This window comes from Trypanosoma brucei, assembly GCF_000002445.2.
Source record: "Trypanosoma brucei brucei TREU927 chromosome 11 chr11_scaffold02 genomic scaffold, whole genome shotgun sequence".
NCBI classification, from domain to species: Eukaryota; Euglenozoa; class Kinetoplastea; order Trypanosomatida; family Trypanosomatidae; genus Trypanosoma; species Trypanosoma brucei.
The window spans coordinates 81720-151142 of NT_165287.1; the positions used below are offsets into that span (position 1 = coordinate 81720).

Sequence of the window (69423 nt, forward strand, 5' to 3'; positions counted from 1 at the left end):
TTTGCATCGCCAGTAATGGTAGTGGATGGACATTCATTGACTAAGCGCCAGCAGACACACAAACTAGAAAGGATGTACATGGAGCGTTTAACAAAGGCACTAAGAGCACCAGATATGCAAATTCCGACCGCCAGGAAAAGGACTTTCACACCAACTACAGAAGCCGAACTGGAAACTGCAGTAAAAGAGCTCTCCTCTGTAACTGCTTCGGAATACTACGAAATTCATTGCGAAGAATTCAGACAGCTTGGAACGATTGGTCAAAGAGCTGTTGAGACTATTTAACTGCAGTGTGAAAAACAGTTAACTTCCAAAAAAATGGAAACCTTTTATGATTATTCCGCTGCTAAACCATAATAAACATGAGGCAAGCATGGCGTCATTCAGACCAGTGACCCTCAAAAAATCCGTAACACATGGAGTAACAGTAGAAAAAAGCAGCGAAAGTATTCATAGATCATGATAGAGCTTTTGACTCTGTGGATAACGGATGTATAACCAAGGCATTACACGAAATTGGATTGGAGTCGCACCTGTTTGCCTGGATAGTGCAGCTTTTATAAAGTAAGGACTGCACGAGTAAGAGTCGACAACACGAAGTCAGAAAAAATACAGCTGACATGCGGCATCTTCCAAGGCTCAGTGCTAGTTTTACTTCTGCTTATTATAGAAGTAACATACACTCGCTAAGTTCAATAATGAAAATGATTCCAGAATTCGCACACGGATTCTACGCTGATGACCTTACAATAATATGTACACCCAATAACATCATCGAGATACAGAAACAGTACAGATAGGACTTAATTGCACAGAGAAGTTGTCAGCGTTGCACTTCATGGATATGTCAGTGATAAAGGGGAGTATACGCTATTTGTATCAAGGGACACAAACCGGATAAGGCTAAAAGTAGGGGGAAGCTTTAAAGGAAAATAGAACGCTAAAGCTACTGGGATTGACAATACAGCCACATAAAGGACGAAGTAAGCAAACATCCACACTTCCTATAAACAGCAGAAAACATGTGACTAATGAAGCTTAGGCCAGTTGACATCGCCCCTGTAGAGAAATAATAAGAGCATTCTGTTTGGCTCTTGTTCAGGCAAAGTTTAGCTATAGTATAGTGTCATCGCGGTTTAATGCATCGCCATCGGATAGAGAAAAGCTGTAAAAACAGAATGCTAATGCTGCTAACATTGTGGCAAGCATACCGAAATCGGCAAACCGAACATATTCTCTTTTAGAGGCTTGTTTAAAGCCACTGAGCAACGAAGTGGCGTACCGTAGAGTAACGGGGTACTACCTGAGATTGAAAGTCGGGGGCGCAAAGTATGCTGACGCGGAAGATAATATGTTCCAACAAGAACATCCAGTTCACATAAAAATGGTCAGGGTAAGTCATATATGCGGCGAAACAGATAAACCAGGAAAACCACAAGATGAGACCCTATTGCAAATTGCGAAGATAGTATATTTTAACATCAAACCATCAGGAGTCTAAAAGCTAACGCAAAAGACAAAGTTAAGAAAGTACAAACAGTGAAACTGGTACAGTGTTTTAAAAACTATGACTATCAAGTGTGGTCAGATGGATCGGTAGTGTTAGATGCTTCCTCAGGGGCAAGCGCAATGATGTACTCAATCAATGGAAAGAGTGGGAAAGTACATCTGGGTTCTGTATCGATGACCTGCAGCTATAGGGAGGATTGTGTAGCAACGGAGGCAGGTCTCAAATGGCTCGTAAAGATAATTAATGTCAACAAAATAACAATACAAAAGTAGCTATATTCACAGACTTATTGTCGCTCATAATGATACTTAAAACTGAATATGCGGTAGTAAAAGAAGCGACACTGAAACAAATACGGACACAAATTATTCATATCGTGAAGCTACGAGTAGTGGGTAATTTTCATTTTGTGTTCTCACACTGCGGGGTCCCAAGAAATGAAGCAGTTGACAAAGAAGCAGAGAAAGACGATAAAATGCTAAGGACATATCCAGCATGGATCACGGACATAGTCACATGTATAGAAAGGCAAATACATCGAGAAAGGGACAATGAATTCGAAGAGGTCCAAAAGTCACAAACAAATCGCAGTGCTCTACTCAACCATATTAAACCTACGCAGAAAATATCCAAAGTGGACAGGATGGGAAAATCATTACTAGCGCAATTTAGAATAGGTACATCGAAACAATTCGGATGGCTACATCATGTATTCACAAAAGAAAACAGTGCAAAATGAGTGTAGATAGCGTCGTCGTGACTATGTGGAACTGGAGACAGCTGTGAATGGGAAAGCGAGAAGTACACAGAATGATAATACGGAAACACAGTCATCACAGGTAACGGTAAGACAAAATGAGCCCATAATATCCCCGTTGTGCAACGTTGTGGGTGCACGTCTTCAAGCCAGAGTAGTGCACCTTATGAAGATACACAGTTGGGAAAGAGAAAGAGCACTGACAATGATGAAGATAGCAAAAATTGGCGGTGCAGGAATATAAAGGTAAATACGGTTGCCATGTTTGTAAAAGGGATTGTGAGGTAAGAGGTTTACTTGTGGAGCACATGGTCACAGACACAGACGCACACACACACACCCTCTACCGCAAACCTAACACGTAACTCCTTCAAACCGGGCCAGCTCATCAAGTGCGGCGACGTTTCTTCGCAGACGCCGCGTTGGCTGGTAACAGCGCGCTCTACCTTCATACCGTGCATCTTCTTTTGATATAGGGTGAGGCCAGTTTTGCTAGCACACTGCCTTCCGCATGTCGGGTACACCAACATGGATGTGTTTGTATGCGGGGAATCAGTGGCACACGATTTCGTGCTTTTGCTGCATTTAAGCTCGATTCCCTCACCTTTGTGGAAAGCCTTACAGTGTCGGATGAGGGAGTCCCTGCAACTGAGCACTTTTTGGCACACACCACACTGCACCTCGCCTTTCCCCGGGACGTCAACGTTTCCCTCACGGGCACGCTTACGAGGGATTTGCACCACCACCACGGTACCGTCCTCCGTCACTATGCTCTTATGTTTGAATTTCTTGTGTAGTGACAGGGAAGAGCGTGTACCAATGCTCGCCTCGCACAGGTCACATTGAAACGGCAGCTTCCGTGTATCCTGAGGGGCTGGCGCTGCTGGGGCTCTACCATCTCCTTGCAACGAGTCCTCGTTTTCTCGCCCCCTTTTCACGCGGCAACTACCGCTACCTATGCCATGTATTGTTCTAAGGTGGTGTAATAGTCGGCCTGGCACTGCGAATTTGGAGGCACAGATGGTACAATGAAGCACCTGCGGTCTCATCGGGACTCGTGTGCTCGATGGTAGAGGAACGATCGCTACCACTGGAGGGGGCTCCTGGGGGATGTCCACTGCGGGTGTTGCATCGCCGTATTTGATCCTCCGGAGGGCATCAGCTCGCACAAAGCCATGTTTGTTTACCATATGCGTTACAGCACTCGAGCGGCATTGGTATGTGGCATCACATTCCGTATATTAGGTCGGTTCGGAGGTTCTCTGAAGAGTGCGTGTCGCAACAGTTGGGGATGTTTGTATTGTGGGTCCTATTGCTTCATGTTTCGGGTTACACCATCGGCACTGTGGAGGCACACTCGGGTTGATATTTCGCAACATCCATCCATAGTGTCTTGAAGAACCAACCCGAAAGCGTGCCAGTGCCGTTTCTTCTTTCCTCGTCAGTTCTTCATTATGTTTTGTTGGAAAGTGGTTGCCCGTGATACCAAACCTATGAGTGTTCTCATGGACTTCTTCCGACCTAAGCACTCGCTTCGCATAAGAAATGATGTCGGGGATCCATGTGTCTCGCAACTGTGGTAAATCAGCGGCCTTTTTGGCCATTCCATCGCAAACCTCATTCCGTTTCACGCCACAATGGCCAAACACAAATTGCAGTCGAATACGCACCTTCCTTCTCTGAACTTGAAGCAGAAGCCTCCATAGTCGTCTCAGAATTGGGTCCGTTACGGCTAGGAGGCCTGTCTGCAGTGCTGTCAACATTGACAGCGAGTCAGAGAAGATGGAAAACCTGCTCGGTGTGCTTCTGTATGCCGGAAGCCATTTCAAGCAGCCGTTGCAGTCCTATCTCTAATGCTACGCATTCCACTCTGTAACTGCATGAGAGTTCCCTTGCTCCGGTCTTGGGTGCACAAATCAGCGTGTTGTTTCTATAGAGCAGGGCAGCTGCTCCGGACTTCTCACCGAGGGACACGGATCCATCAGTCCACAATTCGTAGTGCTCTCGTCGCGGTGGCTCCTTCCCCCTCCGTGCAAAATGTCGTGCAATCCACTTTTCGGAAGCCTCCCTTTTGACATCGTCAGGGTCATCAGCGCACACAGCCTTTATCTGCGTGTGAAATAGCGGTCGGCAGCTGTGGCGGAGCGTCGATGTCTCCAGTGGGTGCTCGCTCGGCTCCATGCGGAGGTGGGGGTAGGACCGTATGATGCGGGAATGTAGGGCTCTGACTGGGTGTTTGCTGTGGTATACTTCCTCAGCACTGCGACGCAAATATCCATCTCGTGACTCACACATCAGCATGAATTTCATGATGCGCACAAGAGTGGTCGTCTTGAGTGGCAGGAGGTTTGCTTCCAGCAGAGAGTCCTCTTTGCGCGTCCCATGCGGTATGCCAGCTATGATTAGACTAGCCTTGTGTTGTGCTGCTGCAAGGAGGTCGCGACTTCGGTTCTAAGCGTCCCAGTACCATACCTCAATGCCATACATGGTGTGTGCCTGTACGAGTGCTAGATAAAAAGCTCTCAGTACTTGTCGTCTTGGCCCCCATGTAGAAGCTGAGATGGCTGCTATCTGCAGTAGTAGGAAGTCCATCTTGCGTCTCGTTTCGGCCGCATGTGTTGCCATCCCTTGCAGACACTGGAATGTTACTCCAAGAAGCTTCAGTGTCCTGTCAGCTCCTATTCTTTCGCCGTCCAGTTGTAATGTAAGGGGGTGGCGCCCTATACACCCGAAGAGTGTGCACTTTGTTTTCGCTATATTGACAGACATGAAGTACTCTTGTGACCATTGTAACACCACGTTTAGACCGCATTGTAGCGTGTGGTTGATGACATCCCTCTCTGTGTGCCTCGCAAGTAGCGTTAGGTCGTCTGCAAAGAATCCGTGCTGCAGTAACGGCACTTCGACAAGGCGTTGGCTCAACGAGTTCATGACAATAATGAACATGATTGTGCCAAGGACAGTTCCTTGTGGCACTCCTCGCTCAAATGTTCTGCTGCTGGAAAGCTTCTCCTTGAATCTCACTCTGCCAGTTCAGTTACTCAGAAATGATACGAACCACTTCACAATGTGGGGTGATACCTTCATTCTGTGCATTTCCCTCGCAATTTTGTCGTGGTCCACTGTATCAAATGCCTTCTCGTAGTCGACGAATACAGCACCCGTACGATATTGGTGCGTGGGACGGCAGAGGGCAGCGCGGACGTGCAGGAGTTGTTCGAGCGTTGAGCATCCGGGGCGAAAGCCTGATTGCTGCGGCGTCAGCTGGGACTCAACAGTGTCTCTAAGTCTCGCGGCAATTATGCGCTCCATGACTTTGCAGAGACAGCTCGTGAGCGTCACAGGCCTGTAAGAATCGAGGTCCTCCCACTTTTTTCCGGCCTTCAGGATGGGGATGATAACACCAGTCTTCCATGCAGGCGGCACGACTCCCGTTCGTAGGCTCTCATTGAATAGCCTCAGAACAAAACTCAGCGCTGTTCTACCGAGATGTTGCAGTGCCTCGTTGTATAAGCAATCAGGTCCGGGTGCGGATCCACTCGGAAGCAGTTTGATCGATCTCCGTAGTTCAGCCATCGTGATGGGACTGAACTCACTCGCTATCGTCTTTATTGGTGCCGGTGGGTGTGAGTCGGGGTGCCTTCTTGCGCGGGACGAGTACAGTTTACTGAACCTCTCAGCTTGACGGTAGTCCGTGATGGCCGCGTTATCAACAAGTACCGCCGGTGTGGTTAGTGGTCGTGGCGCATATACCTTCTTGACAATGTGCCAACTGCAGCGGTCTGACACCGCAAGTCTGGAGCATAGCGTGCTCCATCTCTTCTTTGTGGTACGGTCCAGAATCTGCTTACGCGTGGCTACCAACTTTTCCCTTCGGTGGGAGGGTCCGCATCCAGCGATCTCTTCATCGAGTTTCGCGAGCTCAGGTGTCCAATGTGGTGGCGTTGCTCTGCAGCCATAGAGCACGGAGACCTTCGTCGCAATGCGGATGGCGGAGCTCAATTTCTGTTCCAGGGTGTTGACGTTCTTCTCTCTACCAATTTTCCTGCAGAGCTCGTCAACCTTGAGACGGAAATTCCTCCAGTCAGCTTTTAGCCATGCGTACATGGGCTTTCGAAGCCGCGGGCAACTCAGTGCATCTGTGCCGTCTCCAACGATAACGTCGAAAAATATGTGATGGTGATCGCTATCGGGAGAATACAGCGATGTCCACGTGTACACTGTGCAATTCCTTGACAGTGTCACATCAGGGGTGGACTCCCCGTGGTGGCGTGCGTACCTGGTGCACTCACCAGTGTTGCAGACCAGAAACTGGTTGTCAATGCACCACTGTGTGAGGGTTTCACCCTTGGTATTTGGTGGGCTCGCGCGATCCCATGCCAACGCGTGTGCGTTAGCGTCTGCACCGATGAGCTGGGCACCGTCAGTCGTCAGAAGCGTATCTAGGTCAGTTGCCGTGAAGGTGTGTTTTGGTGGGATGTATGCCGACGTGACAGTCAGCGCCGTTCCACGTGCAAGGTGAATTGTTGCATGCACTTGTTCAATGCGACCAACAACGGTCATACCAGTCTCGACTAGCAGGTTCTCCATCACTAGTATTGATACACCACCTCCTTTGCAGTTACGAGCTATTCTGTGATGTCGGTAGCCAGCAACGCTAAAGCAAACCACCTCTCCAGGCGTCATCCTTGTCTCGCTCAACAGACAAAAGACAATCCGCTCATCAACAAGGGTTTTGTGAAGTGCTAATCTCTTTCCTTGAGATAGCCAGGCGCAGTTCCACTGCATCCCGCGAAACAACTAGACGGGATTCTCTTCCACATCACCGGACAGCAGCATGTTAGTGCGTATGATACTGCTGATGACACGCTGGCACGTGGCCAGGGACCGACAAATGAAAAACGGTGTCCCAGCAAGACGCTGCTGATCCCTGTGCTGTATGATGCCGTAGCCGGAGCACAGCAGTGTTCCCCATGAAAGGAAAGCTGCTGGCTCTTCGCTTCCCCCGATGATACGGGGTACTGGACCCTGGCAACACGTTGAGGTGGCCGGCATCTCCGGGGACTACCATAGTACGTTACCCTTATAGGCGACTATTAAACATGTTCTGCTAAAATTTTATTTTTTATAGCTTTTAAAAATGTTACAATCCCTCAATGGCTTTACACAATTTTAAAATATAAGAATTATTAATAATTTTTTGATAAACGTTATAAATTTAAGAAAAAATTCTTTGAAAGTTAAAATTCTTCAAAACTCACAAAATAAGCTGCAGTAGAAGCAAATTTCTTTTTGCAATAAAACTGGAATAGCGGTATCTTTTTGAATCCTTGTCATATTCACATTCTTTACCCTTCCTCCATGCACAATTTTGCTTGTCACCTGTTTTGTCACTTTCACAATCAGGCTGATTTTTGTGCCTTGCACATCCAGATGTTGTTGCTCCCCCTTTTGTTGTTCCTCCTGTTCCTGCTGCTGTGTTTTCTTTTCCAGGTTTAGGCTTGCATTCCTTTTTAGTTTTCTCATATTCGCATCCGTTGTTTTTGCAATCTGTTTTATTTTTGTTGAACATAGCGCATTTATTATGTTCTTCTACTGTGGGTTCTTTGACTCCCCCTGCTGGTGTGTTGGCACCTTGCGGTGACATTTACATATCTGCCGCAAGCAAAAAAGCCTCCATTTGTGTAGCAATTGTTTCTGCTTTGGTTACCTCGGCTGCAGCTGCCTGTGCTTCGTTACTGATTTGTGCTAACTTTTTTTGAGCATCCTGGAGCGCTTTGATCCATGCTATATGCTGTCCAGGTTTGAGTAAATCAGCGTAGTCTATGCAAATCCCTTTGTTTGCGGTCGTTAAGTCGGAGCCGCCTGCTTTATCGCACTTAGTTTGTGCTGTACCGGCCACATTGTACGCGCCGAATAAAGATCGGTGCTTTCCCGCCTGTGCGCTGCTGCATTTCCCAGTTCTGCCTGAGGAATCCAGTTAGTTCCCAGGTCGGCGTGAAACGTCGAAATTGCTGCGGCTATGTTTGCTGTTGTTAGTTCTGTCCCTGTTGTGTGTGTTGCCGAGTCGCATGCTTTTGTTAGAGTCTTAAAAGCCGCCGCTGCCGCCCCCTGATTGCCGGCGCCGCCGCTGAAGTCGCCCGTCACCGGTTGGGCCGTCCCGCACGTGTTGTCTTGAGCTGAGTGTGAGATGACACACAGACAGACCAAGTCCGTGGCCAGTGCTGCTCCCGGTTTGCCGGCGTTGTTTGATGCTTTCGCACATGTCGCCGCTCTTGTGCTGCTGTCGTCCCACGGGAATTGAGTGGCTGGGAGCGCCGTAAGCAACGCGTTTGGGTCAGTGAGCGCGTTTATTGTCGGTGCCGCAGCTTTTCCGTATAGTGCTGTTAGCAGGTCTTTCCGCAGTTGCAGCCTGGTCTGTTTTATTGTAGTGTCTAATGAAGTTACGGCGCTATTGATTTCTTCCGCTTTGGTCGCCAGCTTGGTAAGTTTCGACCTGAGGATTTGTCTTTTGCCTTCACTGAGTGGGAGGCCGTACTCCGTGTTGAACGCCTTCAGTTTTGCGGAGTTGGTCTGCAGGTCGTTGTAGTCTTTGATCATGGTGTCGAGTAGTTTGTTGTCTATTCCGGCAAAAAGGTTTTTGACTGGACTGCTCTCTGCCTGCAATTTGGCTGCTGTTCCGTACTTTTCCTTTGCTTTTAGAGCCTCAGTCATTTGGGGCTCTGCCGCCGTTAAATTGAGGTTGACAATCTTTGCTAGGATTGTCTTCATTCGCTCCTTGGCAGTTTCTTCTGTGGTAGCTGTGCCGATCGCCGCCATTTTTGGTTCAGGTGGAACTGCTGTCAAAAGTTTGTAAATTACACAGAGATCCCTGAACTCTTTGGCATTCTCTCCGGCGCTGTTTGCAGATCCCACTGTGAAAATTGCGATGAGAACCAGCTTTATAAACAATTTCGCCAGTATTTGTGAGTGCATTTTGCTGCTTGCATGAAAGAAAATTGTGGGAAGTTAAAAATACACAACTTCTGCGTAACATATGAGGTGAAACGAATTGTTTCTAGCTTCAGTTTCTGTGATATTGAAGAGGTCTTAAAAACAGCACTCAGTTAAGCAAAATAATCTTCTATTTTTGAATCTAACCTACAGTATTCTATATCTATATCTAAGGAGTATATAATATATGTGTTGCAATAGCTTCTATCATATGGTAGTCTTCAGACCGTCTTTTGACTCAGAATGACCAGGTAACGTCGCTGCTTCTCTGAGAAACTGTCGAGCTTCTGCTTTTGTCCCACGCCATTGGTGACTGCATTAAGCCACCGTTTAACACACGGTAATTTGGGTCATGAAAGCTCTTTTTTGCTTCTCTCTTTGCTTATTCGTGATTCTAACAGCGGCTCTGCAATCACCATTATATGTGTTACTTGTTCTTTAAATGGTGTTAGTTGTTTCCCCATGCAAAGAAAGGCGAGGATGGAGTGCGGCTCTTCATTCACTCTAATTCACAAAGATTCTCTATTTGTTTATGTATGCTCTATCTTAATAAGTTTTCACGTTTTTTAATTTTATCTCTCCCCGACAATTCATTAGTTGTCTTAGTTGTAAAATCTTTTTCCCTATAATATAATATTGTTTTCCGCAAATTTTAAGATTATTATTATATTTAATGCGAATATGAGTTCAAAATTACCCCACAGTTACCCAATTCCTCAGTCTCCCTCTTCTTTAATCGCAGACGTATATCAGGATTCACCAATAAATTAATAACCACAGTTTCCAACATCATTTTACAAGTGGTTTCTACTGATTTTAGTAAAAATGAGAGCGGAACCACTCCAACGTCACTTTCTCATGCTCTGTAGTGTCGCATCTTCTGTGTTTTTACTCTGTACTTTATTTCTTTTTTCTCTTTTGTTAATTCTGCAGACGATGTAACAACCATATTTGACATGTACAGTTAATGCTATCTCTCCCTCATTATTTTCTATATCAGCTCTTTGTATATGATGATTACAAACTAACAAAGGCAGCATCGATACTCAGAACAATTTTCTTACTGACAAGAAAACTTGAAGAGCGGCATTTGTAAGATCATTTATCGGATCCATCGTTTTCTTTCGCCCTTTCATCCACAAACTTTGATTGTTTTACCTTCATTGTCCTTTCCACGACCAGGTTGGGTTAGAAATTTACTGCAATTAGTCTTCTCATCTTTTTTTCCTCTGCCTGTGGCATTTTGTAATCATTGTCCACTACGCACTTCTTTTTCTCCGTTTTCTGTAGCTTTTTTGCAGCCTTCTTAGCAAGCTTCTCCCATTTTCCCTTGCAATCATCTGATTTAGGAACATGCGGTGCTTTGCTCGGTATGGAATTTGCTGCTTCTAGTTCGGAAGCGAGTTTCCCTAATTCTTCTCGCTTTTGTAGATGATTCAGCAGAATGGTGCGCCTTGCGTCGTCGCTACTTACTGCCTCCTTCAGTGGTTTAGTTGTAGTTTTGTCACCTTCTATTCTTGTTGCCATTTGTGCTTTTATCTTTTCAACAATCTTCTCCTCAGATTTTGTGTCTGCATTATCTGCCGCCACTTTGCCCATTTCCTCGGCTGCCTTGCTTGCGGATTTTCCTGTTTTGTACGGTTCTTGAGTTATTAATACTGCTTCCAGAAGTTTCTGAGCAGCTTTTGATGCCACCACTGTTTTTATTACGTCCTCAGCGCTTTGTCCACAGCCTGTGTTTTCAAATGTTAGCAGGTCGGTTAAGGAGTTGAAAATTTTTTTCGATATGTTGTCGGCGTTCGCAAATTTGTAGTCCGCGGCACCGCCGTTAGCTGAAATTACGGTTGAATCCTCGGTACCGACGGTTTTGTGTGGTTTCCGAGTGAGCATTTCCTGCATGACATATTTTCCGGTCGGCGTATTTTCGTGGCAAATCGCTGACGATGTGTCCGCTGTTCCTGCGAGTAAGCCGCACTTAGTGCTGTGCGTTGCGGTTATTTTGGCTTGACCTGGTGTCAGTGTTGTGAACCCAGTGCTGTAAATGACCATCGTGTCTAGGCTGGCTATCGGTGCGAAGTCTGTTAGAAGCTCCGGTGGGCATTCTAGGTCTGTTATTGTCGTATCCTTTGTTCTGCTGGCCGCGGTTGTTCCTAAGCAAAAGTTTGTCTGTGTGTTTTTTGTCGTCCGGGATATCTGTCTAAGGAATTCCGCCATTTCGGCTATGCGCTTGGTCGTCTTGACACTGGGTGCTATCGCTCTGCTTTCCGCCTTAGGTAGCTCAGTAAGCTTGTTATTAGCGTTCTCGCCGTAGCCCCTGGTTCCTAACCTTATTGCCTTAAATACCGTCGAAGTGGTTAGTTCAGTTTCTGCTGCTGCGGCACTCTTCGCCATTGTCGCCGCTGCTGCTGCTGCTTTGACGTATAGATACTTTTTTGCTGCCACAGCTGGTGTCCGCGCTAGCTGTGCTGCTACTTTGGACAAGCCTTTTATTTTGGTTTCGTCAATGGGCGTTTGGCTTGCGGGATAAGTTTTAGCAAAAGTACTGCGACGAGGGCCTTGGTAAACATCCTGTAGTTTTCTTTTTTAGAAAAATTTTCGTTGCGGTGATGGAAGCGGGTTTTTGTTCTAGCAGTTGCGTGTCTCCCTTAAAACAGAAATCTCCTGCAGGAATGGCTGGTTGGCCGTTTCTGTTCAGCCGGGTCATGGTTGTCGTGATTTTTTATAAATGCCAATAAAACTCTGCAACTCTTTTCTGCCCTGTTGCTGCATATCGTCATGTTGTAAGAGTTGTAGTACCTGTTCTCTACCTTGAAGGAAATTTCTGAAAACTCCACTCTTTGAAGGCGGTAAATTTGTTTGTTTAAATGCAAGTTGATTCCCACTATATCTAAGACAATTAATATTTATTTCCTTCGCTACTGTTTATCATATGTTACTTTTCAGATTTATGCTCGACTCAAAATAACAATGTATAGTTACTTTCATTCCACAATCCGATTCTTTTTCTCGCTTCTTATTTGCATTTGCTGTGTCTGCATTTCGACAGTGCGCAAGACTTGTAAATTTGAATCCGAAAAGTGCTTTTTACTACCTTTTCTTTATTAACTCTTGATGTTATCCTTTCACCGCCGACAACTCTTGTATGAATTGTGCGTTCCTTAAACGGTTTTAGCGTCTGCCTAGTATACCAATACGTAATTGGAGAACTATCACCACTGGCTCTTTGCCCTTCGTATAATAACCCTCACAATTCATAAGTGTTCTATTTTAAGAAGCTTCTGCATTTCCATTCTTCTTTTGCTATCCATATGATTCCACCATTATTCTTTGTTCCAAAACTTTTTCAGATAATATTGTATTTTTTTCCGCAAATGTTGGTTACTGTTAATATACATGATGAGAATAGTTCAACATTACTTAATACTTACAAAATCCTTTCAATATGCTTCTGTTTCCACATAAAGGCTTTAGATTTGCCATTAGATTAAATATAACAGTTTCCAAAATTACCTCCGTAAGAGTATCTACACACTTTTGAGCAAAATAAATCCCATCATTGGCTCAGCCTGACGTATTATTTTCCCTTTTGCTATTGCCCATATCGTTGTTTCACCCCATTTTTAAATTTCCTTCTGTTTCAATCATTTCGGATAACGCAGCAACTCCACTTGACTTGTACACTGAATTCTGTCTTTCCATGTTTGTATCCTCCATCATATTATCGTGTATGATGATGAAGCCACTCATAATCTTTGTGTTTAACACTGAGCATATTCTATCTCCCTCTTTCTCTTTATTTTTGCTATCCTCCAAGTTACTGGCACATTACCATCCCCATTTTTTTAAGTGATTCTATTTCAATGTCCATTGGCCGTGATAGCTACCCTTGCCACAATATTAGCATATACACACTCACAACACTCTCCTATCGTTATCACTATAATTAATATTTTTTAATTGTAATATTAGTAGATAAACGCTGACAACACACTTCTATTATTATTCCCACTATTATTACAACCCTAACCAATATGCATAAAATTAGAAAAATAAGATAAAAAATATTAGCACTCATTTTTAATAGCCTGTGACTCTACGAATTTTTACCCATAGTTCTAATTGTAATATATTTTACAAAAAAATTAAGATTTTTCAAATTTTCAAAGTTTTTACTAATTTGTAAATTTTTATCAAAAAGTGAAATATATCAAGTTATAGAAAATTATATAAATATCATAAAATTAAGCAAAAAAATTCACTAGAGTTTTAAAATGAAATCTAACTCGTAAATGCATAAACAATCAGAGCTATTTTCTTATTTACAACAGAACTGGAATCTCTGCAATCTTCACCTTCCAATTTACAGCTTTTGACATTTTCACAAACGGCTTTCTCAGTGCCGTGTTTTGTACATCCAGTTTCTTCTGCTGGTCCCGTTCCTGATTGGGTTGCTTATTGTGCTGCTTTTGTATTCAATTTGCATCTTTTTCATCAGGTCCTTCCTATTTGCAGTGGCCTTTTTGTTTGCAGTCGCTTGCTTTCTGTATCTCCTCACACTCTTTGGCCTTGCTAGTTTGTTCTTCTTTGTTCGTTTTGGTTAATGATTCGGGTGGATTCTGCTGCGCCTGTTGTTTCTTTATTAGCTGAACTTGAGGTAGCATGCTGAACGCCAGAGTTTTCAGCTTTTGCAATTTTTTGTTGCCTGCCAGGATTTGTGCCCTTTTGGCTTCTCTGCTGTGAAGTAAGTTTGAAGCCTTGATTAGCTCTTTGCGCCACGGCATATTGTTTATCTTTTCTACATCGCTTTTGCTGGCCGTTTTGTACATTGCACACACGCCTTGGCCGGTGTTGCCGTTGCAGCCCGTGCCTGTGTAGCTGCCGATGAACATGTTTGTTGTTTTTGTTGTGAACTTTGCTTTTAGGGTTTTGATCGCTGCCGTTAACTCAGCGCTTGTGATTGGGTTGCTACTGGTTTGGCAGTGCTTTATGAGGTCTTCGCCTAAGTCTTTAAGGTTGTTTAGCGTGGCTTCGACTTGGTCGTCGGCCTGATTTGTTATGCAGAGGTCGGCTTCTCCTGAGTCTGCCCCTTTGCCGCATACGCAAAGGGCGATCGTAATTAGCGCTTCTGCTTTGGCAGATGTCCCTGACGTGCCGCACAGGGCTGTGTGGCTGGCTGCAGCGTTTTTTAGTTTGTTGTTGTCAAGCTTTGTCGCCGCGCTGTCCGGTTGGCCAAAAAGGCCTGTATTTAGGGCTTGTATGATGTTTGCTGGCGTATCCGGGGCTGCATCCTGTGTTAGGCTGTTAAGTTCGACATTTATTGCGGCTGCTTGTTCAGCAACGGGCTGTAGCAACTGCAGATAAAGTTGCTTGTCGGTGCCGCTTGCCCCTCCAAGGCCTGCCCGTTTTTCGATTGCTGCCGCTTTGTTTGGTTCCTCCAGCGCCTCCTCCGCTGCTATCCAGTCTGGCCAGCGCTCTTTTTGAATGGTGTCTTCCCCTTGTTTTGGCGTTGTATACTCCGGCCTGGGTTTGCCTTGCCCTGGCTTGGCGAATTTCTTGCGCCACTCCGCGTCACTTAAAGATGTATTTAGTTGTAGGATGTCTAGATAATCAGTCTTTGCCGTATAGGTGTCGTCCGGTGTTTGTGATATTCTCGTCGGTGCAGTTAACAGTTCGCACAGGTTGTGAAAAAGATGTGCGTGCTCGCCGGTCGTTGGGCCGGTCGCGGTCCGGGATACTATGAGCAGCATCGCTAAATATGCTGTCGCTTGTTGGAGATAGCCTAGCATGCTTCACTTTGTTATGGTGCTTCTTTGATTTGAAGGCAGTTAGGTGGTAGAATTAGGGGATACAAGTTTTCTGCTGCTGCTGTTTTGCCTTAGTTATGCTCATTACCTACGCAATAATCCTGTATCATTGTTAGCACATTTCCTTTATATCAGCCGTTAAATCGAATAAAAATTCTACAAACAATATGAGCTTCCATTTCATAAACTAAATTGTTAACATATACATTCGGTACAAGATAGGCAGCCACGGCCGCCGCCATCACCAGTGTTTTGCCTGTTCATTTTCGTGTAAAATGTGGTTCTATTTTAAGTCAAATAGAGTATTTTCGAGTGTTTAATCTTAAGGTTCTCTACGGTTAAGTTTCCTAGCCGCAGAGTCAAGTCGTGATTTATATATTTTTTACCCTTTATTTTGCGAATAATATTCTGATGTTCTAAAAGACGCTTCTTCCCATCTCTTTCTAAATATTCCCTTAATCAGGAACTTCAATGTTGTTGGTTCTTCCATATGTTCCACTGTCCGGCGAGGGTTGCTGTCACTTATTGCTTTCCTTTAAACTTACAGATCCAGAAAGATGTAACGGAGATGAAATGTCTATTAGAAATGTCTGCAACATTGGGTCCACATACTTTATTAAGTAGGATCATTTCTACTAAATATACCATTTCAGCTATGTTTTCAAGCCAATTTGGGTTTCATATGGGAAAATAGAAAAACTTGCTTTCTATTTAATATACTTCCAATTTTCATGAGTGTAGCTTCTAGTGAGTCTCATTATTTTCTTCACTATCTCTTCAGGATGTCACAGTTTTTTGTGCTTTTACTTTTTTGTTTTGATGTACTTTGGAGTTTAACGCTGCTGGAAACGATAAGCAGCATTGCTCCCTGGCGATGCCGGCCACCTCAACGTGGTGCCAGGGTCCAGTACCCCGTATCATCGGGGGAAGCCAAGAGCCAGCAGCGTTCCTTTCATGGGGAACAATGCTGTGCTCCGGCTACGGCATCATACAGCACAGGGATCAGCAGCGTCTTGCTGGGACACCGTCTTTCATTTGTCGGTCCCTGGGCACGTGCCAGCGTGCCATCAGCAGTATCATCCGCACTAAGATGCTGCTGTCCGGTGATGTGGAAGAGAATCCCGGCCCGTCGTTGCGCGGGATGCAGTGGAACTGCGCCGGGCTATCTCAAGGAAAGAGATTAGCACTCCACAAAACCCTTGTTGATGAGCGGATCGCCTTTTGTCTGTTGAGCGAGACAAGGATGACGCCTGGAGAGGCGGCTTGCTTTAGCGTTGCTGGCTACCAACATCACGGAATAGCTCGTAACTGCAAAGGAGGTGGTGTATCAATACTAGTGAGGGAGGACCTACCAGTCGAGACCGGTATGGCCGTTATTGGTCGCATTGAACAAGTGCATGCAACAATTCACCTTGCACGTGGAACGGCGCTGACTGTCACGTCGGCATACATCCCACCAAAACACACCTTCACGGCAACTGACCTAGATACGCTTCTGACGACTGACGGTGCCCAGCTCATCGGTGCAGACGCTAACGCACACGCGTTGGCATGGGATCGCGCGAGCCCACCAAATACCAAGGGTGAAACCCTCACACAGTGGTGCATTGACAACCAGTTTCTGGTCTGCAACACTGGTGAGTGCACCAGGTACGCGCGCCACCACGGGGAGTCCAGCCCTGATGTGACACTGTGAAGGAATTGCACAGTGTACACGTGGACATCGCTGTATTCTCCCGATAGCGATCACCATCACATATTTTTCGACGTTATCGTTGGAGACGACACAGATGCACTGAGTTGCCCGCGGCTTCGAAAGCCCATGTACGCATGGCTAAAAGCTGACTGGAGGAATTTCCGTCTCAAGGTTGACGAGCTCTGCAGGAAAATTGGTAGAGAGAAGAACGTCAACACCATGGAACAGAAATTGAGCTCCGCCATCCGCATTGCGACGAAGGTCTCCGTCCCCCGTGGTTGCAGAGCAACGCCACCACATTGGACACCTGAGCTCGCGAAACTCGATGAAGAGATCGCTGGATGCGGACCCTCCCACCGAAGGGAAAAGTTGGTAGCCACGCGTAAGCAGATCCTGGACCGTACCACAAAGAAGAGATGGAGCACGCTATGCTCCAGACTTGCGGTGTCAGACCGCTGCAGTTGGCACATTGTCAAGAAGGTATATGCGCCACGACCACTAACCACACCGGCTGTACTTGTAGATAACGCGGCCATCACGGACTACCGTCAAGCTGAGAGGTTCAGTAAACTGTACTCGTCCCGCGCAAGAAGGCACCCCGACTCACACCCACCGGCACCAATAAAGACGATAGCGAGTGAGTTCAGTCCCATCACGATGGCTGAACTACGGAGATCGATCAAACTGCTACCGAGTGGATCCGCAGCCGGACCTGATTGCTTATACAACGAGGCACTGCAACATCTCGGCAGAACAGCGCTGAATGTTGTTCTGAGGCTATTCAATGAGAGCCTACGAACGGGAGTCGTGCCGCCTGCATGGAAGACTGGTGTTATCATCCCCATCCTGAAGGCCGGAAAAAAGGCGGAGGACCTCGATTCTTACAGGCCTGTGACGCTCACGAGCTGTCTCTGCAAAGTCATGGAGCGCATAATTGCCGCGAGACTTAGAGACACTGTTGAGTCCCAGCTGACGCCGCAGCAATCAGGCTTTCGCCCCGGATGCTCAACGCTCGAACAACTCCTGCACGTCCGCGCTGCCCTCTGCCGTCCCACGCACCAATATCGTACGGGTGCTGTATTCGTTGACTACGAGAAGGCATTTGATACAGTAGACGACGACAAAATTGCGAGGGAAATGCACAGAATGAAGGTATCACCCCACATTGTGAAGTGGTGCGTATGATTTCTGAGTAACCGAACTGGCAGAGTGAGATTCAAGGAGAAGCTTTCCAGAAGCAGAACATTTGAGCGAGGAGTGCCACAAGGAACTGTCCTTGGCCCAATCATGTTCATTATTGTCATGAACTCGTTGAGCCAACGCCTTGCAGAGGTGCCGTTACTGCAGCACGGATTCTTTGCAGACGACCTAACGCTACTTGCGAGGCACACAGAGAGGGATGTCATCAACCACACACTACAATGCGGTCTAAACGTGGTGTTACAGTGGTCAAAAGAGTACTTCATGTCTGTCAACGTAGCGAAAACAAAGTGCACACTCTTCGGGTGTATAGAGCGCCACCCCCTTACATTACAACTGGACGGTGAAAGAATAGGAGCTGACAGGACACCGAAGCTTCTAGGAGTAACATTCCAGTGTCTGCAGGGGATGGCAACACATGCGGCCGAAACGAGACGCAAGATGGACTTCCGACTACTGCAGATAGCAGCCATCTCAGCTTCTACATGGGGGCCAAGACGACAAGTACTGAGAGCTTTTTATCTAGCACTCGTACAGGCACACACCATGTATGGCATTGAGGTATGGTACTGGGACGCTTCGGAACGAAGTCGCGACCTCCTTGCATCAGCACAACACAAAGCCAGTCGCATCATAGCCGGCATACCGCATGGGACGCGCAAAGAGGACTCTCTGCTGGAAGCAAACCTCCTGCCACTCAAGACGACCACTCTTGTGCGCAGCATGAAATTCATGCTGATGTGTGAGTCACGAGGCGGATGTTTGCGGCGCAGTGCTGAAGAAGTATACCACAGCAAACACCCAGTCAGAGCCCTACATTCCCGTATCATGCGGTCCTACCCCCACCTCCGCATTGAGCCACGCGAAAACCCACTAGAGACATCGACGCTCCGCCACAGCTGCCGACCGATATTTCACACGCAGATAAAGGCTGTGTGCGCTGATGACCCTGACGATGTCAAAAGGGAGGCTTCCGAAAAGTGGATTGAACGACATTTTGCACGGAGGGGGAAGGAGCCACCGCGGCGAGAGCACTACGAATTGTGGACTGATGGATCCGTGTCCCTCGGTGAGAAGTCCGGAGCAGCTGCCCTGCTCTATAGAAACAACACGCTGATTTGTGCACCTAAGACAGGAGCAGGGGAACTTTCATGCAGTTACAGAGCGGAATGCGTAGCATTAGAGATAGGACTGCAACGGCTGCTGAAATGGCTTCCGGCATACAGAACCACACCGAGCAGGTTGTCCATCTTCTCTGACTCGCTGTCAATGTTAACAGCACTGCAGACAGGCCCCCTAGCCGTAACGGACCCAATTCTAAGACGACTATGGAGGCTTCTGCTTCAAGTTCAGAGAAGGAAGATACGTATCCGACTGCAATTTGTGTTTGGCCATTGTGGCGTGAAACGGAATGAGGTTTGCGATGACATGGCCAAAAAGGCCGCAGATTTACCACAGTTGCGAGACACATGGATCCCCGACATCATTGCTTATGCGAAGCGAGTGCTTAGGTCGGAAGAAGTCCATGAGAACACTCATAGGTTTGGTATCACGGGCAACCACTTTCCAACAAAACATAAGGAAGAACTGACGAGGGAAGAAGAAACGGCACTGGCACGCTTTCGGGTTGGGTCTTCAAGACACTATGGATGGATGTTGCGAAAGATTAACCCGAGTGTGCCTCCACAGTGCCGATGGTGCAACCCGCAACATGCAGAGATAGGGCCAACAATACAAACAGCCCCAACTGTTGCGACACGCACTCTTCAAAGAACCTCCGAACCGACCAAATGTACGGAATGTGATGCCACATACCAATGCCGCTCGAGTGCTGTAACGCATATGGTAAACAAACATGGCTTTGTGCGAGCTGATGCCCTCCGGAGGATCAAATACGGCGATGCAACACCTGCAGTGGATATCCCCCCGGAGCCCCCTCCAGTGGTGGCGATCGTTCCTCTACCATCGAGCACACGAGTTACGATGAGACCGCAGGTGCTTCATTGTACCATCTGTGCCTCCAAATTCGCAATGCCAGGCAGACTACTACACCACCTTAGAACAATACATGGCATAGGCAGCGGTAGTTGCCGCGTGAAAAGGGGGCGAGAGAACGAGGACTCAGAGCAAGGAGATGGTAGAGCCCCAGCAGCGCCAGCCTCTCAGGATACACGGAAGCTGCCGTTTCAATGTGACCTGTGCGAGGCGAGCTTCGGTACACGTTCTTCCCTGACACTACACAAGAAATTCAAACATAAAAGCATAGTGACGGAGGACGGTACCGTGGTGTTGGTGCAATTCCCTCGTAAGCGTGCCCGTGAGGGAAACGTTGACGTCCCGGGGAAGGGCGAGGTGCAGTGCGGTGTGTGCCAAAAAGTGCTCAGTTGCAGGGACTCCCTCATCCGACACTGTAAGGCTTTCCACAAAGGTGAGGGAGTCGAGCTTAAATGCAGCAAAAGCACAAAATTGTGTGCCACTGATTCCCCGCATACAAACACATCCATGTTGGTGTGCCCGACATGCGGAAGGCAGTGTGCTAGCAAAACTGGCCTCACCCTACATCAAAAGAAGATGCACGGTATGAAGGTAGAGCGCGCTGTTACCAGCCAACGCGGCGACTGCGAAGAAACGTCGCTGCACTTGATGAGCTGTCCCGGTTTGAAGGAGTTACGTGTCAGATTTGCGGTAGAAGGTGAGTGTGTGCAGGATGTATGTTTCTCCAAAAGGCTGGCGCAGTTTCTCATTGCGGTTGAACGGAGCCGGCCGCAGGTGAAGTCCTCACCTAAGGTAACAGTCATACAACCCACTCTCCCTTCTGCAACTTCCCCCCTTATTGCCGAGTGTGGAGCCAGCAGGAAAAGCACCGGACGCAGGAATAGTCCAGACACCCTCAGAGACAGAGGAGGTATGCAGTCAACAAGCAACAAAAACAGAAACAGAAAGAGGGGGAGAGAATAATAAACGAATAACAAAAAACAAAACAAAAGGATTGCTAATTGACATCTTTGGGAGAGTCCGGGGTGAGGGGGGCTTCTCGCCCCATCTACTGTATTCCGTTCAACTGCGGAGCTACAACAAAAATTATAGAGGGTGTGTTAGGATGAATAAAAAAGGGAGACTCTGCCACAGTCGCCAGACCGATAGCATCTCAGGGCTCTACGGTGATGGCTGATGGCCGCGCCAGTTGGGAGAAACTCTCACGAAGGCACGAAGAAAATTAAAAAAAAAAAAATAAGCAGCATTGCTTGAAGTAATCAGCAAGGAAAGGACTTTGTACACATTTCCCTATACTCCCTACAGTCACTCTATATTAAAAAGCCTTATTTTCTAAAATTTAAGTCACAGCATCGAGGAAATATCTACACACTTACCATTGCTTTCAGTAAAAGTTTAGAATGTTACTTTAACGTGTCACTGACTGAACATTGACTGAATTACAAGTCTTTCGTCAAAATTCCATTCCACTATTTCTATTGATTTAAGTGCTTCTTTTTCCCAGATCATTTAGTCTTCACCACCCCTCTTATTATAAGGTTCGTATACACACTCACAACACTCTCCTGTTATTATCATCATTATTATTATTACTATCATTATTACTGCTCTTATTATAATATTCGTATATACACTCTCACTCTCACAACACTCTCCTATTATTATTATTATTATTATTATTATTACTGCCCTTATTATAATATTCGTATATGCATACTCACAACACTCTCCTATTATTATTATTATTATTACTGCTCTTATTATAATATTTGTATATACACACTCACAACACTCTCCTATTATTATTATTATTATTACGGATCTTATTATAATATTCGTATATACACACTCACAACACTCTCCTATTATTATTATTATTATTACGGATCTTATTATAATATTCGTATATACACACACTCACAACACTCTCCTATCATTATCGTTACATCACTATTTTAATGCTAACAAGTATCCATAAGTGACTTAAATAAACAAAATAAAGTAAATTAGAATAACACTAACTTGTCATACCATTATCCATACTGCTGTTGAACCACACGCTACATTAATACCAAATTGCAAACTTTAAATATTTTGAATTTTTTAGTTATCATGGTGTTCGCGAATTTTTATATTTGCATTTAATAGTGTTAAAATATATTAAATCATAGTATATTTAGAAAATTATCTAAAAAAATTTCATAATTATTATAAAATTGAGCAAAAATCCTTAGAGTTCTGGAATACTAAAATTCTACCTAAACTACAAATTGTGGTGAGAAAAGAGCAAATTTTCTATTTAAGAGAATGATTGAGTTTTTTAAAGCATTATTTTTTCTATTTTCAGCCAAGAGCCTTGGCGCAGTCTATTTCTAATTTCCTTTTACTTTTTTTGTAGCTGTTGTCTCTGCTTGCTCCATCTTCTGCTACCGCATTTAACTGCTCTGAAATTGGTTTTTATCTATTTCGCACTCCCCTTTCCCGCTTTCCCCACCTTTCCATATGCAGTTAGCATCAATACAAGCAGCTTTGTTGTTTTTGTGTGCGGTGAAAATGGCTTGTTATTTCTGTGGGTTTCCCGCGCCCTTTTGCTCTGTTTGGGCCTGTGCCTGCGACAGGGGTGGGACCAGTTTGCCTATAACTGCCGCCTGGTAGACTGCTATTGCTTTTGCGTAAGTTGTTTCTATCGTTGCTGCGTAGAGGCTTTCTTGAGCTTGCTGCAGCGCTCTTTTTTCAATTGCTACTGCTGCTTGGCGCATCTTGTTGTACCACGGCTGTGTTTCGTGTGTCGTTGTTGATGACTTCTTGAAAAAGTTTGTGTACTCGACGCAGGTGTTGCCGGCCGTCCCGGCGCATTCGCTCCCTGTGTTGCTGCTTTTGCCGATCCAGACGCTGTTGTCACTTGCTGCTCCTTGTTGTGTGAGGCTGCCGTGCCAAGCTTCCAGTGCAGCCGCTATTTCGTGGGGTGTGATGACGTTCTCAGTGTTTAGTGCGCACGAAGCTTTGAGGTCCGCCCATTTTGTTGTGATCGTCCCCTGATTGTCTATTTCCGCACCGGTAAACGCGCCGCTGCATTCTTTTGCTGCGCCCCCGCTGCCGCCGCGCATACAGAGAAAATCGCCACTGATCGACTTTCGCTTGTCGTCGCCGTTGCAGTGGCTTGCCCAGTTGCTGCCCGTACCAAAGCTTGTTGATTGCGTGAGTGCATCTGCTGCCGCTCCGTCTTCGTATAGTGCTTCACGAAGCAGTTTTTGGATGTTGTTAGTCTCGTCGTTTGTTATAAAGTCCTTGGCTGCCTTCCACTTCTTGCTGATTTCGACTGCTTTCGCTGTTAACTCCAGGAGGCGATTGTGGGCTGCGAATTGCTGTCGAGCGTCTGCTATTGCTGGGAAGTCTTTGTCTTCCTGTGTTCCAATCTTTTTCTTCTCCGCCTCCTCTTTGTCTGTTCGCCACGCTCCCCAGGCTGCTGCTCCTCCGAGTGCGCCCGCCTCTTTTTTGCCTTCTGCCGAGAGCTTTTCGTATGCGTTGCTATTGTTCTTTGAGTTGAACAAAGCGTGCCATTCTTTTGGTGAAGTTGACATGTTGGCTGCTCTTAGTGTTGCTATGTGGGTTTCGATATTTGTTGTTACGGTCATGTCTGAAAGTTTGCCAGTGGCCGCTTGCAGTAGCCTACACATGGTCCGGTGTTCGCGGGCGTCTTCGTCTGCTGCTCCTTCAGCTGCCCGGCCCACTATTAGCAGGAAAAGAAGGTGGTTAAATTGTTCTTTCTTCATATCCTTTTTTTCTTGATCCTATGTGGAGAGTTAGAGCAAACACTTCCATTGCACGAACTTGCAAGCAACTCGTGGTATTTGTGTTTCCGCGCTGTCAATGTTTCGGAAGTTTATAAGGCAACTTTTTTGCCAGAGTCTTTCTGGTGGCAGCTTTTGGCCTCCTTTGCTTTCGAAAGATGGTTTTTATACATGTGCGAGACGTCTTTCGCTGATTTCTTTTTGGTCAATTACCGCCTATTTCTACTTTATCGTGTTCCTCGGTTCCTAAATACCCTCTACGAAAATCTCTATTACTTTATAAAAATTTCCCCAAAGCAAAATCTCCCCCTTTCCCTCTTTTATTTCTATGTTTTTCTAATTTTCTTTTCTTATCTTTTTTAAATATCCCGTATTCGCCTCTGAGCTACTGCAGAAAAATACACTTTCTTGCTCAATCAGGGGGCTTTAGTCACTATTTACCGATACAAAAGTTTTTTCAGTAACTGTGCTGTATATATCACCTATTTTCACGTAAAGATGTTTGTTTTATGTGATAAGGCTGCTGCTGATTGCCGGCTCATCGCGAATGCTAAGCAAATGCAGCTGCGAGTATACTCTCTAAATTCACCCCAACCACCGCTTCTTAGTTTCTACTGCATTTTCCAGTATATATTCTATTTTGTGCTTCGGGTTTGCACCAAGCAGCTGAAACACTCTTTATAAGTCTATTCTGTTTCAAACGCAATCTGTACGGCGCCGTCGCCTCCTTATATCTTTACAATTATTGCTTTTCTTTACTCTTAACGATGCATAGAGGTGTAAGAGGATGAAATGCTACTTGAAAATAGCTGCTTTTTTACTGATTTCCTTCTACTAAGATAAATTCAAACTCACTCTTGTATGTACTCTTTTGTTTAGTGTAGTTAAGCTACCATGTAAGTTGTATTTTTCGTACCATTATCTGCTGCATTCCATGAATCAATAGAATTATCGCTCGTATCTGGTAAATATTTCCATCCACTTGAGTTTAGCGTCTACTAAGGATCGCCGTTTCTACAGTATTTTTTTACTGCTCTTATTTCTGACTGTATTTTACTTTTGACGCGTTTTGTTTTGCTTAATGTAGATATTTATGAATTTCGTGTCAGGTTTCATGTGCTTTCGCAAGGTTTTGTGCAATTGTTAGCTTTTTGGTTTTCTATCACCGCCAGCTTGAGTAGTTAATTCTGTTACAAAACGTATTTTTAGACAAATTGCACGCTCTTTATAAGGTGTGATCTCTGCTCTTGATACCTTTTTTAAATAAAAGTTCTCTATCCGGAATTAATGCATTCTTTGAATTGGTCTTTAGAACATATTTTCCGTGGTACATTTAGTATACTTTCACATGTACTGCTTCTTTGTGCTAAATGTAGGAACAGAAATTGACCCTTTCAGTGAATTCTGTATCTCTATAATTATATCCCTTATTCTCTTCTTTTGTATAATGATGATCTTTGTCGCATTTGTGTTTGAAACTGCACATATTCCATGCCCTCTTCTTTGTCTTCTCTTCATTACCATCCCATTTCCTTATTCTCATGGCACACCTTTCACTGTTTTGAGTACCCATATTTTGGATATTCACTTAACTTTAAGTTCTCTTATTGTAATTTTTGTATATACACACTTACAACACTCTTCTGTTCTCATCATATCATTTTTATCATTATTGCTGTTATAACCCTAGCTAATATTCATAAAATCATAAAGTGACACAGTTTTAAAATTTCAAAATAGCACTCATTTTCAGTGCCCTATGACCTTACTACTTTGCGCCCATAGGCCACTATCTCAGCAAAATTCTATATTTTCAAGTCTTTAAAAATTTTCAAATTTTTCCACTTCATTAAAAAAATTATAATATATCAACTTCTAGAAACCTCTCTCAATATAGCAAATTTTCATAAATTTCATAAAATTAACAAAATATTATAAAAGTTTTAGAATGCTAGAATGTTAAAAAACTCAAAAAAGCAGAAGTTATACTCAGAGAAAATTTCTGATTGGCGAGGAAAATACCGTTTCGGTACTTTTCTGTATCCTTATCGTCTTCGCCATCTTTACCCTTCCTAAATGCACAATTTTTCTTGTCTCCTGTTTTGTCCTTTTTACAATCAGGCTGATTATGGTGCCTTGCACATCCAGTTGTAGCTACTTCCCCTGCAATTCCATCTCCTTTTTCTAGCTCTGTGGTTTCCGTTCCTGCCTTAGGTTTGCACTTGTTACCATCTGTGCTGTTTCCGATATAAACGCAATGCTCGCTTGGGCATTCTACTGCAGTTGTGTTTTTTAGTTGCATTTATTATGTTCCTCTACTGTTGGCTTTCTGCTTAATTTTTGCGGTGGAGTTATGCCCGTGGTAATTACGGGGCCCTGTATTAATATTTTTGAGGGCTGCCGCCGGATCTTTCGGGGCATGGGGTTGCGCCTGCATTGCTCTGCCGACACTGCAGTTAACTGTTCACCGCCTCCCCTTGCTTTGGCTAAGTTGCTGTACCGCAAAATGACTTGTCCAGCCTGCTACATCGGCTGGTTTTAGCTGCCGAACTCCATATTCTTCCACTTCCAAATATTAAGATTTTTTCGTTAGCGCCCCTTGAAGAGCAAATCGTATGGCGGAGCGAAACTGCCACAAGCCAGCGTTAAAAATAAATTTGAAGTCGCGCGCAGTAGAAAGTGCAGAGCTGAGATTCACCAAAGAAAAAAAGTAACAAGTCGAGACGACGGTGTGGGTGAACAAAAAAGAGCCGCTGCATCGCTAAGGAAATTTTTTAAAAACTAAAGTCGCGAAGCTTCACTGCTAGTAAAAAAATTATTAGTAAGAGGAGAAATAAACATAACCGTAACCCGAATAACCCTCTCTAGCCTCCCTGTCTTTTTTCCTTCTTCCTACCTCCTACTTTCTTGTATTGGCGGAAAAAATAAACAACAAAAATTAAACTAAAGTTGAAAAATTAATGAAAATTGAAAAATCAAAACTCAAAAACCGATAAAATAAAATTAAAAAAACATAAAACCTTGATTCAAAAAATTCTAACCCTAAAAAATTCAAAAAAAATGTGGAACAAAAAGAGAAATTTGACTCATGAAAAAAATTAACACGCACAGGAAGCTCAAAAAGATTAATAATATTTCCGGGTAACTTGCGTGTTAAAATATATCAGATAGCAAAATTCTTTTTAAAGGGAAGGGGAAAATTCTTTTAGAAAAGCAAAGCCATAAATGCAGCAGAAACCATGAGGGCGAAGTGTTGTTTAGGAGGAAACTAAAATCTTTGCAAGTTTCACCCTCCCATTTGTAGCCAGCAGCCTCTCCACAATCTTTCTCTCCTTTCCCCTTGCATTTCTCCTCTTTCTTTTCTTCCCCTTTGTTCTTCTCTGCTGCCACGCAATTTCCATCTTTGAATTCGCAGCCATCTTCTGTTTTGCACTTTTCTTTGTTGGTTATCGCTGCGCATTTTTTGCTTATTTCTTTTCTCACTTCAGGACTGCTTGATGCAGTTGCTGCCGTCCTTGAGGCTATGAGCTGTTTGCCCTGCAAAAATGTTAGCACCGTTGCAGCGCTGTCGGTACCTGCTGTTTCGAAGATCGTCTTGTCGAAGGTCGTTTCTCTTACTTTCAGATTGAGTGGCGTCTTGTCAATCGAATCTGTTATTCGTGCCGTGAACGCGGTTTGGTCGCTGCCGAGGTAAGCGTCTGTTAGAGCCTTTTTTGCCTGCTGCTCTGTTGGTGCTTTTCCACCTGGGGCTATCAGGTCCGTTAGTGCCTGCAGTAGTTTGTCGTCTGCTCTAACCGCTGCCCATGATATTCGGTGTATTGGTGTATAAGTGGGTTTTTTGAGCTGACGGATGTTGCAGAGCGCATTTCCTAGAGTATCCTTGTCGTATTCTGTGTATGGGGCCGTCGGGTTGATTTGCGTGCAGGTTTTGGTTTCCACATTTGTGAACAGATTGATATCAATGGTGCTGTAAGTTGTTGCCTTCTTTGTGAGCGCCGTTGCCATTGCGTTGTTGGCCGCTGTGTTAAAGTCGCTGCCCCTTTCGATGCAGCCGCCGTCCTGCATTGTTGAAGCAATGGAGCTGCTGGACAGCTTCCCTTTGCAATGTGTGGTGACTGTGTATGTCGTCGCCGGTTTGGTCACGTCGATGATCTTGATTTTGGTGTGGCTCTCGTGAGCTATGTCGTTTGTTTTTACCGCTTCTTTTTCTGTGTCTAGCGTGCAGGTGGCTGCTTCTAGCTTGAACGCGGCCGTGCTTGGGCACTTTACCATGCCTGTGACGCTTTCTAGCTGTGCAGCGGTTGATGGCGCTGTACTAGTTACTTTTGCTGATGTCGACTCTGTCCTGTGCAAGGTTAGCATAGCGGCTTCCTGCTGCTTTATGATCCGCACAGCATCATTGTAGCGCTTGGCAGCCGCTTCCGTTTCTCGGTTTAGTGTGTCAATGCCTGCTTCGGTCACTGCCGCCATTGCAAGGAATGCTATTTCTGTTTGCTTGTCTTGGCTGAACGCGGCTTTTATTCTGTAAGCCATTGCTGTCTTTATCGCGGTTGTCCGGATTTCTTTTGCAGAGGGTCGAGCTTGCTCTAGTTTGCTCGCCAGTTTATGCAGGTACTGGGCCGCTGAACAAGCAGTTTTTACTTGCTGGGTGGCCGTATCCTCGATGTCCGCGGCGCTTACAGGCAAGATACTGACAAGTGACATAACAAATGCGTGCCACAGGCTTTGTGACTTCATTTTTCTATGCTGTTTTGCTTTGGCTAGACACAAACTGTGGTTTTGTTGCTTGGCTTGTGTCTGACTGCCTTATATGGTGTCGGTATATGAGGAAAACGGTAAATGCACACCTGTGTTTATTAAGTCTGTAGCCCTTTGTGTTTTGTGTTGTTTCCCAATTGTTTTAAGTTGCTTCGCTTCACAATATTGACCTCTATTTAAATCCTTTGCCTCCTTTTATTCATTATGTCAAAAAATTTCACACGGCACTATTTACCTTTATTGACATATTCTGCTGGTTGTAAAACCTGCAAGTACTTCACGGCCATTCTGCATTCACTTCACCACCTTCAGTGCTTATCGTCTGGCGCCACCATCAGATTAAGCACCAGCTCCGTAACCACCTCTGCCGCCGTACCAAAATATTTTCGAATAAAATATAGGGCAGAATCGGGTCCTTTTCATTAATAAGTTTCTTACGTCCTGTGCTTCTCAATTTTTTTCACACTGTCATTTTATTCTGTATTTTTCCTTTTCTTCGCCTGCTGTCGCCTTTTCTGTTAATAAAGTACAGAACGCATTTATCCTGTACAGTGAACTCTGTTTGTTTATCATTTCCTTGTGCATAATAATGCTCACCTCTGTGTCTGTGCAGGAAAATGCGCATATTATATCTACTTTTCTATTTTCCTTCCTGAATTCCTTCAATCATAATATTCCACGTACTCTCCATCTTGCTCATTGTTTCTTATCACTCACTCACTCACTCTCATATAACCTTTGCTATCGTTTTAACTTCTCGTATTTTTCTCTTCCACTTAGTCATTATTATTATTACTGCTCTTATTATAATATTTGTATATGCACACTCACAACACCGTTTTATAAAAAAAATTGTTATTATTATCGTTATCATTATTTTCCCTACACTCACTATTATGACCGTTAATCAATCATAGTGTCCATAAAGTAAACTGAATAAGTCATATTATAATATCATTCATTTTTCATGTCCTTTCACTCTGATACTTTATACTTATATGTTAGCATTGCGTACATTGTAAAAAGTTTCATAAATTTCATTATATTTAGAAAAAATTATTTTAATTATTTTAATCATAGTAGCAAAAATGCTGCCTTATTAATGACAAAAGAATTGCTTCCTGTGGTGTTTGTGGTTTTTCCATCTCCCTCATCTTTCTTGACTGTTTTTTCCTCAGGGTCTGGAAAGCATTTTGGTGTTTTGCTACCATCAAATTTGCATCCCGCGTTCTTGCAGATGTCTTGCTCTGTGTGCTCCTTGCAGTCTTCTTTAGAAGGAGCGTTTTTGGTGGTTTCTGGTTTAGATGAGCAAGATGTGGAGGACGCCACCGTCTTTTCTTCTTTTGCTGCGGCTTCCCCTTGCCAATAAACAAAAATCTTTGGTGCAGCTCCGTCTTCTACTATTTTGAGGAGAGATTTTTCGACTTCTGTTGTTCCGTCTTGATATTTTACGTTGCTCTCTGTTAGCGGCGCCACGCATCTAGTCTTGTGGCCATCTTTGTTCATTCCTAATAATTTTTTGAGTGCTGTTTTTATGTCTTCTGCCTTTTGTATCGCGCCTTCTTTTGTGTACTTTCCTGTTGCAATTAAGTAACTGGTGTACAGAGTTGACCACTCCGCTTGCTGTGATAGAGTTTCCGGATTCCAATTATCTGGGTCAGTTGGTTCTGGTGGCGCTGCCACCAGAAATTCGCAGATGGCGTATGCTACTCTGTCGTTATCGCTTGCTGTTTTGGTCTCCGGTTGTTCCACTGTAGCACAGCCTTGTGTCCTGTCGTCTTTGGCGTACATGCTTGTCTGTTCTGCCGTTAGTCCTGAGTCAGCTGCCACAGATCCCAGGGTGACTTTCAAAGCATTGCTGCCTTCGCTGCCGCTGGCGTCGCATCGTGTGCCGCCTGTTGCTGTGTCTACGCTGGCCTGCGCCCCTTTTCCTTGCGCCGCCACCTGTGGCAGCCTCGGCGGTGTTGTCGACAGCTTTAGTAGCTTTATTTTTGTTGCGGCCTCCCAGTTGAACGCTGTTGATTCTACGCCTGTGTCTGTGGCCTTTCTCAGGTCGCAGGTGTCGCGTGTTGATCCTGATTGTGTTAGCGTGAATGTGCATTTCGCATTGTATGTCGCCTAGCCGGAGGCGTACGCTGCACCTCCTGCTGTTAGCGATGGGCTACAGTACAAAGCTTCTATATAGCCTATCCTTTCTGAAAGTATCCGCTGTGCCCTTTGGGAAGCTTCCTGTCGCCACTTGAGCTCTTCCGCGTGCTTTTTATGTTGTATCATAGCGTAAGCGCTGAGGGTGGTGTAAGCCGCTTTGAGCTGTTTGTCGGTCGTCTGAACCACCGCCAGTTGCCATGCTGTTGCATAGGTTTGTAGCTTGTGTATCAGGTTCCTCCCTGTTTCCGCCTGCTTTGCTATGTATTTTGAAACAGCCGCTAAGTATATAATCTCAGAACACCGGTTGTTGATCGTGTTGCTTGCTGCGTCGTCTTTGCCGCTGACATTAGTAACAGCTGCCGCGAGCAACAAGCAAGCAAGCACATATTTTCTTGATATCTCCATTTTCACCGCTTCTACACAGTATTGAACTAGTTTATAGTTTCAAAGTTCGGTTTTCGTTTTTCTGCTTTGTTTTGGGGTGCAGGACGCCAACTATGTTGATTCTGTGCAAGGCGAAAAAATAGAAGAATGGAAAAACTATTGCCTCAGTGCAGCAGCCACTTTACTTCGTTGAGCTAGTTTGTAGGTTTTCTTTTTTAGTCCTTTTGCAAGCTCTATGATCGATTTATTCCGCCACAATTAACTGTTTTGCATGTCCCCCTTGTCGTCGTTCACCTCAATGCCTCTAAATACCTCTAGGGTAAATATCTCTGTTTTTTCTCAGAAGACAACCACTGTCTCCACTTGCGAGTTTTAGATTTTCATCATCATGTCTGTATGCACTAGTGTCGTTACTAACTGCACTGGTATTATTTACTGCTGTTGCGTATTGTTAGGTGTTTTCGCTGGAATTGGCAGCGGATCACACCGTCTGCTTTGCAACTTCTTTTACATAGCTGCCATCACACCTATCGGTAAGTTAGCGTGTTGTTTTCCTATTGGCATTATTGAAATCTTACCCATGTATGACAGTCTTCGCGCAGTTGTTACAGCTACCGCGAATGTAACTCTTTTAATACGACGATTTTTTAACAAGTGCAATCTAGCACCCGCTGTTAGTTCTATTCCTCTCCGCTACTTATTTCCTTTTTTCTAACTTAACGATAAAGAAAGCTGTAGGGTTCCAAATTACATACGGGAAACGGATGCCATTTTCTGTTTTCTTACTGCTTAATTCGATCCACTTGTACTTTTCTAACTCAACTCGTTTCTAACATGCCAAATCTGCCATTCATATTTGCGTTTTACATTTTACATGCTAATACAGAAAATAACTAAATGTTTTGTGTTCATACAATAACTTTTCCAATTCTGTTGCGTCTTAAAACAACTAATTAACACTATTTCTACAGTGTCTTGTGATGTGATAAAGTTTTTTATACTTTTTATTAATTTCTTTGACGCATTCCTCTGCTTACTGCTTATCCTTCTAAAATTTAGGCGGTCGCAACACTTTCCGAAAGATTTAAAGCAATCATGAGCTAGTTGATTTACTTTTACTCATTCGTGCTTTTAACTCTGCAGTACCAAAAACTCTTATACCAATTGTACGGTTTTTCAATGAATCTTTTTTTTGCTGTACAAGTAAAAAATTAGTGTAGCCTTGCCGCTAATTCTATATAATAGATAAAGGTCCTCTAACTGTTTATTTGTGCGATACCTTAAGTAATATCCGCTTTATTCGTTTTTAAAGCATGGTAATACATTAGTAGTCGCAGTTTTAAAATCAGAAAACCGATAATATTATATTGTTTCACATGAAGACCCAAAATTATTACTGCATCTGATGAGAAAACTTCTGTGTTACATTACAGTTACACAGTCCCTTCCCCATGTTTCTTCATCTTTTACTGCTTTTTCTTCGAAACAAAAATAAGAAATCACTATCAGATTAATAACCAGAAATGTAACCGTTAGTGCAGATGTAGCACCTATTCATTTTTTAGTAAAATACTGAGTATCATATCTTCCTTCTATTGTTTTTATTCCGTACGCTGTAATGCATATACTTCTGTTTCATTACATGCATTGTTTCCTTCTTTTCCACTTTCTGTCAGTGCCTCTGCCAATACCGTAGCATCTCCGTTTAGATTTCAAACTATGTTGTTTCTCTTCTTATTGTCCTTCATCACCTCCTTGCGTATGATTCCCATCTTCATTTTTGTGTTTCAAGCTGCACATATTCCATCTATGTCTACCTTTTTCTTTCTGAGTTACTCTTAACAAAATTATTCGTGCGCTCTCTTACTTACTCTTTGTCACTCACTTGAATTTCACCATTTAAAATATTTTGAGTGCTTCTGTTATTTTAGTGCATTCGGTCATTACCATTTTCATTATATTATTAGTACATATACATTCACAATGCTTTCCTACTACTAATTTTTCTGTTATAACTCAAAATAATATTCATAAAATTGGAAAAAAATTATAATGACAGTCATCTTTAATACTATATCACATTCCTGATTTGCACCCCTATGCACTTTTCACGCACATTTTACTATATCTATATTTTCAAAATAAATATTCATTATTTTTCAAAGGCTTGACAAAAAATATTAAAATATATCAACTTTTAGTATATTTTTTAAAAACAGGAAATTTCATAAATTTAAACCAAAATATTTGAGAGTACTTTAAATATAATAGCAAAACTGCAAGCAAAAGAGGGGCCTTTTTAATGACAAAAGAATTGCTTCCTGTTGCGTTTGTAGTTTTTTCATCGTTTTCTGATTTCACTCCCTCTTCAAGTTTACATTTTCCCTCTTTGAATTCGCACCCATCCTTACCGTTGCACCGAGTTTTATCAGCTATTCCATCACATTCAGCCACCTTAGCATCATCTTTTGCATCTGTTTGGATGCCACTTGTTGGTTCCCGTTGTATCACCGTTAGACGCTGGTGCAGCAGCCGGGCCAGTACAGCATGCGTGTCGTCGTCTAACGTTAGTTTCTCGATTGCCTTCTGTTTTATATTATCGCCTTCACGGACCGGCACCGTTTTTGTTTTAATCAGCGGCTTGAATTTGGCGTCGAAGCCGTGCGTTCCTTTGCCGTACGCTGTCCTGAGATATGTTTTTAAATCGCTGTTAGTTGCAATGTCGGATTCTTTGACTAAATTCGTGAATTTTTTGGTGCAACTGGCTACTGCTTCTTGAATTACTGCGTCTTCCGCAAGTGTGTCGCCGCTTAGTTCTGGCATTGTATGGCCTTCCGCCTTCGTCTCCAGAGCTTCGCAGATGGCGTCGGCTATTTTTTCCCCCCTTGTGGTGCCGGCACCCTTTTGCTTTGCATGGGCTGCGCAGACCTTTTTGCCGTTTTCTTCCTTGTATATTGGTGTAGTTTGTGTTGTCGCTATGCTGTATTGCGACGGCTTGTAGCTGGTTGATACCGTATCCCCATTTGCCCAGCTGCAGCCGGCCATTGCCTGGCCGATTGTTTTGGTTCCACCGCCGCTGCTGGTGCAGCCGTTGCTGGCTACAGTAAACGTTAATTTGTCGACTTTCTTGAGTTTGTCCAAAGCGTTTAAGGCTGTTAATTTGAGCTGTGTTGCTTTTGCTGGGTCAGGTTGCTTGTTGGCTATGGTTCTGTCGGTGTCTGGCTGCGATATCGAGCAATCCGCCGAGTTGCTATGGGCTGTCTCCAGCTGCAGCATTGTCGTGCCGGCGCTGTTGGTGCCGTGGAGGGTTCCAGCCTTCACAGTGACTGCTAACTTACTGTTTTCGATCTCTGCGAGTAAAACACCTCGTTGCTCTTTGGAGTGCTCTAGTCCGCTCAGCAACGCGTTTGGTGGCTCCTCCGCTTGCTTTTGCCGAAGCTTCAGTACCTGTTTTGCTTTGACGGCTAAGGCGTTTATTAGACATTGGTCTTCCGGGCTGTCTGCCGCCGCCGCTGCTATTTCGTATTTTGATGCTGTTAGCGCTGCTTCCTGCAGCCCTCGGTTTCTGTCTACGATCTTGCTGCGCAGGTGTTCTGCTATTTTCTTTAGATAAAACTCCTCGTCACAAAGTGTTCCTATTCCTGTCGCCGCCTCGTCGTTGGTGAGCTGTGCTATTGTGTACTGTATACTAGTAAAGAGCACTAATGTTAGTACGATCTGCTTGTTCGGAATTATTTTCTTTGCCATTTTGTGCCTGCTTAATTTCTTTAAAATGGGAAAAGGCGTTGGCTGCTGACTTCTTAGATTTTGCTTTTCTTTTGCTTGTCAGTGTTAATATCGATAAAGGCCGGTCTATATTTATTGAATATAGTATTCTCCTCTTTAAATCCAGTACTATACCACATTAAAATACTGAATACGTTTCTATGTCTAACACTTTGCGTTTTATAACGCCTAATTTGCATTACTTTGCAGTGATACCACGAGACATTGTCAATAACGATATAATGTTGGTTTTCCTTTTGTAGGCGGCTTCTGATTCTTTAGCACTCCTGTCGTGGTTTATTGTTGGTTCTTCTTGGCTCTTGTTCTGTAAAAGGTGTCCTCCCTGCAGTCACCTGTTCTGAATTTTCTTGATACGTGCTTTCACAGCTTGGTAACTGTGCATTCCTGTGCGAAGTTTGCGTTTGATGAAGAGTGTCAGTTCCTTAGGCTTACACTAATATTGTAGAGGCGATGTTTTATTACTAACTCTCTCAACTTTATAAAAATCTTAGGATTGTTTAAATGCGAGCTCCTTTATTGTTTTGCCTCCATTTTTGTGTTGAGCTTTGGTTAAAAAATTTTCTATGTCACAAATCTCGCCTATTTCTGATAGAGAAATGTAACTCCATGACTGTCTAAGATTAATGCTGTGCCTTTGTTATTTAAACTTTCTCCTAATTCTGTAAAATGATGCCTGTGACCTCTATTTTTTTTTTGTCAAACCACGTCAATTTCACCCCTTACTCTTTTAATCTCTGTCTGAGCTACACACACACACATACTCCCATTATACCTTGATGTTTCTTTCCGTGCATTTTTTGCAGTTTCTATTTATCATTATTACTGCTCTTATTATATTATTCGTATATACACACTCACAACACTTTCCTATTATTATTATCATTATTATCATTATTATTATTAATACTGATCTTATTATAATATTCGTATATACACACACTCACAACACTCTCCTATTGTTATTATTATCATTTTCATTTTATCCTAAATTCCTTATAATAGTCATTAAAAATAGATGACCAAAATTAGAATATCATTCATTTTTAATTTTCTGTTACTATACTACCTTGCACACATAGGATACTATCATACATATTTAACTGAAATTATAAAATTTTCATTTTTTTATGCTTCTCAAAATAGAAAAATAGCAAAGTTTCATACAGATTTATCATAGAAGAAATGCAAGTAAAGGAGGGGTTGTAATTCAAACAGAATTTCTCGCTCTATTGTTTGTAGTTTTCCCATCATTCCTTCCAGTTTCTTGGCTTTCTTGTTCTGCTGCTTTTTTGCCTCCCCCTATTCAATTTTGCACTTCTTTTCTACACATTTTGCTTCAACCACTTTGCATGGTTGTTTGCATTTATCCCCTGTTCCTTTCGTTCAGAAAATTTCTTCTATCTCTTGTTTCTCTGGTTTGTTCGATTTTTCTGAAATTTCTTTGAATTTTTCTAAGTATTCTACGTTTTTGATTGCCGCTGTTGTATACGCCGCTAAAATACTGGTTAGGACGCTGATGTCCTCTTCGGTCGAAATATTGTGCCCTGCAGGTGCATTTCCAACCTTCATGTCGGTTTTAAAATTTGTTACTGTTTGCCAAACCGTTTTGTCCAGTGCATCTGCGCCTGTGTCGTAAAAAGTTTGAAGTCTCGCCGTCAAATCAGGTATGGGTTTACTTGGGTCTAATCCTTGACTGATTTGGAAAGCTTTGACGAATGCTTCGTCGCGCGCTAGTGTCGCGAGGTCGGGGTTTTTATATGTGACAAGAACTTCAGGTCTGTCTTTGTTGTGTTTCCATGCTTCTGCCAGCACGTATTTTCCGTCTGAGGGTTGTGAGTTTTCTAAGTTACTCATTTGGACGTGTTGTACCGCGCCGGCTGCTGTTTGCAGGAGGCCACCGCCTAGGTGGCGTGTTCCTTCCGGCTGGTTGGTTTCCAGCAAGCCTTCATCGTTGTTATAGGTAAAGGGGCGGTAGTTATCTTCGTTGCTTGCTGCAGCTGAGGTTGCGCTGTCTTTGAAGTATGTCAGTCCATCGCGTAGCAGTACCGTTGCCGGGTTTATAGTGTCCTCGGCCTCGAAGGTTAGCTCTTTGCACGTTGTGTGATCGGATTTTAAGGAGTCGAGGGATGTGTGCGAATTGCTGCTGTCGGCATTGGTGGGTGGGCACCCTTCGGTTCTGTTACTGATTGACGTCGTGGCTATCGTTATTAGCTCCCGGATGTGTTCCATCGCGAGAGCCGCTGACCTGATCCTTTTTCTATCCTATTGCATTGTTTCTGTCTTGTTTTCGGCGTTGAGTTCGCTTACTTTTGCCTGTGGGTAGGCTATAACGGGTACGTAAAGCTTTCGGCGCCTGTTTTCTGGTAGCTTCGAAGAAGATTTGCGTTCTCAGAAGCTGCTTTTCCGCTTCCACTGCTTTTCGCCGTCTTTGACTTGCTGCTTGCGTCGTTTCATCGATCCGCTTCCTGAGTGGCGCATAGATATCGCACATAGACTTCCATACTTTGGGCGCTAGAGAGTGCAGGTTGGCAGCGCCTCCATAGGGCGCTACTAAACTTAGAGTTACCAGTACTAAAATAACGATTTTCATTGTTTTCAGTTGGAACTTGCCCTCAGCTGTGCCAGTGCCTCTAAAAGTTTTATAAAAAATAAGACAAGCATGCGGTTTGTTTTATGTAGAATATTTTGTGGTTTACAGAAGGGTCATAATTTTAGATATACCGCTTGCTGCACGTGATGGAGGATGTCCTACAAACTTTGTCGACTCATAGAAATGTTTTTTGTTCTGGCGATGGAGGAACCAAATGTGTAATATTCACAACTAATGCGTCACTTTCACATGGGCCTTAATTTTGTGGGTTGTTATTTTCCTGCACCACTTCCTACTTCAGCACGCTCCAGCACATGTGTTCTGTTTCAGTAGCCCTCCCTCCGCAGCTTTTGTTAACCGCTTCCGATCACGTAGTGGAATTAAAGATGCTGTGCTTGAGGTGTCCACTGTCTTGGTCCGAGATGTAAAGAGATGCCTACTTGTGCAGTTTGCTTACCTGAAGTATGTTGAATGCCTGGTTTTTCTTTTGGTTTTCAGTTTTCCAAAATGCTTTCTGTTCGATAGCCTAAATCAAGTTAGACGGACATCAATTACGTAATTTGCTGGTAACCAGTCTTGGTGATCCGCAGTTTTTCTCTACAAATCATTGAAAAGCTGCACTATCTGCCCGGTGATTTGTTGATCTTACGATTTCCTGTTTCTTACAATCTGGAACTGATTCAATAGCGATATGCCGCAGTTTTTAAATTCAGGAGGTTCAATCATTTCTTTGGTGTGTTGTAATGTTCTAATTTTGTCCCCTCCCCTTTGCAGCCTTTTTCACCTTTGCATGTATTACACCTTTTCCGTTGCGTTCTAGCCAACAAACCTTGCTTTTTATTTTATTTTAGTTGGGTTTACCGCTGTTTAGTGGTCAACACATATAGGTGAGTGTGGTAGAAGCTGCTGTATTGCCGCTGTGAGTTATTCCATTACAGAGTCAAAAACAGTACAAGCTTCCTCTTGTTGTTTTTTCTGCGTTTCTAGTTGTAATGCATTCCCAGATTTCACATTTTGACCCATTTTTAATTCTCTTCTATGAAATGTTTAATCATTTCTCACTCTGCATTATCTCAATATTTCCGTAAATTGTCAACGTCGCTCTGTCTATCTGAACTAACAGTTTTTATAGTTTTACATTTTTGAATTTGCTCAGGCATTTTGTTGGCAATCATATGGTGACTCTCTGAAGACATAACGCTTTATTCTGTCAGTATGCACAGTTTTTATTTTTTATTATTATCCGGGCTTTTTGAACATCTCTTGACCTCTTATTCTCCAATTTTGGTTTTATTTGAGAGTTTTCCCTGTATTTTCTTGATAAGCCCCATCAATGCCGCGTCGTTGTATACTCCTCCGTCAATTACTAGTGGCTAGACTGCTAAGATTTTTACCTACACCAATGTGGTAGTGGTGTTGTATCAACGGTGATTCTCGCAACTTCATATAAATAGGTCATGCTCTTCTACAAGAGACAGTTTAGGTAGGTTAAGCGTTTTCATTTGATTTACTCACCGTGTGTATCCATTAGTAGCTTTCGTTTTAAAAGATTGTTGTCGACAGAAAAAATATAATTTCACCCAAAAAATTTCGCCTCTTCTGCTCTAGATTGAGAGAAAAAGTCTTTGAAATGACCACACCCTTAGTCAATTCTTTCCTGTTGTTACTGCTTCTCACAGATAAATATTAGAATCAGAAATCAGATTAAAAACAACAGTTTTCACCATCTCTACAGCATAATATATCAATTTCTGCGAAAACTTAGGCGCATTGTTTCTTCCTTATATATTATGTCTCTCTATACGGTGCTGTCATAGTAATTTTATTCCATTTTATTTCTTTTTTACCGGCTAGTGAAATTTTTTGCAAATAACGCTGCTGGCACATTTATTCTGTACACTGGATACCTTCTCTCCACCATTTTCTCCTGTATCACTTCCTCGTCTGCAATAATTCTCATACTCTATTTCCATTTCTCTCTTTGTCTATTTGTGTGTCGCATAATACTATTCCTCGTTTTTTCCCACATACGGTCATATAGATTTCATCACATTGCACACTTGTCGGTTTTAAAGTGTCCCTACTCTCGACGAACGTTCAGTCTTCAACCACATCCTTACCGTAATATTAGTATATACACATTCCTTTTATCTATTATTATTATTATCATTATCATTGCTATTAAAATTATGACCCTAACAAATATCCATAAAATTTCCTATAATTGAGAAAACTTTATTAAAATTAAACCAAACCCACAAAAGAAGCAGCCATTACAACCAATTTCTTATTTGCGAAGAAACATGAAACTTTGCACTTTTTTCTTCCAATTTGTAGCTATCTTTTCAGTCTTTTTGCTCTTTCCCTGCACATTTCTCCTCTTTTTCTCCATCATTCCCTCCTGTTTCTTGGTTTGCTTCTTTTGTTACTTCTTGTTTGGCATTCTCACTCAAGGTGCACTTTTTGTCCTTCTTTCCATCCTCTTTAAATGTGCACCCCTGGCCCTTTAACTTATCACATGCATTTTTGTCGTCTCCTGCTGCATTGCATTCTTTTTCGGCTTTGGCTTGATCTCTTCTGGTCCCAGCGGAGTTGGCTTGTCTTTGGTCCGCGTTGTCCTTTTGTTTTGCTGTATCTTCCTCTTTTATGTGCCACGAGTTGGCCCCAACTTTCAGCGTTTTTTGCTTTATATTCTTTATCCGTTTGTCAAGTTCCGCTGCTTCCGCCACTGCCTGTTCCTGCTCTTCTAATTCTTCCGCTAGCGTTTCCAGTTGCTTTAACCAAGTTATCTTTCCCAGTTTAACTACACCGTTGGCTGCCCAGTCATCGACTTTGACACACAAGCCGTCGTTGTTTTTGCCGCCGCAGCTGTTTCCTGTTTCTGAGGCTCCTAGTACCCCTGCGGCGGCCTTGACTTTAATTGCAGATTCTAGGTCCTCGAGTATTGCCTTGATGTAGTTTGCCGTCAATTTCTTCGGCGTCGCCTTGTTACAGAATGTTAGTGGTTCTGTTACGTCGGTGGAGGCCGGCGGGCTTGCAACTGTCCATTGTGCTGTTGCTATTTTCACTGTTGTGCCGCAAGCTCGGTCTTCTTGGTTGCTGTCTGCCTTTGCGCATAGGCACGCTATGAGGCCGGCTACTGATTTTACTTTGATCGATGCCGAATTGCCTGTGCAGGCGGCACTGTAGCTTGTACCGCCGCCCTGGAAAGCATCATTCTGGTCGACAGTGGCCGCTTTCTTGTCTTTGTTGCCATAAACTATTATTTTTAGCGTCTTCCCTGGGCTAGTTTTGACTTTGCTTAGTTCAGCTGCCAGTTCTTCCCTTCGAGTTTTGATTTGGTACGCTTTCTCTGTGAGTTGGCGCACTTCTGTTGTTACGGCCTGCTTTTGCGCCGGTGTTAGCGTTGAGAGCTTCATATCGTCGATTATTTTCAGGTTCTCCTTCTTTAATATATCCTGTGCTGCTTTGTGCCAGTGCTTCCAGTACGGCTCCCACTTGTTTTCCTTATTTACCGTTTCGGGTTGTGTTTTGTGGACATCGTTGTCCGCAGCGTTTTTCACAAACATCTGCAGCCACTCAGGCGCCGACAGTGACATATTTAGCCTCATTATGTCTTCAAGGTCAGCGTCGTTTGCGGTTTCTGCTGTTGCATGTGGCGGGGTGTTCTCTGCTAGGGCCACTAATCTGCAGAGCAAGTTGAATTCGTTGGCGTTGTCCCCCGGGTTGACGTTCGAACAACCGAGGTTGGTCGTGGTTATAAACAAGGCAACATAGAGGCCTTTTAGAGGTATACCAGATTTCTGCATCTCCGCTGCGCTGTTTGCCTGTCTATGTTCCTGTATATCGTTTTTTGCGTAGCTTTGTTGGCTTGACCCCTGTTCATGGTTTCGGATATCGGCACGATGGTAGAGAGTTGTGGATATAAAGAAAAAAAGGACCACAAGGAAACTCCCAGGTATCTTGCCTTTTATGTGCGGAAGCTGACTTTAGAGGTTGTGAAGCAGGTGCTGCTTGCAGTTTAGCAGTATCGAACTGAAAATCTGTAGAGTTTGAGTTATATTCCTTTCCAAAATTCAAAAACATCTTTATGCCTCAACTATAAAATATCATGCACTACCCCGCCAATAACCCTTTGAAAATAAATAGATCACGTCCACATTGCAACACAACGGCTTTTGGACTTAATATTTTCCGACGCGATCCGAAGCTACGTAAAAATACAACTGCCACTATCTTTTCTGTTGCGTATAACTACTTTTTTGTAAAATACGGCGGTGTCTTAACTTCACCCTCCTGTAGTATTTTCTTTACTCGTCAGCTGCTCTAACAGACACACCGTCATTTCTTTCTCCACTTTCTTTCGTTAATTTTGGCTTCCTGTCACAGTTTATGCGGGTCACTTAGTTGCTGCGTCTACGAAGTACACTTCGTTATGTTCCTCCTTCATTAACACTTTTATTATTTACTTGTGTATAATGATACCTATCGTCGTATTTTTGTTTACGTATACGGGTATTATAGCTCCGTATCTTCTTTCTTTCTTACTTACTCACTCACTCACTTAATCATTTCAACCGCAATACTGTTTTAGGTTTCTTCTATTGTGAGTGATCTGTCATTAAGAACTGCCACTGTTACAATTATATCAATATACACCCAGTCACAACACTCTCCTGTCATTATCATTATTATCATTTCTATTATTAGTGTAATTACAAATTATAATTATAATCCTAACTAATATTTATAGAGTAAATAATAAAAATAGTAAATTGCACAAGAGCATTCATCTTTCTCACCGTATTACTTTACTAATTTTTACCTATAGGCCACTGTTATACACATTTTACTAACTTTCACATTTTCATCACAAAGTGTTGAGATATAGCAAAATTTAGAGAATCTGTTAAAGTATAATATTTTCAAAAAAGTTATAATCCTACCAAATTCACAAAAGCAGAATCAATTAGAGCAAATATCATATTTTATGAAGAAACTGAAATCTTTGCAAGTTTCGCCTTTCCATTTTCAGCCAAGAGCATTGGTGAATTCGCCTTCTAATTTCCCCTTGCATTTATCTGTTTTCGTTGCCACAGCTCCATCTGTAAACTGTTTTTTCTGCTCCTCTGGCTTAGCTTTGCACGCGCTTTCCCCCTTTTCCTCAGTTCCTTCCCATTTGCAACCATTCTCTTCGCATGTCTTTTTTGGTTTGTATTGTTTGCATTCGTCGCTTGTCTCGCTGTTTCCTGCCGGTGTCGGGGCACCGCCGGTGACTTGTATTGGTGGAGCGGCTGTTACAGTCTTCGCTGCGTCTATGGCTGCTTGCAGTTGAGTTTCGAGCAATGCAAGCTCCTTTTTTATTGCCCGTGCTCTCTGTGTTGCCTCGCGACTCTGCCTTAGCGCAGTCACTGTTTCTCCTACGGTTTTGACCCATGCCATGGAATCAAACAGTGTGCTTGTTCCGCGTTTGTCATTTGTATATTTTACGCAGAAACCTGTGTTTTGCGACGCTTGACATCCTGTTTGTCTGTACGCTCCGAGGTATGCGTGCGAGTCGTCTGTTTTGATGGCGGCTTTTATTGATTGTAGGGTGCTGTCTAAAATTTCTTCAGGCTTTTCCGATGTCACTTTGTGTGTGCAGTGCTTTGCTAGGGTTGTCCATTGAGTTGCTGCGCCCGTTTGTCCGTCTGACCACTGGCTGAGTTCTGTCTGCGGGTTGACGCATACTGTTTTTAGGTTTGCTCCTCCGGCGCAGACACAGATGATGGTGCCCGATATGGTTTCCGTTACCTTGTCGGCGGCTGTATTTTCGCAGCACGCCTGTGCGGTGTCTTTACCCGCCCCTTTGAAAACCTCCGCGCCGACCAATGGGCCTGCTGCTGTCCTGTCCGCTCCATACGCTGCAATCTTAAGGTTCTTCGCTGCGTTTTTGGCTGCGTCTGCTTGTTCGACGACCTTCAGCATTTTGAGTTCGCTCGCTAGTTCTGCGCTTTTAGATGCAATTACTCTGAGTTTCCTGGAAAGATAAAGTTTCTGGTGTTGCTCCAGCTGTAGCGCACCTCTGTTTTTTAGCTTTTGTTGTTGCTTGTCCGAGGCGTGAGCCTGAGCTGCTTTAAGCCACCTTGGCCACTGGGCCGACCAGGTTTTATGGCTCGAGAAGTTTGTTGGTACCGTTTGCTGCCAGTCGTCCTCACCTGTACCGCTCTTGAAGATACTTTGCCAGTCGGGTGTGCTGAAGGACATGTTTAGTTGCTGAATTTCGGCGTCTATTGCGTTTGTTTCTTCTGCTTCGCTGCCGATCTCTATTTTTGCTTCTGCTACTCCGATTAAGGTACAGAGTTGGTTGAACAGCTGTGCGTTTTCTCCGGCAGCTACGTTTCCTGTGCTCGACTGAGAAACGCAAGCGACCATCAGCAGTGCCATCACTGCTATGCTTTGTTGCATTGGTGCTTTTGGATGAAAGATGCTCTTGTGTCTCTTAAAAGTTTGAAATCCTTGCCTGTGCTGACTATATCAATGGCAGGTAGTGGGTGCGAAAGAGATATTTCCAAAAACGCTGTACGGCTTAGTTTCTAAGTTGAAAATTCACAATATGTTACAAATCGCCTCATTTTTCGCGTTTTATGGATTCTGTCGCTAGGGCGTCTTGTTTCCTCGGAGTTTTTTACTGAGTCATATTACTCGTTTTGTTACTACCTTTTCTTCAATGTTCCCACAATCTATCCCAAATCACTGCCAACCAATTTACGTCCTTTTCCATTCTATACTCTTCTGGTGTCGACCGTTTAGAGTATCTCGTTTTCAGTGGTCACACCCTTCTTTCTATTGAATTGCCATTTACAATCAACAGTTGATCAGCGTTATGCATCTACACGGAAGCCCTGTTGCTATTTAAAGAGTTAATTCTACCCATTTTGTATAACATTGTACCATATATCCTCTAGTGGAGCCGCTAACTTTCGTCTACTGTTGTGCTTCTGCGCAATTAAAACTTTGATATTGAAACTTATCACGATTCCTTCCTCTTCTAAACCCTCTTATTTATAGTGTTTGTTACTTCTTGTGTCTGACCACTTTTTCCGCAATTCTATCCTTGCAAATTTTTAAGGTGCCGCACATATTTCTGTAGTTGTATACTCAAATTTTATTGATTTTTATTTGATCCATTTACTTGTGGCCTGGCGTCGGTACGCCATGCTTAAGTAGCAATATAACACCTCTATTTTGTGCGTGTACACGTTCTTTGTTTCGTTTAATTCAACAGCTGGTTTGATTTGGGCAGCTTGCGGCCGAGACTCGATATATCAGTTCCGATAACCAATATGTGTTTTGCTTTGCGGCATTTAGTTACTGAAGTACATTTTGGTAGACCCTTAACCTTTTGTGAATTGTACACTTTTTAAGTACTGTCAATTAATTTCTTGTTTCTCAGTATGGGATTCGCTGATAGTGACAAACAACGATTTATGAATCATAAAGTTCGTCTAACGATTCATATATCTGTTATTTTAAGCAAAGTTAGCGTTTTTGCTCTCCCTTTGGTGGCCAGTTCAATAAATTAGTAGTCCAAGTTTTAAAATCATCTACCAAATAATTTTATATCTTTGTTTACAAATGTTGTCCATTATTGCTTGATATGACAAGAAAACGACTTCCACATTACCTCCCACATACCCAATCCCTTTCTCCTTCATCTTGTGATCCGTTTCTGTTATACACCATGTTCCTCCACAAATTAAAAGCCACAATAGTCATCATTTCTGCAGTAAAACCAATCCCTGTTTGTGTGAAATACTGGAATCATTATTAATCTATTCTCTTTCTGTACTATATAGATCTTTTCTGTGGCGGTCTGGTGTCGATTATGTTGTTTCATTATGTTGGTAACATTTTTGTTTACTACATCTAGCGTGTTGTACAATGTAGTGACCCCATCTGGACTTCACTATCTGCTCTGTCTCAACCGAATTTCCTCCTCCTCTGCTGATATGAAGATGGTCATAGCCATGTTTATGTTTGAGTGTGAGCATATTTCATCTCATCTTCTGCGTGACTTGCTGCTTTTCCTTTAATAACATCGCCGTTAAACTCTTTAAGCACTCCCATTTTCTTACTTTCTCCAGTTGATTTAAGTGATTCAGTTTTATTATTGCATATTTTTTCACAACTACTCTTTTTGATAATATTAGTATATACGCATTCAGAACACTCTTCTATCATTATCATTATTGGTCATATAATCATTATAGCCCTGACTAATATCAGCAAAATAAACAAAAGACAGATTTAGAAGAGTTAATAATTGCATTTTTTTTCGTACTTTACCCCCTTACTACTTTGTACCCATTTTTCACCGTTCTACATTTTTTCATGCTTTTTAGTTTTTTTTAATATTTACACATTTTCATCAAAGGTTGTCAAAATGTATCAAATATTAGCAAATTTTGTAAATTTCATAGACTTAATAACTTTGAGAAATTTTTTTCAGAAAAATAATTATAGAAGAAAAATGCAAGCAAAAGAGGTTGTTTAACTACAATGTAATTGCTCCCTGTTGTATTTTTAGTGCCAGTTTTCCAAACTGCTGCTGCCACTTTAGTCTTGCACTTCCCGTCTTTGAATTCACACCCATATTTTATGTTACATTTAGTTTCGTCAGTTTCTCCCTTGCAATCTTTTGAATATTTGCCGCCAACTTCTACAGCTGCTTTGTTTTTATTTAGCGCCTGGGGCTCCTTGCGGTTCCATTTTACCTCACCATTACTTAGTGCTGCAATTGTTTCTTCACCTTCGGCGACGTCTTTTATATTCTTGGTCTCTGTGTCCCACGCTTTTAGGACTTCAGTTTGTTCCGTTTTTAGATTTTCCAGAAAATTTGCCTTAAACTGCCTGTTGTCGCTGCCGAGGTTGTCTTTTAAATATTTGGTCAGCTCCACTTCTGTTAGATCGGCAGCAGTGTGTTGTATCTTGTGTGATTGCGGTATGCAGTTTCGCGCAAACAACCTTAAGCTCATCATCTGGGCGAGGGTCTTGCCTGAAAAAGCTTCCGGATCGCTGTAGTACGGGTGTTGTTGCTTGGTGGCTACGCATAATGTGTAAAGCACAGCTTGTTTTCTGTTGTGTTTTGCGTCGGCCGTCTCGGCTGTTTGTTTGCAAGGTTGTGCCGGTTCGTCGTTTGCGTAGAGGCTTTCTTCGGTCGAGACGTTGGTATAGGCTGGTGCAGACCGGGCGTCGGATGTTAGTGTGCGGGCTCTGTTCTATCCGGCGCAACTTTTAAACACATTTTGCAGGGTCTGAGTTTCTGCTGCTTGATTGCCTTGGCATAAGGTGAATGCGTCCAGCTGTATGGTGGCTTTGTGGAACTGTTTGTGCAGCGCAGTCGGGTCTGAAAGTTTGATCTTGGCAAGCTTGTCCCAGTCGATCGCTGTTTTTCCTGCTTCGACCTCGGTGACGGTTTTGGGTTGCTTGCATGTTGGTGTCCCTGAATCAGCGAGGCTGAGTGTGAGCTTTACAGTATTTCGGTCAGGGTTTGAGTGTTTATTAGCCACTTCAACTATTTTTCTGTTTGCTGTTTGTTGCATTGCTTCCAGTAGTCCGCGGTGGCGTGCTATTGCCAGTCGGGCATCTGTTGCTGCTTGGCCGAGATTTTGGCGGCTTGCCTCTATTTTCCGCAGTTCGGTGATTAGTTGTTCGCTTAGGGCGTGATAAAGACATCTTTTTGTTGGGTCCTCTACCGCTGCTGCCGCTCTTTTCCAGCTGTTCGCTTGTGATTTGTTTCTTGCCTTGGCTGGAGAACCAGAGGTCCCTACCTGTTGCAGCCGTTTGTCAAGTTCTCCTAGGAAATAGATTTCTTGGCAGATATTTTCCACTGCGCTTGCAACTTCTTCGTTTGTGGAAATGACAGCTGCTTCTGCTGCCATTAGTATTAGCAAAGCTTTGGCTACTGTTATGCGTGGCATCGTCTGCAATAATAAAATGGCAGTGGAGTATTTTGTTGCTGTCGCTTTGTGGTAACATTTGGGTTGTTTACAGCTTGAAACTAGTGCTTGACTTTAACGGCTTGTCCTCACATAAAGCAGTCATCTGTGATGTTCTGGTGTCCGTTGTTGCTTATATTTTGGTTGACAACTTCCTGTTTCTTGTTTCTGGTATTTTTTATTGTTTTCGAATTATGTAATAAAGTCCTCTATAGAGATTTTCTGAAGCTAGGCATCGGCTCTTATCTGCTTTAGTCCGACAAAAGTTTACTAAAGTATTCTTTTCATCTCTCTAGTCGCGACAACTACATCTTTTGGCCTTGCATTTTATTTTCCGAAACTATTGGATCGATTCGAATGGAACCTTTTTAACAAAATAAATTAGTTAAGCCGAGGAATCTTCACTTCAAGGTCTAATCTATAGCATTCTACATCTATAAACATATGTCATTTATCCGCTGCAGTTGGTTTCAGCGGCTAATGATCATGCGTTACCGCTATGACTTGTAATAACAAGTTAACGGCGCTGCTTCCCTTATAAGCACTTCTTTTTGTCCTTTTTGTAGTATTCGCCGCTGTTGTGTAGCACAATCGCTTTTTCTTTGTAATTTGTTGTCCAAGAGTAATTTTTTTTCTGTTTTTTGTTCTGATTTGTGTTGGTAATCTGTGTCTGGGATTATCATTATACTGATCACCCATTCATTGAAAGTCCCTGATGTCTCGCACTGTATAAATATGAAATTGATGGATTATCAGCATTGGTTGTATTCTTTTCATAAACCTCCATTAGCACTTCATATACGCACCATTTTAGTCATTTTCCGTGTCTTATTCGTGTTTTGTCCTCGACAGAAATTTATTAGTAGTCACAAATTTAAAATCTTCGCCTCTATGTTATTACATTTTATGCAACAAATATTTCTCGTTATTACAATATCTTATTGAAAATTTTTGTCACTACATACTTATTCAACACATTCTACCCCGTTCTTCTTCAGCCCATCTGGATATTGGTAATTTTCATCATATTAAAAGACACAGTCCATTCATTTCCTCGTGAGCTACAGGGCATCATTAACTCCCCCTGTATCATTCTTTCTTGTGCTCTGCGTTATTCCGTTGTTTCATTAAAACTTTTCTTTCTTCCTTTTTCATATACTGGTATTATCACTGAGGATTACTAAGCTACTTCATTTGGCTTATACACTAGACTCTCTCTTTATGATCGTCCCTTTCATTACCTCGTTTTGTGTGATGGTAGATATCATCATATTTGTGTTTAAAATGGCGCATACTACATTTCATTTTATTTTTTTCTCTTTTCCGGTACCAAAATCACTTGATTACTTTAATAACATCCTTACCATTGTTGTAACTACTTTTATTATGGCGCTGTATTTAGTCTTCACCGCAACTTTTATTAAAATATTAGTATGTGAACACTTTGAGCTATCTTCTGTCATTGTTATTATTGATATAACGCCAAATTACTCCTAATATCCATAGTATAAACAAATTAATAAAATAACTCAAGTTATCATATTACTTTTTTTTATTACGTCTCACTCATACTTTATACCCATATGCTATCATTACGCATAATTTACTATTTTTTTCATTTAAAAAAAATTTTCAACAATTTTCAAAAGTTTGACGAAAAGAGTTAAATTCTCTAAATTTTCACAAAATTTCTAAAATTTCATAAAATTGAGCAGAAATCCTTAAAGTGCTAAAATGTTACCAAACTTATAATAGAAGCAGCTATACTCAGAGCCAATTCTTATTTACGATAAAACTGGAATTCTTTAACTATCTTCCTTCCAACTTACAATCCGAAGATTTGCATTCTTTCTCTGGTTTCCCTTTGCATATCTCTGTTGTTGTTTCAGTTCCTACTCCCGTTTGAGTTTGTGTTACAGAAACTCCTTTTTCTTTCGCTTTTGTTGAATTATATTTGCATTTTTTGTCACTTTTTTCTTTCGAATCATAAGTACAGAAATTCTTGGCATCGCAATCAGCTTGGCTGGCATGGTGTGCTTCACATTCTGTTTTGAGGCTTGCTGCACTTGGATGTTGCGGGGTTGTCTGAGCTGCTGTTACGGAGATCGGTTGTGGTGCTGTAAGTGCCCTTAATGTTGCAGCAAGTCCATAAGTTGTGTCTCTGATGGCGACTATTTGGTTTGCTAGTAGCGCCGCTTGTGCTGTGGCTTGTTCGTTTTCGCGGAGCTGCTCCGTTAGGCTCTCCAGGTCGTCTAGCCATTTCAGCTTGCCTTTGTGCGTTGTCGGGTCGTTAGTATAGCCATTGAGCTTGACGCAGACGCCAGTGGCCGCCGTGCCGGTGCAGCTGCCATTTTCCGTTTCTCCAAGGTAGCCGTTGTTGTTGATTATCCTGATACTGTTTCGTACCTGTGTTGTGATTTGGCCTAGCCAGTTGCTTGTGATTGGCTTTTTCTCGGCGCTTGGGCATGCCTTAAGTAGATCGCCGGCGGCGGTGTCCAGGTTTTGTTGGCTTGCGCTGTTCCATTTGTTTGTGTTTGGCATGTTGCGGCCGCATGGCCTTGGTGGTGCGTCACCGTTGTCCTGAATACAAAGGCATGCTAGCGTCGCCGCTGCCGAAGTCGCTTTGTCATCGGCGCAGGTTGTCTGGCGGGTTTGGTCGTACCCTGTGAAAGCCTTCGCTGTTTCGAACACCGGTTCTGTTGCCTTTTCTCCGTATGCTGCTTTTAGTAACCGGTCTTTGATTTGTTGTGTCGTCAGAGCATTCGCTTTTGACAGCACCGTCAGCCGCTGTTTTTGTAGATTTAAAGCTAGTGCAAGCGCTTTTGCTGTTTCGATGTGCATCGCCTGTTTTTGGTGTGGTGCTAGGCTATCATGCGCTGCGTCCTTAATGTGCTGTGGCGTTGTTTTTGGGTCGCCGGTTTGTTTGAAAGCGGCTACCCAGTGCTGCCAGGCTTCTTGCCAGTTGCTGTTGACGTCTGTGGGTTTTAATGAAAAATATGCTGCTACTTTCTCTTTGTCAAAAGTCGCCGCTGCGTTTTTGAATTTGTCCCGCCATTCTTTGGGCGACGTTGTAAAATTTAATTCGTGCAGCTCGGTGATAGCTGTTGCCGGGTCTTGGGCCGCTGTTGGAATGTCGCCAGCTATTTTGGACGCACTTACAAGCGCACATAGTTGATGAAAATACAATGCGTTGTCCGCTTCAGCTACGTTGGCACTTATTGACGGGACGAATATAGCTGCTAGTGCTGATATGGCGATTACGGCCGGCACCTTGTCAGCTTTCATTTTCTCCTCCTTCAAAAGACGTCTTTACAGAGTTTTATGCTCTTTCCGCACGATACTTTTTTGGCCTTCTTCCTGCTTGTTTGTTTTTGCAAAGCCTTTCTGCTAGGTGTGTTTTGAGTTTGTTTCCCAGCCAAAAAGGGGGGTACTTATATGGTTGATAAGAGCTGACATAAATGAGAAAATGCCATAATAACACACATTTTTCATGCCCTAAGCCCACTAGTTTAAAGCATAATTCTACATCATTCATATTTTATATAAATATCAAAATTTTATCTTCTCAAAAATTTCCTCCATTTGCACATTTTAGTCAAAAGTAATAAAGCAAAACAAAAATATCAAATTTAAAAAAATGTTAGAAAATTATCTAAAAATACTTAAAATAGAAACCTCACAAAAGCAGTATCCATAAAAAAAAACAATTTCTTATTTACGAGAAAAATGTAATCCTTGAAAAAATCAGCCTCCCGTGTGCAGTTTCCAATGCAATCTTTTTAAGGCTTATCTTTGCAGTCAGAGCTTTCTTTTCCATTATTTTCTTCACCTTACTTCTTTGTTTTTGTTTCAGGGTCTGGAAAGCATTTTTCACCATCGGGTTTGCCATTATCGAAATTTCATCCCGCTTTTGGGAAGGCATACTGCTCAGTGAGTTCCTTGCAGTTATCTTATGATGGCGGTCGGAGTGCGGCTCCTGGATGTTTGTTGTTTTCCATTTTCGCAGAAAGCTGCTGTAGGTTTACGCTAAGTTGCGTTTCTAGGTGTCCCAACACCACCTAAAGGTCTGTCACGCTCAACAAACCGCCTAGCTTTTTGCTGCTACCGATTTTTTTATTTAGGTCTGGCACGTCTTCTTCTTCTATTTGGCTTATCAATTCCTTGAGTTTTATGCCTTCATCTGCCAGTTGCTCTTTGGCTATCATGGTTGTTTCGGTTGTAAGCTTGGCAGTGTCTAGATCCAGTTTTTCTAGGATTATTATTATTTTTATCTCATTCGCCAGCTCTCCTTGTACATCGCTGCTACCTAGTATATCCTTTTCTATTTCTCTGCTGCTGCTGCTGATTGTGGTTAGTTTAGAGAGTGTTTTATTAGATCGGAGTGTATTGCCACCTTCTGCGGTGCTTCGGTTGCAGTTAGTGAGAACATTATCCCTCCTCAGATGCTCTGCTTTTAACTTCTAAGATCAACCTAAGCACACTTCCGAAATTCCAGTCTATTTCGGTCCGAAATTCTATTAGTTCTCCTCTATTCTCTGTACGTCCCTGATAAAATTCAAACCACACATTCCTTCGATCAATTGGCGTTTGTTTGCCTTAACACTTAACACGTGGAGAAGCCATAATATGAAGAAAATACAGTTGGTGCACTCTTCTCCACTACTGCATTTATCCGTTTCTGTGTAAATAAAAAAAAGTGCACCAATTCTCCACGTATCATCTGCCCCTATGGCCTCTATTTGACGCACTGTCTTGTTTCACTATGTATTTGCCCTCCGTGTTTGCCGGTATATCTGTTGACTTCTTTTGATACTGCAGTATCTTTATCTGGCCTGCACATGGTCTCCGTCTCTCCCCCATTGTCCCCTTAATAACCTTCTTGTGTAATATGATTCCAAACTGCGTGTTTGTTTTTTCAAGTGCGCAATTTTGATTTCCATTCTTACAGTCTAAAAATCATTTGAATATGTCACTTATCACTAGAAATCATTGTTTTTTGTCATTTTTTCAACTTGTGACAAGGTTTTTTCTCCACGGAGACTCATAGAAATTATGAAAGATTTTAAAGGTAAATTTTGTTTAACCACTAGTTTCTACTTTTAATTCTACTCTATATCGATCTATATCTACACCTAAAGCACTTATCATTTATTCCCGGTGCATATTTTCGGAGCGCTTCAAGTTTTGTTGCTGTTTACACGCAGTGACAAAATAATGCTGTTGCTTTGCCAGTAAACACGCTCTTTAGTACTTGTCACATTTATACTAGTTAAATAGTGATCTTTGTCTTCTTTTTATCGTAATTTACAGTCACTAGTAAACTCATTTGTTTTAAAGTTTCATGACACGCTGCACTAACGCCGCATCAGTGTGTATTCTAATGTGTATTTACCGTCTCCTGAAAATTATTAATGTCTGACCAGTATACCAATACCGAATTGGAGGAGTATCATCATTGATTCTCTCCACTTCATAGAGTTATGCCATTACATTATGTAAGCGCTACTTAAGCGGTTTCCTCGTCTTTATTCTCCTTTATTTTCGGCGAAAATTCATTAGTAATCCCAGCTTTTAAATTGCCCTCCCCATAGTGTTATATTCTTTCGCACAAATATTTTCCAATATTTCTATATCTTATGAAAATAATTCGACATTACTTCATACTTACAAAATCCCTTACCCCATATTCTGGGCGCGATACTTCTTTACAGCTGTATATTAGGATAAAAAGTCAAATTAAAAAGGAGTAACTATTATCCGTAAACTGGCGCCTATCCACTTTCAGTAAAATGTGGAGCACAACATCCTCTCGTATCGTTGTGTAGTTTGCTGTGCATTTCTTTTGACTCACCTTCAATTCTGTTATTTTACCTGCTGTCGCTACGAGTCTACGAGGCTTGACTAGGGTTCCCACCTGCTTGATAATCATGAAATCGTGCATATTCCATCTCTATTTGTTTCTCTCTGTCTGCCTTCACTTTAATAATATTCCTTTTGCTCTCACTCACTCCTATCATTATTATTATTATCATCATTATTATTATTATTACTGTCATTATTATTATCATTATTACTATCATTACTGCTCTTATTATAATATTCGTATATGCACACTCACAACAGTCCCCTATTATTTATTATTATTATATCACAAAAAACATGCATAAAAGACTTAATAAACTAAATAAAAGAAATTAGAATCCACTCATTTTCAAATCTTATCGGCTTACTACTTTGAACCCATACACTCTCATACAATTTTTTTTCGAAAACTTTTCATATTTTCACTAATTTACTTACTTTCATCAAAAAGTGTTAAAATATATCAAATAGCAAAATTTTATCAAACGAAAAATTCTTTTTAAAGGGAGGGGTAAAATTTTAAAAAAGAAAAAAGCAAGCCAAAGAGGGGAAGCTTTGATGAGAAAAGAATTGCTTCCTTTGGTGTTTGTGGTTTTACCATCATTCTCTGCTTTCACCTCGTCTTCTTCATCTTTAGGTTTGCAAGTTCCTTTGTCTTCGGTACCTTCCCATTTGCATTTATTCTCTTTGCTGCACTCATCTTTCTTTTTGTCATTACAGATCGCTTCTGAGGTTTTATAAATTGTAACAATTGCTTTTTCTGTTTGTTTTTTTAGGATTTGGCCTTGCAAATATGTAATTGCCTTTGCAAAGGTTTCCGGTTGACACAAAAAGCTTATTGGTTTCGCTTCGGCTGCGTCCCCGAGCTTGACAGTTAGCTCACTGCTGCGCAATTCTTTCAAGAATCTCTTATTGTATGCCTCCCCTTTGTCGCCGAAGTATCGGTTGAGGAGCCTGGTTAGCAATTCGCCCTTCGGCGCATCGCTTAGCTTGCTTGTGCCTGGGTTGTCAGATAGCAAGTTTCTAGCCAGTTCTGCTATCTGTGAGTCGCTCTTTAAGGCTTCGATTGTTAACGTAGCGAGGTCTAACTCTGGCTTGTTAAGTGTTACTTGCAGCTCGTGAAGGACTTTGGCGATTTGCTTACCTGTGAGTTCGGCTGCAGGGTAGTCGTTCTCTGTTGCGGTCGCATCCTTGTTGCTTGCGTCGTCTAGTTTGTGGATGCTTGCCTGCGGTGCTTGTGCTTTGTTTTTTGGCTGTTTGCCTGGTTGTAATTTGAATGATTGTTGTGCTGTGCTGTCTGTTTTGCAGACTTGACCGTTGCCGTCGCTAGCTGTCGTCCAGCTGGCGCCGCCTCCCACCTTAAAGTTCAGAATTCTCTCCTCTACGTGTTTATCGGCGTCTAACTCATCGAGTAGAGTGATATGTGTAGCCGTCCGCAACAGCTGTCTGATGGTGTCGGCAGCCGCAGACTCCTTTGCTGTTGCAGTGCAGCTTGGGCCAGTTGTTGCGGCCGGGCTGATCTTGATCTCGCACGGGGCTGAGTTTGCCGTTACGGAAGTTGTGGCCGATGCTGGGATCGTTGCGGGGTGTGCCATGACGACACCCTGGACTCGGCTTAGATAGTTTATTCGTGCTGCGATCACCGCTGATGCTTTTTCAGCTGCCGTTGTCGCCGCAACCCTGTTAGAAATCCGTTGAAGTGTCGCTTTTTCATCGATAGCCATAAGCAACTTGTATGCCTTTTTTGAATTTATGTCGTCGGTTGCGGCTGCCGCAAGCTTCCATGCGCACAGCTGTTTGTTTTTTTCTTCAACGCCTTCGTATGCCTTCAGTACTACGATTCGGATGGCTGTGACCGTGTTAGTTAGGAATTTTCGTTCCGTGCACTAGTTGTCGCTCTCAAAAGCAATTGTGTTTGTTTTGTCTTCACCTGCTGTCGATATTGTCGCCGCTAGCATAAAAGCCAGAGTTAGGCTTGCTATTGTAGTAATCATGTTTTAAGGTCGCTGCCTTAGGGACTAGCTTTGCTGTGACGGAAACGTTCCGCTATTTATCCATGTTGTGCGAAAATGAACACTTATAGACGTTACAAAATCGAATCTCTGACAAAAACACAATCAATATTTGTCATAAAAGAAATGCTGGTTTTTTCGTTTGCTGTGGTGTCAATAAAAAAGTGGCTAAAAAATTATTATATGCACATAATCACTATAAATGGCTTTTTTGCTCATATTTTCAACTCACAAAACGATTGGTTTCACTGTAGAACCTTACGGTCACCAAGATATATATTTTGAACCTAAATGTTGTTTTTCAACAATGTTCGTGCTTTACTGCTCAACCCATATCGATCTATATCTATATCTATTGCATCTATTATGTATGGTCGGTGTGTGGTTTTAATACCGGTTGGCTCCTGTAGCGTCGGTGTATCTTTAAAAACGGTATAACGGTGACGTTTTTCCGTATGCATGGCGTTGATTATTTTGCAGTGTTTTCCTGGTTTGTTGTCAGTCACTTTAACTTTTTAGGCAGTTGAGTCTCTAAATGGACTCATTTGTTTTCGCATTTGTGTTCATTCCCCATTATTTCTTCGTTAGTTTGTATTTTTATGTGAATTATTCGCTCTTTGAATGGGTTCAACTTTTTTCCACTGAACCAGCAGATGAGAGATGCAGCTTCATTTGAAACCTTTGTTACATCACACAAAGTTCCTCAGCTGTTTTATGTGTTATTTTAAGTTGTTTTAACGTCTTTATTCTCCTCTTAAGCTTCATTGAAAGCCACTTATTTTCCATTCTTAAAAGTATTTCTTTCCTATAACATTATGTTTTCTGCCACAAATGGTTGCTATTATTAATATATCTGATAAAAATAAGGCTTCGAAATTGCGTCAAACTTACTCAAGACATTCCTCCTTCCTATTTTATTTCTTTTACTTTACAGAAGAATATTATGATCGGCCATCCGATTTTAAACTGCAGTAATCAGCATTATCATCGCCGTATCGTCTATTCATTTTTGTGAAAAACAAGAAGCATCATCTTTTGCTGATGTATCATTTATTTCTATGTTGTGCTGTAGAATCCTCTATCGTTTCTTTCAATATTCTTTTCCCTTCTTTTAGTTTGATGCAGCTGTCATATCACTAACGCAGCAACCCCATTTTTTCTGCTCGATTTTCTTTACCTCTCCCTCATCATCTCCTCCACAAAAAATCTCTGCCTCTGTCATGACACGCATCGCCATTTTTGTGCATGAAAACTGCGCATACTCTACCTTCCTTTTTTCTTTTTTTAATGTTCCTCAATATAATATATTATTTCCATCAAAGCCTTTACATTGTTTTTAGTAAATTTATTTTACGCCCATTTTGTCCTTACCACAGCTCCCATAATAATACTAGTATACAGACGCACAACACACCCATATCACTACCATTATTATGACTATCATAACCTAGTTAACATAAATAAAATAAGAAAACAAACAAATGAGAACACCACTCATTTTTCATACTCTTCCACTTTACTACCTTTCACCTATTAACCATCATCATGCATATTTTACTTACTATAGTTATTTTACTTATCTAAATTACAATTACTAAAAACTTTCAAGTGTTATAGAAAAATTATCACAAATGTAATACTGTCTTCAAAACAAAGCTCATAAAGGAAGAAACAATTAGTTACAAATTTTTTATTTACAATAATAGTGAAATCCTTACAGGAGTGACTTTCCCATTTTCACCTATTTTTACAATCCCTCTCCAGTTTACCCTTATATTTACCTGTTGTTGTTTCGGTTAACGTAGTTTGAGGTAGTGCTAAAAAGACTGCATTCTCGTTGATTTGCCATGCATTATATTCCCTGCTAATGCCGGCCACCTCAACGTGGTGCCAGGGTCCAGTACCCCGTATCATCGGGGGAAGCGAAGAGCCAGCAGCGTTCCTTTCATGGGGAACAATGCTGTGCTCCGGCTACGGCATCATACAGCACAGGGATCAGCAGCGTCTTGCTGGGACACCGTTCTTCATTTGTCGGTCCCTGGGCACGTGCCAGCGTGTCATCAGCAGTATCATACGCACTAAGATGCTGCTGTCCGGTGATGTGGAAGAGAATCCCGGCCCGTCGTTGCGCGGGATGCAGTGGAACTCCGCCGCGCTATCTCAAGGAAAGAGATTAGCACTCCACAAAACCCTTGTTGATGAGCGGATCGCCTTTTGTCTGTTGAGCGAGACAAGGATGACGCCTGGAGAGGCGGCTTGCTTTAGCGTTGCTGGCTACCAACATCACGGAATAGCTCGTAACTGCAAAGGAGGTGGTGTATCAATACTAGTGAGGGAGGACCTACCAGTCGAGACAGGTATGACCGTTGTTGGTCGCATTGAACAAGTGCATGGAACAATTCACCTTGCACGTGGAACGGCGCTGACTGTCACGTCGGCATACATCCCACCAAAACACACCTTCACGGAAACTGACCTAGATACGCTTCTGACGACTGACGGTGCCAAGCTCATCGGTGCAGACGCTAACGCACACTCGTTGGCATGGGATCGCGCGAGCTCACCAAATACCAAGGGTGAAAACCTCACACAGTGGTGCATTGACAACCAGTTTCTGGTCTGCAACACTGGTGAGTGCACCAGGTACGCACGCCACCACGGGGAGTCCACCCCTGATGTGACACTGTCAAGGAATTGCACAGTGTACGTGGACATCGCTGTATTCTCCCGATAGCGATCACCATCACATATTTTTCGACGTTATCGTTGGAGACGGCACAGATGCACTGAGTTGCCCGCAGCTTCGAAAGCCCATGTACGCATGGCTAAAAGCTGACTGGAGGAATTTCCGCCTCAAGGTTGACGAGCTCTGCAGGAAAATTGTTAGAGAGAAGAACGTCAACACCATGGAACAGAAATTGTGCTCCGCCATCCGCATTGCGACGAAGGTCTCCGTCCCCCGTGGCTGCAGAGCAACGCCACCACATTGGACACCTGAGCTCGCGAAACTCGATGAAGAGATCGCTGGATGAGGACCTTTCCACCGAAGGGAAAAGTTGGTAGCCACGCGTAAGCAGATTCTGGACCGTACCACAAAGAAGAGATGGAGCACGCTATGCTCCAGACTTGCGGTGTCAGACTGCTGCAGTTGGCACATTGTCAAGAAGGTATATGCGCCACGACCACTAACCACATTGGCTGTACTAGTTGATAACGCGGCCATCACGGACTACCGTCAAGCTGAGAGGTTCATTAAACTGTACTCGTCTTGCGCAAGAAGGCACCCCGACTCACACCCACCGGCACACATAAAGACGATAGCGAGTGAGTTCAGTCCCATCACGATGGCTGAACTACGGAGATCGATCAAACTGCTACCGAGTGGATCCGCAGCCGGACCTGATTGCTTATACAACAAGGCACTGCAACATCTCGGTAGAACAGCGCTGAATGTTGTTCTGAGGCTATTCAATGAGAGCCTACGAACGGGAGTCGTGCCGCCTGCATGGAAGACTGGTGTTATCATCCCCATCCTGAAGGCCGGAAAAAAGGCGGAGGACCTCGATTCTTACAGGCCTGTGACGCTCACGAGCTGTATCTGCAAAGTCATGGAGCGCATAATTGCCGCGAGGCTTAGAGACACTGTTGAGTCCCATCTGACACCGCAGCAATCAGGCTTTTGCCCCGGATGCTCAACGCTCGAACAACTCCTGCACCTCCGCGCTGCCCTCTGCCGTCCCACGCACCAATATCGTACGGGTGCTGTATTCGTTGACTAAGAGAAGGGATTTGATACAGTAGACGACGACAAAATTGCGAGGGAAATGCACAGAATGAAGGTATCACCCTACATTGTGAAGTGGTGCGTATGATTTCTGAGTAACCGAACTGGCAGAGTGAGATTCAAGGAGAAGCTTTCCAGAAGCAGAACATTTGAGCGAGGAGTGCCACAAGGAACTGTCCTTGGCCCAATCATGTTCATTATTGTCATGAACTCGTTGAGCCAACGCCTTGCAGAAGTGCCGTTGCTGCAGCACGGATTCTTTGCAGACGACCTGACGCTACTTGCGAGGCACACAGAGAGGGATGTCATCAACCACACACTACAATGCGGCCTAAACGTGGTGTTACAGTGGTCAAAAGAGTACTTCATGTCTGTCAACGTAGCGAAAACGAAGTGCACACTCTTCGGGTGTATAGAGCGCCACCCCCTTACATTACAATGGACGGCGAAAGAATAGGAGCTGACAGGACACCGAAGCTTCTAGGAGTAACATTCCAGTGTCTGCAAGGGATGGCAACGCATGCGGCAGAAACGAGACGCAAGATGGACTTCCTACTACTGCAGATAGCAGCCATCTCAGCTTCTACATGGGGGCCAAGACGACAAGTACTGAGAGCTTTTTATCTAGCACTCGTACAGGCACACACCATGTATGGCATTGAGGTATGGTACTGGGACGCTTCGGAACGAAGTCGCGACCTCCTTGCAGCAGCACAACACAAGGTCAGTCGCATCATAGCCGGCATACCGCATGGGACGCGCAAAGAGGACTGTCTGCTGGAAGCAAACCTCCTGCCACTCAAGACGGCTACTCTTGTGCGCAGCATGAAATTCACGCTGATGTGTGGGTCACGAGGCGGATGTTTGCGGCGCAGTGCTGAGGAAGCATATCACAGCAAACACCCAGTCAGAGCCCTACATTCCCGCATCATGCGGTCCTACCTTCACCTCCGCATTGAGCCACGCGAAAACCCACTAGAGACATCGACGCTCCGCCACAGCTGCCGACCGCTATTTCACACGCAGATAAAGCCTGTGTGCGCTGATGACTCTAACAATGTCAAAAGGGAGGCTTCCGAAAAGTGGATTGAACGGCATTTTGCACGGAGGGGGAAGGAGCCACCGCGACGAGAGCACTACGAATTGTGGACTGATGGATCTTTGTCCCTCGGTGAGAAGTTCGGAGCAGCTGCCCTGCTCTATAGAAACAACACGCTGATTTGCGCACCCAAGACCGGAGCAGGGGAACTCTCATGAAGTTACAGAGCGGAATGCGTAGCATTAGAGATAGGACTGCAACGGCTGCTGAAATGGGTTCCGGCATACAGAAGCACACCGAGCAGGTTGTCCATCTTCTCTGACTCGCTGTCAATGTTAACAGCATTGCAGACAGGCCCCCTAGCCGTAACGGACCCAATTCTGAGACGACTATGGAGGCTTCTGCTTCAAGTTCAGAGAAGGAAGATACGTATCCGACTGCAATTTTTGTTTGGCCATTGTGGCGTGAAACGGAATGAGGTTTGCGATGAAATGGCCAAAAAGGCCGCTGATTTACCACAGTTGCGAGACACATGGGTCCCCGACATCATTGCTTATGCGAAGCGAGTGCTTAGGTCGGAAGAAGTCCATGAGAACACTCATAGGTTTGGTATCACGTGCAACCACTTTCCAACAAAACATAAAGAAGAACTGACGAGGGAAGAAGAAACGGCACTGGCACGCTTTCGGGTTGGGTCTTCAAGACACTATGGATGGATGTTGCGAAAGATCAACCCGAGTGTGCCTCCACAGTGCAGATGGTGCAACCCGCAACATGCAGCGATAAGGCCAACAATACAAACAGTCCCAACTGTTGCGACACGCACTCTTCAGAGAACCTCCGAATTGACCAAATGTACGGAATGTGATGCCACATACCAATGCCGCTCGAGTGCTGTAACGCATATGGTAAACAAACATGGTTTTGTGCGAGCTGATGCCCTCCGGAGGATCAAATACGGCGATGCAACACCTGCAGTGGACATCCCCCCGGAGCCCCCTCCAGTGGTGGCGATCGTTCCTCTACCATGGAGCACACAAGTCCCGATGAGACCACAGGTTCTTCATTGTACCATCTGTGCCTCCATATTCGCAGTGCCAGGCCGACTATTACACCACCTTAGAACAATACATGGCATAGGCAGCGGTAGTTGCCGCGTGAAAAGGCGACAAGAGAACGAGGACTCAGTGCAAGGAGATGGTAGCGTCCCAGCAGCGCCAGCCTCTCAGGATACACGGAAGCTGCCGTTTCAATGTGACCTGTGCGAGGCGAGCTTCGGTACACCCTCTTCCCTGTCACTACACAAGAAATTCAAACATAAGAGCATAGTGACGGAGGACGGTACTGTGGTGTTGCTGCAAATCCCTCGTAAGCGTGCCCTTTAGGGAAACGTTGACGTGCCGGGGAAGGGCGAGGTGCAGTGTGGTGTGTGCCAAAAAGTGCTCAGTTGCAGGGACTCCCTCATCTGACACTGTAAGGCTTTCCACAAAGGTGAGGAAGTGGAGCTTAAATGCAGCAAAAGCACAAAATTGTGTGCCACTGATTCCCCGCATACAAACGCATCCATGTTTGTGTGCCAGACATGCGGAAGGCAGTGTGCTAGCAAAACTGGCCTCACCCTACATCAAAAGAAGATGCACGGTATGAAGGTAGAGCGCGCTGTTACAAGCCAACGCGGCGACTGCGAAGAAACGTCGCTGCACTTGATGAGCTGTCCCGGTTTGAAGGAGTTACGTGTCAGGTTTGCGGTAGAAGGTGTGTGTGCAGGATATATGTTTTTCTAAAAGGCTGGCGCAGTTTCTCATTGCGGTTGAACGGAGCCTGCCGCAGGTGAAGTCCTTACCTAATGTAACAGTCATACAACCCACTCTCCCTTCTACAACTTCCCCCCTTATTGCCGAGAGTGGAGCTAGCAGGAAAAGCACCAACCGCAGGAATACTCCAGACACCCTCAGAGACAGAGGGGGTATGCAGTCAACAAGCAACAAAAACAGAAAGAGGGAGAGAGAATAATAAACGAATAACAAAAAACAAAACAAAAGGATTGCTAATTGACATCTTCGGGAGAGTCCGGGGTGGGAAGCTTCTCGCCCCATCTGCTGTATTCCGTTCAACTGCGGAGCTACAACAAAAAATTATAGAGTGTGTTAGGCTGAATAAAAAAGGGAGACTCTGCCACAGTCGTGAGACCGATAGCATCTCAGGGCTCTACGGTGATGGCTGATGGCCGCGCCAGTGGGGGGAAACTTTCACGAAGGCACGAAGAAAATTCAAAAAAAAATGCCGACGTGACAGTCAGCGCAGTTCCACGTGCAAGGTGAATTGTTGCATGCACTTGTTCAATGCGACCAACAACTGTCATACCGGTCTCGACTGGTAGGTCCTCCCTCACTAGTATTGATACACCACCTCCTTTGCAGTTACGAGCTATTCCGTGATGTTGGTAGCCAGCAACGCTAAAGCAAGCCGCCTCTCCAGGCGTCATCCTTGTCTCGCTCAACAGACAAAAGGCGATCCGCTCATCAACAAGGGTTTTGTGGAGTGCTAATCTCTTTCCTTGAGATAGCCCGGCGCAGTTCCACTGTATCCCGCGCAACGACGGGCCGGGATTCTCTTCCACATCACCGGACAGCAGCATCTTAGTGCGTATGATACTGCTGATGGCACGCTGGCACGTGCCCAGGGACCGACAAATGAAAAACGGTGTCCCAGCAAGACGCTGCTGATCCCTGTGCTGTATGATGCCGTTGCCGGAGCAAAGCAGTGTTCCCCATGAGAGGAACGCTGCTGGGTCTTGGCTTCCTTAGATGAGACGGGGTACTGGACCCTGGCACCACGTTGAGGCGGCCAGCATTAGCAGGGGGTTTGCCTCAAACATTCCAACATAGAAAGGTGTTAGGGGTGAATGAAACACGTATGGGCGGTGGTTTAGCTTTTGTGTCTTCTGTTGTAAATGTTCATTAAATTGTGTTCTGCTACCGCCGCCTCGTTTGTAACCTATTAATCTTCATTTAAAGTTCGTTTTTTATACCTTTTGCTCACTTCACTATAAAAATAAAACAAAAATTTTCTTTTCCTTAATCCCTTTTTCACATCTGTTGAGTATAAGGGAAACTGAGGTTCACTGTTAATATAATGCATGGTAATACAATAAAGTTCTTGTTTCGTTTGTTTTCGGTATATTGATTTATAGTTCTGTTTATTTTTGGCTTTACCACATTGTTCAAGGTTTGTGCCATCATTAAGCTACTTTTGTGCCGCTGCTTCATCGTCTCAATGGTTCTGCATCAGTAAAAGTCTTACATAAATTGTGAATTCTTACCTTATTAATTTTTATATGTACACCCATATGGAATCTGGGGTGTATTACAATCAACTCATCTTCATCACTAAGCCATATTGCAGCTCTTCTATGTGATATTTTACGGACTTTTCAATTCTTACTCTTCTTTCGACGTTCATTGTAATCCATTGATAGTTCTTGTTTTAAAATTCCCCTCCAAATAAAATTACTATATTTGTGCCTCACATTTTATACATTATTACTATATATGATGATATGAAAACTTTAATATAACCTCACACCTACACACTTCTTTCTTCTTCCTGCTCTATTTTCCGCTTTTTTTCAGATAGTAATTAATTTACACCACCATAATCAAAATCAACAGTTACAGACATCACCTCCGTTGCATTTATCAATTTTTAAATCAAATAGCGTAGATAATTACTTCTTCTTTTCTTAATCTTGGTGCATATATTTTTCCACCGTGTTGTGTTGTATCGTATTGTGTCATTTCATTTTATATTTTCCCTCTTTTTCGCTTTCTTTTACTGCTTTATGAGATGACGTGCCACTCCATTTGAACGGCACACAATACTGGCTTGTCATTACTATTATTCCTATTACTGCTTTTATTATAATATTCGTATATACTCACACTCACAACACTCTTCTATCATTATTATTATTATTATAACCTTTACTATTATTAGTAAAATCAGCGAAATAAACAAAATATAAAAGTATTTAATTATCACACCCTATTACCTTACTAGTTTACATTCAAAGTACACAATCATATATATTTCAAAAATTTATAATCTTGTCAAAAAGTGTCAAAATATATCATATTTTTAGAAAACTTCATACAATTGCAAATTTTCATAACATTTCATGTAATTCAGAATAATCCTTAATCCCTTAAAATTCTTCTAACCTCACAAAAAGCAGCAGAAACCATGCTGAGGGCGAATTGTTTGTTGACTAGAAAACTGTAATCTTTGCACTCTTTTCCATCATATTTTCAACCATCTTTGCAATCTTTCTCTCCTTTACCTGTGCACGGTGACTCTGTTTTCGAATATTTCCCTGTTTCTTGTTTTGCTGCTGCTTTTGCTGCGGCTTCTTTCGTTAAGGTACACTTTTTCCCTTTCTCATTTGTATCGACAAAATGGCACCCTGCCGTTTCGCCACACTTGGTTTTGTTTTCCCCTATGTCGTTGCAAATTTGTTCTGGACTCTTACCGTCAGCTTTAGCACCAAGGTTTTTTAGCTGCTTCTTTAGGTTTGTTATTTCCTTATTTAGGCTCGTAACTCGAGCTTGTTGATAGTGCCTGAGGAGCTTATCCAGCTCATCTAAATCGTTGATGGTGCTCAACTCTTTACCCTCGCTTTCTTTTCCGGTTAAATCGATTACTTTTGTGTCCGGGAAGTCCTTGTATTCGGTTTCCATTTTGGAGCCAAAGGCTGATTGTACCGCATTTGCTTCGACCGGCGCATCTGGCCTTTCGAGCTTGCTGTCGCCTAGTACCTGTCGTCTGTAGGCATTCTTGAAGTCGTCGTCGCCTGCAAGCTGTGTCGGGCCTTTGAAGGCATATCCTTCGCTGACGTCCTTTGTTGCGAGATAAGCGTCGTGTCCTGCTTTCATGGTTGCATGCTGTGCCGAAGCTGTTGTTATGGCGTCGGCGTGGTTGTTGTTGAAAGTTGTGCCAAGCTTGAACAGGCCACCTGCAAAAACGACGTCTCCTCCGAGATTGCCGCCTGTGTTTGTGTTGATGAGATGGCTGCTAGCTTTTGTTTCTGTTAGTGTGCAGCTTGCGCCGCCCTGTGTCGTTGTTGCATCGTCGGTCCCAGCTAGGTGGCTATTTGTTATGCCGTTTGGGCCGAACTGAGTTGTCGTCGCGAGCGATGGTTCTATGGCGCTTGCTTTTGCGGCGCAGCCTTCCTCCGTCATTGGCTTCGGCGACCCTCCGGATCTTTTGCGCACATCGCCTCCGTCGATGAGACAGGCATGTGTCCCGTCTTCTGCGATTTGATTGGCCATGTTTACGAATTCTTGTATCGCGCCTTCAAACTTGGCGGCGTTTGCTATTGCAGTTGCACCTTTGGTTAGCGTGCTGCCGGTTGCCTCCTGTAAAGCCAGGTTTGCTTTTCGCATGTAGTATTCAACGAGTGCTAGATCGACTTTACGGTACTTACCGGATCTCTTCACTTCAATGTATATTTTGGTTTTGTAGGCTTGCGTTAGATAGTTGGCTGTCCCGGTGATCTTGTTTTTCACCATCTGCGCCGCTCTTTTCTGGACCTTCTGTAAGTCTACTGCTACTGCACATGCCGCTTTCCATGTTGTTTCCTTGATCGGGTTTGTCGACGCGGCTTCTGAATGAGTAACAATTAAAGATACCAGAAACACTAGCAGTTGTAGGCCGCTGTTGCAGTGCATCGGTTTTTATCCTTGTTTTTCCTAGCTAAATGTTGATTTTGACTGTATAGGTGTGAAAATTGAAGTTTTGTTAAGGAGGTCTGCCGCGTTCTGCTGGTCTGCTGCATCCGCTGCTTTGGGTACTTTATTTTCCCTCTTTTTATCACATGCCAAATGAAAACGCGCTCCTACTCAGTGGACTGATTTCTGTTCAGTATTTCTTGAATGAAATACCGTAAGTCTTTAGGTCTCTGAAGTTTACTCGCGCTGTTAAAGCCAAACCTATGCGCATTATCTTTCAGCCTCACCTTAAAACAAGTGAAGGGCAAACCCCTGTAGAAAATATATTTCAAGGGCCGTGCGCATATGTGGTAAATGATTAAGTGATATTGCAGCTTGGTTAGTCGTTGATTTTAAAGAAAAAATAAATGTTAGAAAGATGTACACAGCTTGCTGCATTTGCCATGGTGAGTAAAAGTATTTCAATTAAGCCAAAGAACATCCACTGTTAATTCCAATCTTTACCATTATATATCTATATCTATGTCTAAAGAATATATTATTTGTAGTCGGTGTTCTTCTGTAATGCGTTCAAATGCATGCTTTGTGGAAGCATATGCAATGACTATAAAACGCAGACACTTTTTTCTTACGCATAATCTTGAGAATTTTTACTGCTATCCTGTTTTATTGTTTGCCTTTTCAACTATTTCTTGGCAGTGTCAGTTTTATTTGAACTCATTTTTTTGAAATTTGTGATTTTACTTCATTAATGCCATTTCATTGTGTATTTTGATGCAAGTTAGCTTTTCCGTGGAAGTTGTTAACGTCTGGAATGTATACCAATAGGGGACTGTTAAAGGGTTGCTATTTATTCTTTTTACTCATAAAAGTGCCATATAGAGTTATACATAAGATATTTTAAAACAGATTTAGCGATTTTATTATTCTCCTTCCCACGATAAAGTATTGTTAGTCGTGGTTTCAAAACCCTCCTTCACAAAATATTATATTGTTTCACACAAATTTTGGCCTTTATTATTATACCTGATTTGAGGAATAATTTGACATTATCTTACACAAACCTTGACGGCTGCTTCTGCTTCTCTTCACTGCCACTTCGGAGTTAGACGTTATAATCTACCACCAGACTAATAACTACAATAGGTGCTACTGTTGTTTTTTCGTCTATCATTTTCTTATAGAGCTTCGCAGCAGTATATTCTCCTGCATATTTTCTTTCTGTGTCGTGCTGTGGCATATTCTGTTATTTCATTCTGTGTTTTAGTTAATTTTTTTTCATTCTTTATCGCTGCTTCTTCATGTAACGTAGACATCCCATTTTGCCTTTACATTGAACTCTGTCTCTACCTTATATTCTCGTCCACAATCTTCTCATATATGAAGAAACACCTCTTCGCGTTTTCGCCTGAGCATCCGCATATTCTATCTACCCCCTTCCTATCTCTTTCTGCTTTTACTTTAATAATATTTCTCTTCTACTCCATTTTCATCTCGCTTACTATTCCACCCACTTACTCACTCAGTTACTTGCACAACACCTTTATCACTATTTTAAAGGCTTCTATCCTTCCTTCCTTTTTATTCTCCGGCACGACACTACCAGCAGTGGTAGTATATGTTTATTCGCAGCACTTTTCTATTATTATAATTACTATCTTTACTATTGTTATAGCCCTAAATTGCTGTTAGTAAAATTTCAAAAATAAACATAATAAAATAAATTAGAATATCATTTGTTTTTCATACCATATTACTATGCAACTTTACACCGATAACTCACTATGATACAACAACTTACCAAAATTTTAAAATTTCCCTGATTTCTGCCAGCCACACCATCGTGGTGCCAGGGTCTATTACTGCCTCCAGGAGGAAGGCAAGTGCACGCATTATACCTGATCTGACAGGATTTGGGAGTGAAAGAGGCTTTTGGAAACCACAGGAGCAAGAAGCAGAATTGGCATTCTGGGATGAAGAAATATATTAGACTGCTCTTCTGCGCGTGCGAGCGCGCCTCGATTAGGATACATAGGCTTCTAATACTAAGCGGAGATGTTGAGCTCAACCCTGGTCCTCAGATAAGTGGAGCCCAGTAGAATGATGGAGGTCTCTCCCAGACGAAGCGGATCGCCTTAGAGAAGAAGCTTCACGATGATATGGTAGTCTTCTGTCTATCGCAGGAGACTCACTTGGCAGCAGAATAATATTATGCATTAAAAATCAGTGGATAACAACACATGGGAATGGAAGGCTTTCCACATGGTGTTGGGGTATCAATTTTTGTCAAAGATAGCACGGGAGTCTTCCAAGGTCCAAAGGAGGAGGAACTGCCGAAAAGAGTCTCGGCAACACTGATGTGTTCAACTAATCTAATGTTAACTATAAAGTCAGTTTACTTCCAACAGAAGGAAGATTTCACTACCTCCACGCTTGATAGCCTTAAGAGCTAAACTAGAACACTGGTGATATGATCCTATACAACGCACATCACGAGTCATGGGACCCGCTTCACTCAAATGATACAGCGGGAGAATGCATTGTAGACTGGTGTCCACAAAATGATATCAAGATTGCAAATGATGGCACCCCAACAAGAATTCCTCACACGGAAGCCATGTCGTTTCCAGACGTTAGGATGTACAGATAATGCGAGGTCACAAGATGTGAAGCAAGTCTCAGTTCAGATAGTGGGCACTACTGGATAATATTTGAGGTGTGCATTGGCATTGGTGTAGAAACGACTGCCATTTCAAAGCTACGAAGGGTACTGTATGCTTGGAATAAAGCAAATTGTCGGGAGTTTAGAAAAGTGTGTGACGTAAGAATGTTTAATAATTAAGGAAGTCTGGAAAGAATGTGGATGCCATGGCTGAGGCAGTGACTAAAGGCATTCGCACAGCAGCAAAGAAGAAAACAATACCGAATGGTAATGTAGTATCGCCACCGCTGTGAAGGCGAGAACTAACCAAACTGGACACAAAAATAAGATAGTGTACAAACGAGAAGCACAGATAGGTTCCCCTATATACAAGAGAAGGAAAGCTCTCGATGAAACATCCCTACAACGGTGGAAAGAAAATGTGTCAAAGGTGTCGGTGATCAATACAAAAAATTGGAGTGTAGTCAAGTCGGTGTATGCACTAAGATGACTGACATCTCCGGTTATGGTAGTAAATAGTCACCCTCTAACACGCAGACAGAAAGCTAATAAGCTAGAGCAGATGTATAGAGAGAGCTGTTGACGAAACTATCAGATGCTCCTGCCATGAGTATACTTTAACCAGGAAGCAGGGAATTTGCACCAATAACGATGGCAGAACTTGAGACAGAACTGAAGGATCTCTCTTCAAGAGCTGCCTCCGGTAAGGACGATATACATTGCGAACAGTTAAAGCAATTAGGAAGCTACAGCAAGAAATATGTCCTCAAGCTCATTAACTCTAACCTACAGAAACACTGGGTGCCGGAGAAGTAGAAGCAGTGCGTTATTGTATCACTACTCAAACCCAACAAACCGGCCAAGTGTATGTTATCTTTCCAAACCATCACACTCACTTGCACCATCTGTAAACTCATGGAGATGTTTGTAGAGAGAGAAATACGAA

The 69423-nt window shown here is 43.1% G+C and overlaps 5 protein-coding genes and 11 pseudogenes across 5 annotated transcripts, besides 35 other annotated features; all 16 read right to left on the reverse strand.

Moving 5' to 3' along the window:
- Positions 1-2481: part of a repeat region that runs on past the window's edge.
- Positions 2482-2598: 117 nt separating this feature from the next.
- Positions 2599-7323: a repeat region.
- Positions 7083-7323: a repeat region.
- A 112-nt stretch (positions 7324-7435) lies between these two features.
- Positions 7436-7498: a sequence feature (AT_rich).
- On the reverse strand, positions 7479-9263 carry Tb11.v4.0059 (annotated as a pseudogene).
- A 644-nt stretch (positions 9264-9907) lies between these two features.
- Positions 9908-9935: a sequence feature (AT_rich).
- A 345-nt stretch (positions 9936-10280) lies between these two features.
- On the reverse strand, positions 10281-11822 carry Tb11.v4.0060 (annotated as a pseudogene).
- A 1376-nt stretch (positions 11823-13198) lies between these two features.
- Positions 13199-13228: a sequence feature (AT_rich).
- Positions 13229-13382: 154 nt separating this feature from the next.
- Positions 13383-13505: a sequence feature (AT_rich).
- Positions 13506-13564: 59 nt separating this feature from the next.
- On the reverse strand, positions 13565-15088 carry Tb11.v4.0061 (annotated as a pseudogene).
- An 841-nt stretch (positions 15089-15929) lies between these two features.
- Positions 15930-16178: a repeat region.
- Positions 15930-21188: a repeat region.
- Positions 20876-20946: a sequence feature (A-rich).
- Positions 20955-21188: a repeat region.
- Positions 21174-21195: a sequence feature (AT_rich).
- A 328-nt stretch (positions 21196-21523) lies between these two features.
- Positions 21524-21572: a microsatellite.
- Positions 21573-21611: 39 nt separating this feature from the next.
- Positions 21612-21640: a microsatellite.
- Positions 21641-21686: 46 nt separating this feature from the next.
- Positions 21687-21719: a microsatellite.
- A 33-nt stretch (positions 21720-21752) lies between these two features.
- Positions 21753-21772: a microsatellite.
- Positions 21773-21818: 46 nt separating this feature from the next.
- Positions 21819-21838: a microsatellite.
- Positions 21839-22105: 267 nt separating this feature from the next.
- Positions 22106-22173: a sequence feature (AT_rich).
- A 40-nt stretch (positions 22174-22213) lies between these two features.
- On the reverse strand, positions 22214-23728 carry Tb11.01.8850 (annotated as a pseudogene).
- Positions 23729-25594: 1866 nt separating this feature from the next.
- Positions 25595-25615: a sequence feature (AT_rich).
- A 29-nt stretch (positions 25616-25644) lies between these two features.
- Positions 25645-25686: a sequence feature (AT_rich).
- On the reverse strand, positions 25662-26537 carry Tb11.v4.0062 (annotated as a pseudogene).
- Positions 26538-26666: 129 nt separating this feature from the next.
- Positions 26667-26765: a sequence feature (A-rich).
- A 134-nt stretch (positions 26766-26899) lies between these two features.
- On the reverse strand, positions 26900-28483 carry Tb11.v4.0063 (variant surface glycoprotein; the record flags this gene model as incomplete). Its single annotated transcript, XM_823006.1, has 1 exon — positions 26900-28483. One exon carries the CDS (start codon positions 28481-28483, stop codon positions 26900-26902), a length of 1584 nt encoding a protein of 527 aa, XP_828099.1.
- A 1051-nt stretch (positions 28484-29534) lies between these two features.
- Positions 29535-29579: a sequence feature (AT_rich).
- Positions 29543-31111, reverse strand: Tb11.v4.0064 (annotated as a pseudogene).
- Positions 31112-33208: 2097 nt separating this feature from the next.
- Positions 33209-33252: a sequence feature (AT_rich).
- Positions 33227-34783, reverse strand: Tb11.v4.0065 (variant surface glycoprotein; the record flags this gene model as incomplete). The annotated part of the gene is made up of 1 exon (XM_823007.1): positions 33227-34783. The coding sequence occupies one exon, from the start codon at positions 34781-34783 to the stop codon at positions 33227-33229; it is 1557 nt and encodes a 518-aa protein (XP_828100.1).
- A 907-nt stretch (positions 34784-35690) lies between these two features.
- Positions 35691-35741: a microsatellite.
- Positions 35742-36010: 269 nt separating this feature from the next.
- Tb11.v4.0066 lies at positions 36011-37354 on the reverse strand (annotated as a pseudogene).
- A 2210-nt stretch (positions 37355-39564) lies between these two features.
- Positions 39565-39596: a microsatellite.
- Positions 39597-39757: 161 nt separating this feature from the next.
- On the reverse strand, positions 39758-41221 carry Tb11.v4.0067 (variant surface glycoprotein; the record flags this gene model as incomplete). The annotated part of the gene is made up of 1 exon (XM_823008.1): positions 39758-41221. One exon carries the CDS (start codon positions 41219-41221, stop codon positions 39758-39760), a length of 1464 nt encoding a protein of 487 aa, XP_828101.1.
- An 868-nt stretch (positions 41222-42089) lies between these two features.
- Positions 42090-42160: a microsatellite.
- Positions 42161-42443: 283 nt separating this feature from the next.
- Positions 42444-43859, reverse strand: Tb11.v4.0068 (variant surface glycoprotein; the record flags this gene model as incomplete). Its single annotated transcript, XM_823009.1, has 1 exon — positions 42444-43859. One exon carries the CDS (start codon positions 43857-43859, stop codon positions 42444-42446), a length of 1416 nt encoding a protein of 471 aa, XP_828102.1.
- Positions 43860-45868: 2009 nt separating this feature from the next.
- On the reverse strand, positions 45869-47449 carry Tb11.57.0047 (annotated as a pseudogene).
- Positions 47450-48990: 1541 nt separating this feature from the next.
- Positions 48991-49025: a sequence feature (AT_rich).
- Positions 49026-49091: 66 nt separating this feature from the next.
- Tb11.57.0045 lies at positions 49092-50677 on the reverse strand (annotated as a pseudogene).
- Positions 50678-50925: 248 nt separating this feature from the next.
- Positions 50926-50953: a sequence feature (AT_rich).
- A 101-nt stretch (positions 50954-51054) lies between these two features.
- Positions 51055-51561, reverse strand: Tb11.57.0087 (annotated as a pseudogene).
- Positions 51562-53403: 1842 nt separating this feature from the next.
- Positions 53404-53487: a microsatellite.
- Positions 53488-53520: 33 nt separating this feature from the next.
- Positions 53521-53541: a sequence feature (AT_rich).
- Positions 53542-53688: 147 nt separating this feature from the next.
- Tb11.v4.0069 lies at positions 53689-55248 on the reverse strand (annotated as a pseudogene).
- A 1885-nt stretch (positions 55249-57133) lies between these two features.
- Positions 57134-57373: a repeat region.
- Positions 57134-62370: a repeat region.
- Positions 62139-62370: a repeat region.
- A 1676-nt stretch (positions 62371-64046) lies between these two features.
- Positions 64047-64084: a microsatellite.
- A 312-nt stretch (positions 64085-64396) lies between these two features.
- Positions 64397-65815, reverse strand: Tb11.v4.0070 (variant surface glycoprotein; the record flags this gene model as incomplete). Its single annotated transcript, XM_823010.1, has 1 exon — positions 64397-65815. One exon carries the CDS (start codon positions 65813-65815, stop codon positions 64397-64399), a length of 1419 nt encoding a protein of 472 aa, XP_828103.1.
- A 1692-nt stretch (positions 65816-67507) lies between these two features.
- Positions 67508-67542: a sequence feature (AT_rich).
- The last annotated feature ends 1881 nt before the right edge of the window (positions 67543-69423 follow it).